Source organism: Paramormyrops kingsleyae, chromosome 11 (genome assembly GCF_048594095.1).
Source record: "Paramormyrops kingsleyae isolate MSU_618 chromosome 11, PKINGS_0.4, whole genome shotgun sequence".
NCBI classification, from domain to species: Eukaryota; Metazoa; Chordata; class Actinopteri; order Osteoglossiformes; family Mormyridae; genus Paramormyrops; species Paramormyrops kingsleyae.
Window position 1 is genome coordinate 777,880 of NC_132807.1, and position 72,089 is coordinate 849,968.

The 72,089-nt window shown below is 44.6% G+C and overlaps 2 protein-coding genes across 2 annotated transcripts; both read right to left on the reverse strand.

The window, feature by feature from the left end:
- Positions 1–21,752: 21,752 nt before the first annotated feature.
- On the reverse strand, positions 21,753–23,221 carry LOC140593368 (uncharacterized). The gene is made up of 2 exons (XM_072717768.1): positions 23,142–23,221; positions 21,753–22,544 (listed from the first exon to the last, which is right to left on the reverse strand). Exons 1-2 carry the CDS (start codon positions 23,191–23,193, stop codon positions 21,769–21,771), a joined length of 828 nt encoding a protein of 275 aa, XP_072573869.1. The 5' UTR covers positions 23,194–23,221; the 3' UTR covers positions 21,753–21,768.
- Positions 23,222–53,440: 30,219 nt separating this feature from the next.
- Positions 53,441–56,668, reverse strand: LOC140593369 (uncharacterized). The gene is made up of 2 exons (XM_072717769.1): positions 55,875–56,668; positions 53,441–54,232 (listed from the first exon to the last, which is right to left on the reverse strand). Exons 1-2 carry the CDS (start codon positions 55,885–55,887, stop codon positions 53,457–53,459), a joined length of 789 nt encoding a protein of 262 aa, XP_072573870.1. The 5' UTR covers positions 55,888–56,668; the 3' UTR covers positions 53,441–53,456.
- Positions 56,669–72,089: the final 15,421 nt, after the last annotated feature.

Consider the following 72,089-nt stretch of genomic DNA (forward strand, 5'->3'; position numbering starts at 1 on the left):
AACTGATAGGAATACAAATTTATGCCATACTTCAACAGGTTTTGTTGAAGTTTTCTATCACATTAAGTAAGTTTAATAACATTTTTCAAGGTTGAATGATTATCTGTAAAAATAAGTTGTTAAATATCCTGTAAAACATTTAATTTAACCTGTAATTTGAAGGTTTTTAAGCTATAACTAAACAAGCCTTGTCTGGTTTTGGAAGGACCAGTTATCTATATGTACCACATAAAAAGACAAAAAGATCAGGTGGCAAGATAGTTTATTTTGCTTTTTCATTATTTCAGCACATTACCTATTGAAATGGAAAAAATACAGTAAGCAAATTAGTCTCCAACTTGGGACAAATAACCTTAATAACCTTAGGTAACAACTGCACAGCTTCCAAAAAATGTACAGAATTCAACTGGACCTTTTGGAACAAAGACTTAACTAGCCCTAACCCACACAAACACGGGGAGAGCATGCAAGATCCACAAAGAAAGCCTCAACGGGCATTCAACCCGGGGATCAAACCCAGGACCTTCTCACTGTGAGGCGGCAGCAGAAACCGCTGTGCCACCACACTGCCCACATATGAACATAAGAACATAAGAAATTTACAAACGAGAGGAGGCCATTCGGCCCATCAAGCTCATTTGGGGAGAACTTAACTAATAGCTCAGAGTTGTTAAAATCTTATCTAGCTCTGATTTAAAGGAACCCATGGTTTTAGCTTCCACTACACTAGCAGGAAGACTATTCCATACTCTAACTACACGCTGTGTAAAGAAGTGCTTCCTCAAATTTGTTTTAAAATGTTCTCCCGCTAATTTCCACTTATGGCCACGAGTTCTGGTATTTAGACTAATATTGAAATAGTAATTTGGCTGAACAGCATCCAGACCCGTTAGAATCTTATAGACCTGAATCATATCCCCCCTTAGTCTCCTTTGCTCAAGGCTAAACAGATTCAGTTCCGCTAACCTCTCCTCGTAAGACATTCCTCTAAGACCAGGAATCATTCTCGTAGCTCTTCGTTGCACCTTTTCTAAAGCAGCAATGTCCTTCTTGAGGTATGGTGACCAAACCTGCACACAGTATTCTAGGTGGGGTCTTACCAAGGAATTATATAAGTGTAACATCACCTCCCTTGACTTATACTCCACACACCTAGAGATATAACCCAACATTCTATTGGCCTTTTTTATTGCTTCCCCACACTGGCGAGAGTGGGACATGGAAGCATCAACATACATACCTAGATCTTTCTCGTAATCAGCTACCTTTATTTCAGTGGAACCCATAAAATATCTGTACTTTATATTTCTGCTCCCTGCATGGATTACCTTACATTTATCTGTGTTAAATTTCATCTGCCAAGTATCAGCCCATTCGCTAATTAAATCCAGATCCCTTTGAAGCCTCTCTGCTGCTAGATCAGTATCTGCTACACCGCCCACCTTGGTGTCGTCTGCAAATTTAACCAATTTACTGTATGTATTTGTGTCAATATCATTAATGTAAATTAGGAACAATAGTGGTCCTAAAATTGAACCCTGCGGTACCCCACTATGAACGGAGGCCCACTGTGACATTGTGCCTCTAATAACTACTCGCTGCTTCCTGTCAGTTAGCCAGTTTTTGATCCAAACTGCCACAGTTCCTAAAATCCCTGCAGCTTTAAGCTTTAGCAAGAGCCGTTTGTGGGGGACAACATCAAAGGCCTTCTGGAAATCTAAGTAAATCACATCATAGGCCTTTTTGTGATCAATTTCACTTGTAGCTTCCTCAAAGAACTCAAGTAGATTCGTTAAGCAGGATCTACCTCTCCTAAATCCATGTTGGCTATCCTTTATAATGTTATTTGCATCTAGGTAATCTACCATTTTCACTTGAATTATAGCTTCCATTATTTTTCCAGTAATGCTAGTTAAACTGATTGGCCTATAGTTTGCTGGATTACTTCTATACTTCTATAGATTCTAACGGGTCTGGATGCTGTTCAGCCAAATGACTATTTCAATATTAGTCTAAATACTAGAACTCGTGGCCATAAATGGAAATTAGCGGGAGAACATTTTAAAACAAATTTGAGGAAGCACTTCTTTACACAGCATGTAGTTAGAGTATGGAATAGTCTTCCTGCTAGTGTAGTGGAAGCTAAAACCCTGGGTTCCTTTAAATCAGAGCTAGATAAGATTTTAACAACTCTGAGTTATTAGTTAAGTTCTCCCCAAACGAGCTTGATGGGCCGAATGGCCTCCTCTCGTTTGTAAATTTCTTATGTTCTTATGTTCTTATCCGTTAACCAGTTATCAATCCAGGTCGCTACAGTTCCTAAAATACCTGTTGCTTTGAGTTTAAATAAGAGCCTCTTGTGGGGGACAACATCAAAAGCCTTTTGGAAATCTAAGTAGATGACATCATAGGCCTTCTTATCATCAACTTCCTGAGTAGCTTCCTCAAAAAACTCCAACAGATTTGTTAAACAGGATCTACCTCTCCTAAATCCATGCTGGCTATCCCTCAAAATGTTATTTGAGTCCAGGTAATCTACCATTTTCTCTTTGATTATAGCCTCCATAATTTTACCAGTTATACAAGTTAGACTGATTGGCCTATAGTTTGACAAATTACTTCTATCCCCTTTTTTGAAAATGGGCGTTATGTTGGCATGCTTCCAATCAGAAGGTACCACACCTTCAGATAAGGATTTTTGAAACAGTAATGTTAAGGGTCGGCAAATAATATCCCTCATCTCTTTTAACACTATAGGTAAGATGCCATCAGGGCCCTGTGATTTATTTATTTTGAGCTTAGCTAGGCTTTGCAAAACATCAGCTTCAATTATATATATATTAGTTATAAACGATGTTGGATTAGTAATAAGAACTGGTAAGTTACTAGTGTCCTCAACAGTGAATACCCGTGCAAAACTATCATTGAACTCATTTACTATGTCAATGTCGTTTTCAATTATAAGACCCTTACTATCCTGCAGATTAGTAATTCCAGCTTTTAGAGCTCTTTTAGAATTAAAATACTGGAAGAAACTTTTAACGTCATCCTTAGCCTCCAATGCGATCTTCCTTTCGACATTCCTTTTAGCTCGTCTAATGTCATTTTTTAATTCAGCCTGTAGATTTAGATACTCTTGCTTTATTATGTCATCATCAGTTATTTTCCATCTCTGGAACAAAGCCCTTTTCCTCCTTACTTTATACTTTATTTCCCTATTAAACCACCTAGGTTGCAATTTCCTAGATTTATTCTTGCTGGAAACAGGTATGAAGTCCTCTTGCACTTGCAATAATGTGCTTTTAAAAAATTCCCATGCCTCTTCAACAGTTTTGTTATTTAACTCCATCCAGTTCACAGTTTCTAGTTTTAATCTCATACAATTGAAGTTAGCCTTCCTAACATTATATATTTTTGATTTGGACTTTGCTCTTCGGGCACTAAACTTAACCTCAAATTTAACCATGTTATGATCGCTACTGTCAAGTGGTTCTAAAACGTCTAATTTACCAATCCTGTCCTGGTTATTAGACAAAACAAGATCAAGAATGGCATCTCCCCTGGTAGGGGTGTTAACAAACTGAGTAAAAAAACAATCCTGTACTAATTCCACCATCTCAAGTTCATTTTCAGAAGAGCCAGCAACAATGTCCCACTGCATCCCCGGTAGATTAAAATCACCCATAACTACCACATCATTTTTATTGCTCATAATCCTAATATCACTGTATAACAATCTGCTTTCCTCAGCAGCTACATTGGGTGCTCTGTAACAAACACCGACAATTAGGCTATTTGAGTTTGTAGCATCTAATTTTACCCATATAGCTTCCGTACTTTTACTTATATCAGTAAGCTCCCTTGCCTGCAAGTTTTCCTTTACATATACTGCAACACCACCTCCCTTCTTACCTATACGGTCTTTACGGAACAATGTGTAACCATCCATATTATATTCTTGTCCATCCTTATCACTCAACCACGTTTCAGTTATTGCTATAATATCATAAGAGTCTGATGAGATAAGAGCCTCTAAATCATGAATTTTATTCCTAATACTCCTGGCGTTTAAATACAGACAACAAAGGGTAGGACTATTACAGTGCCTACTTATAATATAATTTTTTGGGGCTTTCCATTTCCCCCCAGTTACATACTTAACTAACCTCCCTGCCCCCCCAGTCCCTAGTTTAAACATTCCTCAACTACTCTACAAATACGCCTTCCCAGTACACTGGTTCCCCTCCGGTTCAGATGCAACCCATCCGGCTTGAACAGGTCCCACCTGTTCCAGAAGGTCCTCCAGTGCCCCATAAACCTAAACCCCTCTTTCCTACACCATCCTTTTAGCCACGCATTTAATCTCCTTATCTCAGCTAACTTAGCCTGACTTGCGCGTGGCACGGGGAGTATTTCAGAAAATACCACCATGGACGTTCTGCTTCTAAGCTTATTGGCGACTTCTATAAATTTATCCTGCAGAACAGCCCTTCTACCCTTGCCTATGTCGTTGGTGCCAACATGCACCACGACAACTGGATCCACCCCAGCTGGTCGCAAACCTTGACCATGAGTGAGTCCACTAGCTTACATCGCTCGCAGATGAAGTCCGACTGGACACTAACGTCCAGAAGGGCAAACATCTTGCAAACGCAACACTGAGCCGGCCCCATAATTAACTAACTCACTATGGCCCCGTACTCCCAGCCCAGTAAATTTATATAGTGTATTTAACTATAAAGATTAATTTGCGTAACAATAAATGCAGTAACGTGCGGAGTACACTAAAATAAGTTATTACTTGTGTTAAAATGGAACTTAATTATTATTTTATTTAAAATTTTAAACCTGATAAATTTACTACTACTTACCAGAAGAACCTCTGCCTGAACCAAGTATGAACTAAAACCAAGGCGAAATCGAAGTTGCTCTTGGGAGGTCGAAAAACCACAAAAACCCCCTCACAGCAGGCTACTGCCGGAGCGGGAAAAAAGTGGAAAATGTCCTCCCGGCCCCGACTGGCGACCGAGCAAAGCTCAGGAGCAACTGTCCTTTTCCGGCGCCGGGTAGTGATACCGACGTTAGATACTATTAGCTATAATCGCCCTGCGGGTGTTTGTTACGGAGTTTAAACGCGGACAGAAAAAAACGCCGCTCACGCGACACCCGCAGCTCTCTGTCAGTAATAATCGCGCTGTTAATTAACAGACAGGACAGACAAGCACTCACGCCGACCGAAATAAGAACAATAAATAGAAATAAACAGCCACCCACGTAAACAGGTAAAGCACACAAACACTCAAAACACTCCAAAAAACAATCCCAAACAATCCCAAACAATCGCTGCAGCTCAACACCACTCTCTCGCAGCAATCCCAGCAATCCTCGCAGCAATCCCAGCAATCCTTCTTTGTGCCAGTAGCTCTGGTTCTGGGTATCTTACTATAGGTAAGATGCCATCAGGGCCCTGTGATTTATTTATTTTGAGCTTAGCTAGGCTTTGCAAAGCACTGACGTGGAGAATTCCTCCCGCTGTGCAGTGTCCTTTGCAAGTGGAGGAAGTTCATGCCGAACTTTATTCACCGTGCCCAGTAGCGTTGTTTTGCGCTGAAGCAGTCTGTGTGACAGTGCCAGTGAGGTGAAGAAATTGTCCGTTGTGACATTTCTCTCATCATCCAAAAATGGCTCCATCAGATTCATGACCACGTTCTCTGCCAGCCTCTCCCACTTCTGACGACTGGGGTCCTTTCCGAAGTAAGGGGATGCATTGCAGACATATTCGGTCTCCAAATCTGCGGCCATCCAGAACTTGATCCCAAATTTGTCCGGCTTGGATACGATATACTGCTTGAATGGACAAGGAACCTTGGTAGGGAACAGCCGTTCATCTATGGTCATGTGTTCTCCTGGAGTGAAACTCTCAGCACAGTTCTTAGTGAAGCATGTCCAAATGTCAGAGATCGCAGCAAATTTGTCTTTATTAGTCCCACAAGTGGAAAATTGCATCGTCACGGCAGAAAAGTGGACAGTGCAAGACAAGAGTAGCAAAATTAAAAATAATAGAATAAAAACTGTACCAACAGTACAGTATAAAAAGTGCACTATACAAACAATCTGGAAACATAAATTTGGATGAGTATATTGAAAAATATTTATATATATATGTGTGTATATGTAAACAGATAAATATATGTATGTATAAATAGAGTGTATGTATATTATGTACAGAGTGGATATATAAATATATGTACAACACTGGATATATCTATATGGACAGGCACGCAATGGAGTGACAGGGATTGACAAGAACTAATATTGCACATAGAAACTACCATGGTGTATTGGATGTGTGTGTTTGTTAGTCTATGTGTGTGGGGTCAGCTGCAAGGACTTTGTTGCAGAGTCTGACAGCGAACAGCATTTGAGCATAAGTATCTGAGTGAAGGTATTTGTTAACCTGGAGAGGCGCTTCTATGGGGTCACCTGTCTGTGTGGGACCATGTTGTTCATACTGCAGACAGTGAGTACATTACGCCTGCCTGTCCATGTTACATCGCAGGATTGACCTGATCAAACTTAGGCATCTTGAGTGTGAACTGGATCATTAGCACCTAATAGCTGTGCTTTTATTATAGGTGCTCCACTTTTTATTTACATTTTAAAAATATTTCTCCTCTTTCCATATTTAGCTGTGAGGTCTTCGGCAATGCCACCCGTTTTGTGTCACACTGTTGGGTGTCAGCAGGAGCCAGCTGACTTTCTATTTACTTGTCTCACCTCGTCTCAGTGACCTCCCATCATCAGCAAGGAACGGGAGAGATATATGTTGTCAGCTGAGCTCTAGTCTCCTTCTTATGTTCCCCTTCTGTTCAGGTAATGACCAGCTCCTTTTTTGAAGCTTACTCCAGCCTGAGATTTGGTTAGTCTGTTGTTTGACTAAAGTGTTTTTAACTTCCACAGAACTCTGGGGGCTGGCCGGGGATGGTCAACTTCCTGTGCAGGGTCACAGGGGGTCTGGAGACTATCCTGAAAGCTATGGGCACAAAGCAGGGAATAACCCAGGACGTGGTGCCAACTAGGGCTGCACGATTTGGGGAAAATATCGAATCGCCATTTTTCTGACAGAAATTGCGATTACGATTTGATTTGCGATTTAATTTTTTTATGTCAAGCTTCAGTTCAATATTCAGTGTGTAGTCATTTTAAAACATATGACACAGGATGAGATACCATCAGTATTAACTGGTCTATATTCTAATGCAAGGATGAGAATTTAAAGATGTGATGTGTCAAGTTAAACAAAGTAATAATGAAAACAATTGCAGCATAAAGAAAAATAGCGATCTTGCAGGTAACGCCTCAGTGGATCTGTTTGGGCGGTAGGCGAACTGTAATGGGTCTATGGAATTTGGGATGGATGAACAGATTAAGTTCTTTACCAGCCTTTCAAACACCTTCATGGCCAGAGATGTTAGGGCTACCGGGCGGTAGTCATTCAGGCTGGAGGGCTTGTTGTGCTTCGGGACGGGAACTGTGGTGGACCGTTTAAAACACGTTGGCACAATAGACAGAGCTAGGGACTCATTGAAGATCTTAGTGAAAACACCAGTCAGCTGATCAGCGCAGCATCGCAGGACTGAAATCCCGTCTGGTCCCGCTGCTTTTCTGATGCTCACCTGCTTCAGAGCCCGGCGCACATCGCGCTCTGCCAGGCTAACCAGAGCCGCGCTGCTGTCCTCGCTCACCGAGATCAGACTGTTGTTGTCTCCGTGGTGAGAGCTGTTTATCTCAAACCGTGCGAAGAACGCGTTCAGCTCGTCGGCGAACACAGCGTCAGTGCTCAACGCAACGGCGTGTTTATTCTTATAGTCCGTGATTGTATATATTCCTTGCCACAGTCGGCGGGAGTCATGAAGGTGAAAATATGACTCCACCCGTTTCCGGTTTTAACAGCAGGCGCTGTTAGAACTACTTAAGACTTCCGAGTTGGCGTGTAATCAGCGTGGACGCTGGTAGCTATGACCATGCTGGGACTGATGTATCTCCAAGCTTAACTTCTGGCGTATCCTGCTAATACTGGGACAGGTATGTGTTGTTAATCCTGTACATGTCTTTGTCATGTCAGGATATTATGATTGGCCTGTTTGCATTTTTACCGTGTCCATGTTGTATTGTTTGTTTCAGAACATTACACTGCAGTCTGGGGTAACCTGTTGCATGTATTGTTTGCCCAGGCTGTTTTAAACTGTTTTGTATACTACCCAATTGGGAGTTAAGTGTTGCTTTATTCAGTGTGTGTCAGGGTCAGCCCCTGCTGTGGTCCTACCGAGTCCCTTCCCCGTTTGACCAGCAGGCATTGCTGGTCATCCCGTCCTTCATGTTTGTCTTGGAGTTTCCCCTGTTCTGTTGGCCTCATGGTTCAACACCTTGAGCGTCTGGTTGTCTTTGTACCTTCTGTCCTGTGTTTGAATCCCACCTCCTGTTTTTGTATTTTGCTCCCTAGTTTGTCTAGTTATTGTATTTGGTGATTTTTGGTTTTTGGTTTTGTTCCTTGTGCCCCTGCTTGTCTTAATTACCTGTCTGTAATTCCCCAGTGTTCTGATTACTTGGTTAGTTCTTAGTTTCCCTGTTTAGTTCCTTTTGAGTATTAGTTTCACCTGTACCCCGTTTCCCTGGTCTTTCTTAATTAGCCTCACCTGTCCTGTGTTAGTCTCGTTAACCCTTAGTATTTTAGTTCCTGCTTCTGTTCAGTTCCCTAGTGGTTCATTGTGTTCTGTGTGTGATGTTTCATGGATGTTAGATGGTTTAGATATTTTCAGTGTTCAACGTGTATTTTGGTTTTGTTATTTAGTTTTTGTTAATCCCTTTTTAGTTTTGATCCCTCGTGGTCCTTTTGGTTTTGTTGTGTTTTCTGTTTTATTTAATAAACCCCTTTTCTGTTCCTTGAGCCGCAAGTGGGTCGTCCACCCTTTTTCTGTGCCTGCACTATGCCTCGCTCCCGTGCCCGAGCCGCCCGGATCCATGACAGTGTGCTAGTTTACAGTATATGCTCTCTGATAATTAGCATTCACTTAGCTAATGTATACATGTTTGTTGTTGCTGGTAAGTTTCTGTCAAACTCTAGTATTTTAAAACATTAGCATTCGCTAGCTGTTCCCTAGCCATTTAGCTTGTGGTTCTTAATGGATGAGTCATCATTTAACTGAACACAAGCACTTAATTGTGTGTCTGATTTATAGGTCCATATGGCTATGTTGCATGGCTAGCTGCTGTTCTCTGTACTGTGTGAATGTGGTGCTGCTCATAGCTTTATGTATTTATTTTTTTTCTTCTGTTTCTTTGTTGTGCATTTTGTTTTCCTCTAGCCTGTGCGCTGTAGCTTAAGTGTAATTGCTCTGTACGCCACAGGCTAGAGTGGGTTTATTTTTTTATTTGTATTTTTTTCTTTTTATCATTCTTATTGTCTAGTCCCTTAGCCCCCTCCTTTATCCTTAATCAACCTGGGTGCTGCTTGCACAGGGTTGCCTAATGTGTTTGAGGGAGATTACACTGGAAAGCTGGGTTCCCTAGCCTTTTTTTGTGTTAACCATTGAAAGTCTTGCAGTTCCACATAGTGTGAAGCTCTTTTGTTTGCCCCGGCTGTTTTAAACTGTTTTGTATACTACCCAATTGGGAGTTAAGTGTTGCTTTATTCAGTGTGTGTCAGGGTCAGCCCCTGCTGTGGTCCTACCGAGTCCTGAACTGCAAGACTTTCAATGGTCACTTAAGGTACCTGAGTACTGTGAGGGTTGCAGGGTATTGGATTGAAGTGTATATTAGGATAAGTGGGTTTGCACAGTCACGTGTGGTATAGAAACCCTAGCTTCCCACCAGTGTGTCTACCCGCCCTTGGTTCAATAGGCCTCTGTCCCAATGTCTTGGTGATTTGTTTTCTTTTTTCATCTTCCCCTTTTTGTCTGTTTACTGTCCCTTCCCCAACATCAAGGTAGTGACCTATTTAATTGGTGACCAATCAAGAATATTTGTTGTTAAAGGTTGTACTTTTATATTTCTGTAAAACCTGCATCTGTACTTCTTATTAGAGCATTGTTCCCTTGCTCTGGCACACTCAGTAGGTAGTGAATCGCAAGGGGTGGCGTAGTCAGTATACAGTAAGGGGCGCCACAACTAATAACACTCAAAATACCGTAATGTTCATCATAACAGAGTGGCTGTTCTGTCCTGAAACCGTAAAGCTGGGATTTTTTTAAACATAATATGCATTTTATAAAAAGAAGTTCTCAGATGACACTGCCATTAAGACTCAAAAAATTGGCCAAAAATGATGTAGAGAAGTGCAAACGTGATGAAAGTCATACCCCTCGTTGCACAACCTCATAAAGGTTTTGTTTTTTTTAAATGATCATTCTGGGTTTTTTTTTTCCAACCAATTTTTTATTGGGTTTTACTACAATGCACAAAAAAGTGACACATCAAAAACTGTTCAACATACAAAACAAAAAAAACACCAGAACCAAACCCCCCCCACCGGAGCAAGACATTAAAGGAAACAAAAGAATATACATCTATATACATACACAGTAATATACATACAGCAATAATAAATAAAACACATACACCTATAAATGCAAATGCATGCACACCCCCAGACATCCACATAGATACACAACACACACACCAAATATATTGCCATATAGCATATCTACATAACCGTACCAGAACATAAGAACATAAGAAATTAACCAGACACAATAGGTGATGTGCTCTCCTCAATGTACTGTAGTACAAGTGAAGCATTACGCTCCCAATTGTTTTTTTTTTTTTTTTTTTTTTTTTAAATGTGTCCTGTCCGGCAGCTTTAGCAAGCAGAATAATGGTCTGAATGCACTGCTGTGTCAGACATATTTGCTTTGCCATGAGGGGCTCTATAGACTCTGTATAGGCCCTTCATGTTGGTTGATTTCTTTTTATTTGTATATTTATTGTATTTTATTTTTAACACATGTGAAATATTCCAGTTGCCGAGCTGTCCGGAAGGGAGTGATAGTGAAGAAAAGGGGTAGGGAGAGAGATTAAAGAGGAGGCGAGAGAGGAGAAAAGAAGGAAAAAAAAAAAAAAACACGAACAAAGGGGGAGACAACAATGGGAGAGAGGCTAAGAAAGACAACAGTAACGTAAAAAGCACATATCAAGGAGAAAAAAAAATTAAAAAAAATAAAACAGCATTTGAAATACAACCAAAAATGGACAAATACAAAGACACAACCAGAATTAAAGAAAATAAAACAGATATACAGACATCCAAAATTGTTGCATGTGCTTGGAAGGGAGTGTGGAAGTGGGTTTGCATGTGTGTTCTTCTGTGTGGGGGTATACATGTGTTGGGTGCGTGTGAATTTCTCCATGGAATGTACTTGATAGCAAGGGCGGGGGGCCGCAACCCCACCCCACAAGAGCCAGAGGCCAGCGGAGACAGGCCCAGGAGACCCAAGGCGTCCACGGCCCCCCAAGAGCACAGAGGAGCCAAGGCCCCACGCTCCCACGACAGCCGCGTCCCCACCCCAGCAGGAGGAGGAGGGGGGAGACCCCAGGCGCAGCCCCCCGCAGCCAAAAGGGCACGAGCCCCAGAGAACCAGAGGTAACAGGCAGCCGACCCCGCGAGGGTGACGGCCGCTCCCGCACGGGCCAGAGCCAGGGCCCCAGGACCCCAGGCGGCCGGGAGCCGACCGGCCCCCGGTAGAGAGCCCCACCGCGCCGGAGAGGCCCGAGCCCCCCCCAGGCCACCACCCGGGGAGGAGGGACAGCAACCATGCCAAGGAGGCAGCCGCGCCCAGGAAGGAGCAGCTAGCCCCGGACCCAGGCCCACACTGCCCACGCAGACACCTCGCAGACACACCTCTCAGCCATACACATAGACCATACACCCACTCACACAACATACACAGACACATACACAGAGACAAAAAGACATAAGCCCATCCACTCCGGACCGCCCTCCGCCATGCGGGGGAACGGACGCCACCCCCCAGCGCCAGCCGCAACCCCAGGGCACCGCCAGCCGGACGCCCGCCCGAGTGCCCCCCCACCATCGCGGGCAGGGAGCGGGGGTGTAGGAAGACCCGCCCACTCTCCTCCCCCACGCACCTGTGTGAGAAGTGGAGTGTTGGATGCATGTGTTGGTGAATGTATGTGGTGTAAGGAGTGAGTGAGTATGACTGTTGAGAAACTTAAGATGGATTTAAAATTGACGGGGGAAGCGCGGGGGAGCACTGCTTGCAAACAGCTCTCCTCCTCATCACCCCCCCGCCAAGACCCTCAATGTATATGGTGTAAGTAAAATTGAGGGGCGGGCAGCAGTGAAGAGGTGAGTGAGACCACCTCAGCGGCCCCACCCACCAACCTCTAGGTAGTGCCCCCACCCCCCAAGGCCCTGTGTGTATACTGATATGTGATGACTAAAGTGTAATTAAAACAAGGGGAGGCAGAGGGCCGCGCAGCACAGCGAGTAAGGCCATGTGAATGGCCCCCCTCACTGCAGCGTGCGCGGCACATACCCACCCCAAGATCCTACATGTGTGCGTGGCATGTTATGTGAGTGAGGGGGGAGAGGGGCTGGGATTCATGATACCAGGGGGAAGATCACTACCCCCTGGCAGAAGAGAGCCAGCTAACCAAGCTGGCTCATTAGGCACCCCAGCTCCCCACCGCGGCACGGGATGGAGCGGACCCGGGGGGCCCCCGGCGACAACCCCCCGGAGCAGCGCCGACGCCAAGAGCTAACCCCCATCCCCCCCCACCCCGAAGGACAGCCCGCACTCAGTCACCCACTCATTCGACGACAAAAAGTGGCAGACCAGCCCGGGCTCGAGACATGCCACCCCCCAAACAGCGCAGGCCGGCCCCCCAGACATGGACCATCCCACCCCCCCCGGCGGCGCCCCAGAGGGAGCACAGGCCACCCCCGCGCAGGAAGGCACCCACCGAGGAAACGGCCAGGCCCCGGGCACCAGAGCCCCAGACCCCCACCCAGGCCCGCACCGAAGAGGCCAACCACCCATCCCAGGGCCAGCCCCCGCCACCACCGGCACCCCAGACCCCACGCCCCCTGACCGCCAGGCAGCACCCGCCCAAGGCCCACCCCACCACCACCAGCCAGGGCAGACACCCAGACATCACAGGACGGCAGCCACAGCCCCCCCAGCTCCAAGAGGCCACCAGTCGCCCATAGCCCGGGGGCCCAACCCCGCCACCCGCCAGAACCCCGAGGGGACGAGACCACAGCCGACCACCCCCTCTACATAATGGAATTGGCCAGAATGGACCAGAGAGGATCCAATCTGCCCAATTGATTTTTTTGGAGGGAATTAGACATTCTCTCTAGACTTATGTGGTCTAGAATTAAATTTCTATACTGAGTAATACATAAATTATTTTTTGATTTCCAGTTCATGAAGATAGTTTTCTTTGCAATGCCTAAGGCAGTAAGGATCATGTGCGCTTTATTTTCTTCCATATCTAATATGCTCCCAATTGTTGATGGTAACGTCTGAGGCACCATTTATTCAAGCAGCAGACAGCTCCAACATGATCAGATTGTAAAGGGAAGCCCTCCAGACTATGAAAGTGCAACGACTCGGGTCTTTCCACCTTGAGACCAACAGAAGCTTTGCAGCGACAGAGGATAAAGAAATCGTCTGTTGCTGAGAAGGGGAAAAAGAAAGGAGAGAGAACTCTAAGAGTAACAGAGATTGAGGAGAACAAGGGACAGTCACATCCAGCAGATCAGAAAGAAAGGAGGAGACCGCATACCAAAGAGCGGCCACAGGTGGACATTCCCAGAACATACCAAGGGCTCTAAGTGGGCACAATTTACAAAGGGTATCAGGATCGATAGCGAAGCGCAATCGTGGAGTACAGTACATCCTGTGCACAAAACTAAACTGAACGTGCTGGTGATTGGGATTTCTAGAAGCCCGCTTAATATTTTTAAAAATGGTGCGCCAGCACAATGGAGAAGGAGAAGAGATATCACCCCATTTACGGGCAACAGGTGGAATAACCTGACCAGCATTACGCAAAAACATGTCCAGCGTGGAGACTGGTCTATTAGATTTGGACAGGGAAGCCACAAATTTGCAAAAGGGGTGAATAGGCAAAGGAGCAGAGAAGGAAATCCCACATGTTCTGAAGACAGATCGCAGTTGTAGAAAGAAAAAGAAGGAAGAAGGAGGGATAGGAAATTTAGAGCTGAGAGCCTGGAACGTGAGGAGGCCAGAGTCATCAAATAGATCACCCAAAACACGGATTCCGGACGAGATCCACCGGGAGTTTGTGATGGGCTGACCACCAATGTTAAGCGCTCTATTAAGAAATACTGGTGTATTTGAGTGCCAGACAGGGACAGAGCCAGTGCGCTTCTCGACCCGATGGAAAATCTGCACAGCATAAGACACAATTGAGCCTAGCACAGGTTTAGCTGCCTTAGCTTTCAGGGAGAGAAAAGGGAGATGTTGCAGCTGATGCGGACGCGCCAGATTCTCCTCTATTGGAAACCAGGAAGGCGGTGATGGGGGAGGCTGAAGCCAGTGCCAGACCGAACGGAGAACAAAGGACCAGTGGTACCATTCATATTCCGGTAGAGCGAGACCCCCATCATCTCTAGAAAGAGTAAGAAAGGAGTACCTTATGCGAGGCTTGCGGGCATTCCAGAGAAAGGACGTTACTGTCGACCGGACATCTTTCAAAAAGTGGGAAGGGGGCGGCAAAGGAAGCATAGCACTTAAGAAATTTAAGCGGGGCAAAAAAAAAATTTCCCAGAGGAAACTCCAATTAAGCCTGTCAAAGGCCTTCTCGGCATCCAATGAGAAAAGAGCAGTGGGAGGAGAGGAAGAATAATCATTTTTAACAATATGCAGAAGACGACGCATATTGTCGGCTGCGTAGCGAGCTGAAATAAAACCAGTCTGATCGGGATGTACAATCTTAGCTATCATCAACTGAAGGTGGTGAGCCAACACCTTAGCCAATAGCTTAACATCAGAGTTCATTAAAGATAGGGGACGGTAGCTGGAACAATCAGCAGAGTCTTTGCCCTGTTTTAAAAGCAAAGAGATTATCACAGAATTTAAAGCGGGGTGGAGCTGAGAGGAGCGTATGGCGGAGGACAGCATACGAAACAGAGGGGAGGCTAACTGTGCCCAGAAGGTGAGCAGCACCTCAGCTTGAATACCATCCATCCCAGGAGCTTTATTCTTAGAAAATGACTTAAGGGCCTCAGTGAGCTCACAAAATGCAATGGGGGCTTCCAGTAGTAAGGCATCCTGCTGAGCAAGTATAGGGAGAGAAGCCAGGGAAAAAGGCGAGTCCAGGGCTGTCTGAGATGGAGGGCTGTCGGATAAGTAGAGATCCTTATAGAAATCAAGAAAACGGTCATTAATTTCAGAAGGGTTGGTGGTTACAGCTCCATCCTTGAATTTTACACTTGAAAAGTGTCACACTGGCGGAGCCTAAGCGCCAACAACTTACCAGGCTTAGCTCCACTAGTGTAATACCGTGTCCTAGTGCGATGTACAAGAAATTCAGCCTTACGCAAAAGTAAACCATTGCGTTCGGCCCGCACCCTGGCGATACGAGCCTCATGCGCTTGGTCCAAATGCACCAATGCACTCCAAATGTGTCTCCTGCAAAAAAGCAATGTCCACCCTATTTCTAAACAAAATGTCTGTGACACTAGAGCGCTTCTGAGGGGTCGAAAGCGTCCTCACGTTCCAGGTAGCCATAACTAAGTTAGCCATCAGCAGCTATAAAAGACATAGATCCACAGCACAATACTGGAGAGAGAGAGACAAAGAGGGAGACGTCAATAGAGTAGCACATCGTTAGAGAAGGAATTAGTGAAAACAGACAACCCATAAACAAATAAGCTCCAGTAATACAAACCCCTAACACCCCATAAGACAGAACACCATCATCCAATGAGCCGAAGGGCGCGAACCCCAAGGCAAAACAACCACAAAACACCCCCCTCCCCCCCATCCCCCCAGAACAGCACGGGGCCAAAAGCCAGCGCGTGACACGCAGGGGATAAGGCATGCGTGAATACTCAAGCCCGCCGGCCACCCCCGGCGTAAACTACAAAGCAAAATCAACTATAGAACAGACACAAAATCGTTAACAGAAAAGCACCCGATTTATATACTCCACACGCACAGTGTGACCGCAATATAATAACAGGCAAACAACAAAGCAGACCGAATAAGCATATTAAATTGGCCAGGACCCGGTGGAGGTGAAAGCGCCGATTGCCTGAAGAGCTTCTTCTGGGTCGGTAAAAAACCACTGGTTACCCGCAAAAGAAAGGCGAACTTTAGTCGGGTACAACAGAAAAGCAGGAACACCAGCTTCCTGAGCCTTCTTCAGAACGGGGGACATAGCCTTGCGAGCTCGAGCCGTCTGGGCGCTGTAATCGGCGAAAAAAAGGATTTTTCGTCCCTCGAAACGAACCCAGTGAACCCAGAACATGCTGAGCCCTCCAGCTCCACCTTCTGGATCCCTGTGGGCCCTAACAGCACGTGGCAGCAGCTTGAGATCGAAGGCCGCAATTACCTGCGGAAGCTGGATGAGCTCAGCATCCCCGAGGGACTCTGGAGCATTACGGACTACGGCGATGACCACACCGTGGTCATGTCCGTGCATGTCCCCGTGCATGTGAGCAGTTCTCTGCGAACATGGGGCATGAGGCAGGAGGAGAGGCCTCCTCAGAAGCCCGCTGGCACCAGTCAGAGGAAGCGCAAGGCCGAGCCCGACAACACCAGCGGCTCAAGTTCTCCTCCACCGCACAAGAGGCCCATGCGCTTCTGACTGGATTCCATGTTTTTACGCTGTAAGTTACATTTTTATTTCAACATAATTAGAAGATCCCGCAGGAAAATATTAGTCAGTTACTTAATAAATAACCAAAAAGTAGTTGAATAGGACAGCTGGCCAACGTATCTGTGTGCTTCCACTGACTGGCACCCTGACATATATAGTGATGGATTCGAAATCTCATCGAGTAACAGTCCTTTATCTCAACTATCTGCACCATTTTGCCAAGAGCGAGAGTTTGCGCATCCAGAAAGTTTAACCGTTTTTGTTTTATTTCAAACTGCCTTCATTGACCGGAAACCGTAAATATTTTAAACTCTGCGCTAAGACACATTCGCATGGCGTTAGTTTTACCGATTCTGACGGGATAAGAAACGTGCGCAATTTCTCAAAATTACCACACAGTGGAGAATTAATGCCGGCAGGATCTTACTGTCTACAAAGCAAGTTCAATGCAAGTATAACCTTCACAAGTAAGACGAAGCATGGCGGCGGAAAAGAACAACATTTTTATTTTACAATTACTTCAAAATTAGGAACAAAAATACGACCAAAAATTCTTTAGTTTGACATGTGATCAAAATATAGAGTAAACTAATACATGATAGCATGCATGCAAAAGATCAACGGCAGAACAGGGACTTTTAACGTTGTCTGCATTAAAAAGGAATTAACCATCCCTCTCAATATAAAATTGGGATAATTTATTTCTCTTCAGAGGCCTCCATAGAATAGTGCATCCATCCCCTCACTCATGTGTATAGAGACGTATCCTAAGGCTCTGTCAGCAACATTCAGATCAACAACAGCATCAACAATTTCACAGCCAGTTTTAAAACTTGCTTAAACGCACAGTGATTGCAGAAAATGATAAACAAATTAGGTAATATTAATTAAATTATTAAATTGTGCAGATTAATAGTGAGAAAAGGTTATTGAATTTTACATTAAGATAAATGAGAACTATACGTGATTACTAATTATTGTTAACTAATTTACTGTATGAATTTCTCCCCCTCGTTGTTAAAAATCATTATATGTCAGGGTGCCAGTCAGTGGAAGCACACAGACACGTTGGCCAGCTGTCCTATTCAACTACTTTTTGGTCATTTATTAAGTAACTGACTTAGGACTGGACGATATGGCAAAAAATTATATCACGATATATTTCTTAATTAGTACCCCCCGATCAAGATCCCCCCAAATAGAAAAAAATAATTCGAACCATGATCTCACGAGTCGTTATGATTTTGACGAGAGAGATTGCTGCTTCCCCTCCCGCAATCGCGCAGCTCATTTCGCTCTGCCCTGCCTACTGAGAAACGGACTCATTTGCATACTAACAGTGATTGGATGTTTAGCTGGGGGGAGGGTGAGTGGGGGATCTCTGCCGAGTGCAGTGTGAGCCCGCGCACAAACAGAAAGAGCGAACAAGAAGTGAAACTTATCATCTCGTTTGTGCCTTTTTCAGTGGATTTTTCAGCTACTGTAGTAAATCTTGTCCATATTCAGTTTGTGGGTAATTATTATTTTCTTCCTCAACTTCTAAAAGTTTGATTTAAGGGGGCAGGACGTTTGCTTAAGGGGGCGTTGCCCCAGCGTAGAGCCGGCCCCGACATACATATTGGCTAACAAAAGGCATCTGCACCAACTAACAGCAGAAATTTACTAGTATACAATAAAAACCACCGTCGTTTCTCGATACAAACCTTTAATTATATTCTCCAAAATTGAAAACACAAAGATCGCTCACAAAAAACCTGCGGGGTGTACTGTAGTTCGTTTTTACAAAAAGCTAACCAGTCTCAAAATTAAATTCACGAGTCATTTCGCTCTGACACAGCTCTGATAAGTATCATACATGCGGTTACTATGGTTTCTAAAATGCTTTGTTGCTTTTGCCTTTAACAGTCTGCTTGAAAACAAATGCTTCAATATTATTTATGCTGTCTAAAAAAGTTTTACCTGGATCGCGTTTCACAGCTGCGTTGTTTAGCAAATTACCCTGCGAATGCGATTTGAATACGCGCTGTTTAGCACTTGTGATACATTTTTAAAAGCCGGCGAATCGTCACGGGGATCGAGATAACCAATGTTAAGTGCCGAATTGGCGGTTCCACTTCAAAAACGGCAACTTAATAGGGTTGGCGAGTTAACCGAGGACGAGATAAGTGGGTTCGACTGTGTGTGTGTGTATATATATATATATATATATATATATACGAATATATATGAATATATATATACACGAATATATATGAATATATATATATATTCAAATGTATATCGAAATATAGGAAATGTGTTTAAAAATCGTATCACCGTTATTGAAAAAAATTCTATGGCGATATATATTGATATCGAATTATTGTCCAGCCCTAAACTGACTAATATTTTCCTGCGGGATCTTCTAATTATGTTGAAATAAAAATGTAACTTACAGCGTAAAAACATGGAATCCAGTCAGAAGCGCATGGCCCTCTTGTGCGGTGGAGAACTTGAGCCGCTGGTGTCGTCGGGCTCGGCCTTGCGCTTCCTCTGACTGGTGCCAGCGGGCCTCTGAGGAGGCCTCTCCTCCTGCCTCATGCCCCATGTTCGCAGAGAACTGCTCACATGAACGGAGACATGCACGGACATGACCACGGTGTGGTCATCACCATAGTCCGTAATGCCCCAGAGTCCCTCGGGGATGCTGAGCTCATCCAGCTTCCATAGGTAGTTGCGGCCTTCGATCTCAAGCTGCTGCCACGTGCTGTTAGGGCCCACAGGGATCTAGAAGGTGGAGCTGGAGGGCTCAGCATTTTCTGGCTCAATCTGACTTCCAGGTTGAGTGTCAGAAGCCACAGATAAGGATGGAGATGAGGGCTCATCTTCACCCCAGGCCAAGGGGAGAGCCTCAGGAAGCCCATTAGCATCCTCAGTCGTGGATGCTGGAGCTGCAGGGGAAGCCTCCCTTCTAGAGCTGGGTGATGGCAGCTCCTGTCCGTAATGGTCATCCTCCTCAGCTGGTGATTCTCCATCCCCATGCTGGACACCAGTCTCTGTACCATGATGTACCACTTGCAGCCGTGCAGTTGCTACGTGCAATAGGCTGGGATCCAACTCCTCCCCAGTGAGCCGCCAATAAAATGAAGGGACACTGAGGGCCAGAGACTGCAAGTTCTCCATGGTCAGTGGGCTCCTCTCGAAGTTCACGACCAGAATGGAGATGAACTTGTCCTCCACAAACTCATGAACTGGGACAAAATGGAACACAGAGAGATATATAAGAACATGACAATAACTGGATAAATACTCTACTACAAAATCAGTTTAAAATGAGTCCATGGGCTTCAGATTGTCAGATAAATGAAATAATGTGAATTACCGATAAAGCTAAGAAAGCTAAACCGGAACACAACATCCATGCATACGCTTACTCTCACACATATCCAAATGAATAAATATTAAATGAAACACATTTAGTCCTGCACTTTTGTCACTAACAGTGATCTTGCTTTTCATTTTCTTATTATTTAAACAAGATGAGCAAGAATGGGAGACAGAAGGGGAGTATAACGAACGGCATTTCCTTTCACATCGTTACAATTTCTCATTTTAAAACTCTGCTTCCAATGTATCCGTTTGCAGTTCAAAATACATTTGTTTCTGTAGATAAAAGTTGAATTATTCAACAGGTCGGTTATTTTACCTCGAAAACCAAAGGTGTTACTTATCAGCTTTACCTCAAAACTAACAAGCATTAGGCCAATGCAGACTTGGCCGTTCATTTTGTCTGTCACATACCGGGAGCTACAACTTTATTATCATTTAATCACTATAATCATTATTACCTTCTGGATCCATGTTCTCCACGTTTAAGGAGTGATGGATTCGAAATCTCATCGAGTAACAGTCCTTTATCTCAACTATCTGCACCATTTTGCCAAGAGCGAGAGTTTGCGCATCCAGAAAGTTTAACCGTTTTTGTTTTATTTCAAACTGCCTTCATTGACCGGAAACCGTAAATATTTTAAACACTGCGCTAAGACACATTCGCATGGCGTTAGTTTTACCGATTCTGACGGGATAAGAAACGTGCGCAATTTCTCAAAATTACCACACAGTGGAGAATTAATGCCGGCAGGATCTTACTGTCTACAAAGCAAGTTCAATGCAAGCATAACCTTCACAAGTAAGACGAAGCATGGCGGCGGAAAAGAACAACATTTTTATTTTACAATTACTTCAAAATTAGGAACAAAAATACAATCAAAAATTCTTTAGTTTGACATGTGATCAAAATACAAAGTAAACTAATACATGATAGCATGCATGCAAAAGATCAACGGCAGAACAGGGACTTTTAACGTTGTCTGCATTAAAAAGGAATTAACCGTCCCTCTCAATATAAAATTGGGATAATTTTTTTCTCTTCAGAGGCCTCCATAGAATAGTGCATCCATCCCCTCACTCATGTGTATAGAGACGTATCCTAAGGCTCTGTCAGCAACATTCAGATCAACAACAGCATCAACAATTTCACAGCTAGTTTTAAAACTTGCTTAAACGCACAGTGATTGCAGAAAATGATAAACAAATTAGGTACTATTAATTAAATTATTAAATTGTGCAGATTAATAGTCAGAAAAGGTTTTTCAATTTTACATTATGATAAATGAGAACTATAGGTGATTACTAATTATTGTTAACTAATTTACTGTATGAATTTTTCCCCCTCGTTGTTAAAAATCATTATATGTCAGGGTGCCAGTCAGTGGAAGCACACAGACACGTTGGCCAGCTGTCCTATTCAACTACTTTTTGGTCATTTATTAAGTAACTGACTAATATTTTCCTGCGGGATCTTCTAATTATGTTGAAATAAAAATGTAACTTACAGCGTAAAAACATGGAATCAAGTCAGAAGCGCATGGGCCTCTTGTGCTGTGGAGGAGAACTTGAGCCGCTGGTGTCGTCGGGCTCGGCCTTGCGCTTCCTCTGTCTGGTGCCAGCGGGTCTCTGAGGAGGCCTCTCCTCCTGCCTCACGCCCCATGTTCGCAGAGAACTGCTCACATGCACGGAGACATGCACGGACATGACCACGGTGTGATCATCACCGTAGTCCGTAATGCTCCAGAGTCCATCGGAGATGCTGAGCTCATCCAGCTTCCGCAGGTAGTTGCGGCCTTCGATCTCAAGCTGCTGCCACATGCTGTTAGGGCCCACAGGGATCCAGAAGGTGGAGCTGGAGGGCTCAGCATGTTCTGGCTCAATCTGACTTCCAGGTTGAGTGTCAGAAGGCACAGATAAGGATGGAGATGAGGGCTCATCTTCACCCCAGGCCAAGGGGAGAGCCTCAGGAAGCCCATTAGCATCCTCAGTCGTGGATGCTGGAGCTGCAGGGGAAGCCTCCCTTATAGAGCTGGATGATGGCAGCTCCTGTCCGTAATGGTCATCCTCCTCAGCTGGTGATTCTCCATCCCCATGATGGACACCAGTCTCTGTACCATGATGTACCACTTGCAGTCGTGCAGGTGCTACGTGCAATAGGCTGGGATCCAGCTCCTCCCCAGTGAGCCGCCAATAAAATGAAGGGACACTGAGGGCCAGAGACTGCAAGTTCTCCATGGTCAGTGGGCTCCTCAAGAAGTTCACGACCAGAATGGAGATGAACTTGTCCTCCAAAAACTCATGAACTGGGACAAAATGGAACACAGAGAGATATATAAGAACATGACAATAACTGGATAAATACTCTACTACAAAATCCGTTTAAAATGAGTCCATGGGCTTCAGATTGTCAGATAAATGAAATAATGTGAATTACTGATAAAGCTAAGAAAGCTAAACCAGAAGACAACATCCATGCATACGCTTACTCTCACACATATCCAAATGAATAAATATTAAATGAAACACATTTAGTCCTGCACTTTTGTCACTAACAGTGATCTTGCTTTTCATTTTCTTATTATTTAAACAAGATGAGCAAGAATGGGAGACAGAAGGGGAGTATAACGAACGGCATTTCCTATCACATCGTTACATTTTCTCATTTTAAAACTCCGTTTCCAATGTATCCGTTTGCAGTTCTAAATACATTCATTTCTGTAGATAAAAGTTGAATTATTCAACCGGTCGGTTATTTTACCTCGAAAACCAAATGTGTTACTTATCAGCTTTACCTCAAAACTAACAAGCATTAGGCCAATGCAGACTTGGCCGTTCATTTCGTTTGTCACATACCAGGAGCTACAACTTTATTATCATTTAATCATTATAATCATTAATACCTTCTGGATCCATGTTCTCCATGTTTAAGGAGTGATGGATTCGAATTCTCATCGAATAACAGTCCTTTATCTCAACTATCTGCACCATCTTGCCAAGAGCGAGAGTTTGCGCATCCAGAAAGTTTAAACGTTTTTGTTTTATTTCAAACTGCCTTCATTGACCGGAAACCGTAAATATTCTAAACTCTGCGCTAAGACACATTCGCATGGCGTTAGTTTTACCGATTCTGACGGGATAAGAAACGTGCGCAATTTCTCAAAATTACCACACAGTGGAGAATTAATGCCGGCAGGATCTTACTGTCTACAAAGCAAGTTCAATGCAAGCATAACCTTCACAAGTAAGACGAAGCATGGCGGCGGAAAAGAACAACATTTTTATTTTACAATTACTTCAAAATTAGGAACAAAAATACGACCAAAAATTCTTTAGTTTGACGTGATCAAAATACAGAGTAAACTAATACATGATAGCATGCATGCAAAAGATCAACGGCAGAACAGGGACTTTTAACGCAGTCTGCATTAAAATGGAATTAACCATCCCTCTCAATATAAAATTGGGATCATTTTTTCTCTTCAGAGGCCTCCATAGAATAGTGCATCCATCCCCTCACTCATCTGTATGAAGACGTATCCTAAGGCTCCGTCAGCAACATTCAGATCAACAACAGCATCAACAATTTCACAGCTAGTTTTAAAACTTGCTTTAACGCACAGTGATTGCAGAAAATGATAAACAAATTAGGTAATATTAATTAAATTATTAAAATGTGCAGATTAATAGTCAGAAATGGTTTTTGAATTTTACATCATGATAAATGAGAACTATACGTGATTACTAATTATTGTTAACTAATTTACTGTATGAATTTTTCCCCCTCGTTGTCACGGTGCCAGTCAGTGGAAGCACACAGACACGTTGGCCAGCTGTCCTATTCATTCAGCACCAGCCCATCTAGTAGAGAATTCAGCACCACGGACAGTGACCTGTGTTACTATGACATCAGGTTCCTTCATTGGCTCTATATGTTTTTCTAGAAATAACTAAATGGCTCTGTTGCAGAAATTTCCAGCCATAGACTTGGTTCCTGTATGAAGAGGATATTTTATTTTTACTCAGACCTACAGAAAACCAGCTCTGCACGCGATCTCCCCTTTACTGCTGGAGCAGGGCACACGCAGATCAACAAGTGACAATGCAGCAAATACAGATGAACAATTTCTCACAGCTTCAGAAGGAGTCAGATTACTTTGTAATTCAGAGTTTGTCTAAGACTTCTGCTAGAACATTTTGTGCACTTGAGCCTACTTTCAAAATGTATGGCACCTGGGTCTACTAAAACAAGGTGATGCTGCCTGAACCACCAACCAAGGCTGGGGAGGAAAGGGAGGAATACTAGCCAAAGCAAGGAAGAAAAGCAGCCCACCCTATCTCATGGTCATGAATACAAGAGTTAGGGAGTGTTATGAAGAAGACACCTCACTTAAGACCACACAGTGAATTACACCAGAGAGAGATATTGCATTCTAGCTGTGTTACGTAACATTCCTCAGCCTTCGGTTTTTTCCACACTATGAAGGACATAATTCAGGGTGACAAACAAAACAGCGGAACTGTAGGGCAGCCATTTATTTGTTTCAGTAGTTTTAAGAAAACTTGAACATAAAATGTTTGTTTTGCTTAGATATAAGTCCAGTTGTAGCAGACTTATATTGGCTTTAAGTGATGGATGTTGCTTGTGTTAATACTGCTTTGATTTTGAGGATGAAGTCTGAAGTGTAGGTGACATAGAAGCATGTAGTTTGATGTTTGGAGGTTGTAGTTTTTCATGGGACAATTTGAATATGGAGTACTGGTGTTGTACTTTTTAAGAGGACAGCTCACGAAAACTAATACAGAGTATTATAAGTACCTCTCTTTAAAGGAACTGAGCTCTCTTAGTGTATTTTACATCACATACACTCTTGGTTCGCTGGGCGGTCCATCCCACTGTAGTTGGAGAAAGCTGCCATCAGTCGTTCGGTGTAGCACTCGCAGGATTTACTAGGCTCCTGCTTAAACTGATGCATCATCATCCAGTCCATGTGCGGGGCGACCTGTATCAGAAGGGCTGCCACATAGCGAGGTCTGTTCTGCCTGGGATCCAGCAGGTCACTGACAATGTCCTTCAACTCCTTCATCTACAGTGTCAGATGACCAAAGTTATCTCCCTCTTGAGGATTTGTAAATAACAACATAGGGGCAAGAATTTTTTCTGCCTCGTCCTACTGCCTGAGTTTTTGACCGCGGCACGTCGTCACTGATAAGGAGGTGGAGTCGGGCGCTGAATGGTTATGATCCTCATCTGCAGGGGGGAGAGGGGAAGGGGCAGGGGAACCAGTTGCTACTCCTCCCTCGGCGGCATAAGGAGGAGACTGCTGTTTGGGCAGCAATGCTTGGGCAGGGGCCACACAGTTTATTCCTGGGTATCTAATTAGCAGACACCTTTTGGTTCCTTCAGGGGCTCCACAGACAAACTCATTGACAAAATAGAGTCGTCACAGACAAATGCTTTGTCACATGCTCAGCCGACATGGACTGTGTGCTGTTTACATATTTTTGGCAGAAACGGAAAGCTCATATGCATATCAGCATATTTTTGGCACAAGTGGAACTCCATCATTTTAAAGAGGGTAAACTCTTCAGGAAATTTACAATGTCAGAATAAACGGATTTTTTAACAGGAGTAACTAATGTGCCCTAATAAGGAAATACATACAATCAGAATAAAATACCTGTGGTTTTTAACAGTGGTAACAATCTGATACGGAAAGGTATCAGATCAACATATCTATAGCATGTAACGGAGCTTGCTCCCCTCCAGAACTCATTGTTCCAGTAGTTATCTGAAATTGTCGTTATTTGGAATATTAAAGACTATGAACAAAAATGGACAATGCAAGAAAATAAAACAATGAGTATGACAGAAAACTAGAGTATTGTTGCAACGGTTGGTACTAGCTGGGTTATGTACTAGCTCACATTAGAGAAACATCATAAATGCTACTAATACACAACTGGGGGGGGGGGGGGGTGTGGCTCAGTACATGGGCTAAGTCCTTGTGCCTGTAATCAGAAGGTCACCGGTCCAAACCCAACCTCAGCACGTCCTTTAGCAAGGCCCTTAACACCCAGCTTCCTGGGGGCCCACACAGGTGACTGTCTTTCACATAGAGCTTGATTTATAAAGAGCAAATTGAGGGAGGTGTAAAGAAGACAATTTCCCCACAGGGATCAATAAAAGTACCAATTATTATTATAACTGTAACTGCACGTAATAACCGGAAAGCATAATTGCTTACTTTCTGTTGAAAATTCTTGCAGCAATATGCTACATTTATGAGCTAGCGGACATGTAATTCTGTTCTACGCATGCGCTTTAACTGAGAGTGTGCTATTCTGATAGGTATGCTACAATGTCAAAACACCTGTACTAATGAAATGTAATACACAACAGCTTTCAAAAATGCGGTAGCATGGTACCTTTTCAATGGCGGTATAACATGCAGCTAGTCTGCAAAAACTCTTTGGTAAATGTCAATAAATAAAAATCGCTGCATTGCATAGTCAATTAATCTATGTGTGACATCGTGCTGAAAACGACTCCAGATAAGCCGTAAAATAAAGGCATTAATCATGAATTTCAGTCAGTTATGCCACAGCACTTCCCTTCGCTCGTTTTCTTCAACACAAAAAATCGCTCAGGCCAGGATCATTAAGTGCAATGTGGAGAGTGCAGACCAGCCGGGGATAATCGTGCTCGGTTACAGTATAAGGCACACGGGTAAATTGTGAATACGGCCTTAATCTAGCTACAGCTTCTTGAATTGTTGGGCGGTGTGTGTAACATAACGTTTTGACATACCGATATCACTTTATATTTCACGTGTATTTATCACTTCATTTCACGTGTCTCTTTAAGTCATTGTTTGATATTATCCAGAGCTGATCGTGTGATTAATCAAACTTTCAGTGTCATCATTTTTATGCTGTTGTATACTAATCTTTAAAATTCATCTTATAGAATTCTGTTCTTATTATTACATAACAACGCGAATTATTGGTATGTTATTATTTAATCACATTATGGCCGCTTTGCTTGGTTACGTATTAGGCATCATATGGCATGTGGGACGTACGCTGCCAGTTTGAAACACGCAGCCTCACTTCCATTTCTGGACCAAGATGGCGAGGTACGTTAAGTTTCTGCTCCCATATTATCGTATAAATGATCTTATTATTTAGTATCTGTCAAACTTGCATGTATATTAAAATATGTTTACTGTTTCGGGCTACTGCGTTAATTCTATCAAAATTTTATGTGCAAGTTAGCTATAGTTTCGTATTGATATTTAAGTTTTCTGCATGTGCTTTCCTGCGCTTTCATGTTACATTCAGATGCGGATGGTTCCGGTGTTCTGTCGAGTTGAGCTACAGTACTTTGTCGAGTTAGGCTACCTTAACCTCCTGAGACCCTACGTCCTCATATAAGGACATCATTTTTGTTTAAAACTATTAATTGTTCAAAAAAATGTTTGGTTTTTATGATTATGAGGTCCTACTAATCCTAAATGGCTAAAGGAAATAACACATGCACACCAAACAAAAGCCCGAGAGTCAGGAGGATAGTGCTAATAGATAGCCCTAACGCTAGCCCCCAAAAAAACCCTAAAATCCTTACCCTAACCCCTAAAACAGGGGTGACCAATCTTATCCGCAAAGGGCCGGTGTGTATGCAGGTTTTTGGGATAACCTGTAGGTCAGCTGTTCAAACCCAGGTGTGAGGACTCTTCAGCCAATCAGTCCTGACCTGTATTCCATGTGTCAGGAGTGACTGACAGCTCCATTGCATTACCTGTATGTTGTTTTTCCTCATTCAGAATCAGACGAATGGCGAAAGCTGTCAGCTGGAGTGATGACCAGTACTGGGCAACATGGGACAAGTGGGGAGAGGTGATTGACCGGGGAGATGAGGAAGAGCTGTGCTCCCCAGCAGAATCACCCTCTGACCAGGCTGACAGTTTGAACGTGTGACACAACCGAAAGGCAATTGCCAAGGCAGTTAGCTGGACGGATGATGTGTATTGGGCAGCCTGGGACAAATGGGATGAAATCATCTGCTGGGGTGAAGCAAAAGAGTGCTCCCCAGCAACTCCACCCACCAACCAGCCTTGGGAGGATAAGGGGTTAGACGTGCATGGGTTAGAGGTCTTTGTGTTAAATGAAAGGACAGTCTCCATAAAGCCTGCAGACGACCACCAAGACAGGCTGAAAATAGAAGCCGTATTGGTCGACCTCTGCCAGTTTGAGCTTGATGATGTAAATCAAAGTAATGGTAAATTTGAAATTGTAGGAATAGAAATTGGAGAAGTCAAATTGGAGGAGACTGCAGAGAGGGGTTTTAATTCAGTATTTGAATTGGAAATGATGGATTTGGAGATAGAAGTTGTAGACAGTGAATTCCAGCTGAATGCTGTTAATTGGGACATTGCTGAAACTAAAGTGGACAAATTATTAGTGGAACACCTCAACATAAATGATCTCGAAGCAGGCAGTGTGAAGGTGTCCACATCAAATGGCAATGTGGTGAAGGTGCCCCTGCAGACAACGCATGGGAAACAGAAGAAAGGCAAAAAATGGCAAAATTAGACCCCATGAGAGCCGATTGCTGAAGCTGAACATCCTTCTCAGCCTCTTATTTGAATTTGTCAAATTGTTTTAAATCATTGTGGGATTAGCCCCATTGTACCCTTCACATACATACTTACAACATCTCTAAAACACTTTAAATTGTAAACATGTTTCTTCCCTACATCCATTTATGTCTTTCCTATTAGCAATGTAAGGGGAATCTTATTAATGCTAATAATAATGAATAATAATAATAATAATAATGTAACTCTGTTTTGCTTATGTTTGGAAGTCCTGGGTTAAGGACACCTAGCTTAGAACCAGAGTTTTTGTAGAGTTTTTGTGTGCGTGCGTGCCTGTGTGTGTGTGTGTGCCTCAGTGCGTGCATGCGTTCATGCCTGTGTGTGTGCCTGTGTGAGTGCCTGTGGCCGTACCTGCATGCCTGCCTGTGTGCGTGCATACCTGGCTGTCTGCGTGTGTGCCTGCGTTCGCGCCTGTGTCGCTTGTGTGCCTGACTGTGTGCCTGCATGCCTGCTTGCGTGTGTACGTGCCTGAGTGCATGTGTACGTTCGTGCCCGTGTGTGTGCCTGCATGCGTTATTGTGTGCATTCATACCCGTGTGTGCCTGTAAATGCCTGTGTGCTTGCCTGTCTGCTTGAAGCATGTCTGTGTGCATGCATGCATGCCTTTGTGCTTGGGTGTCGCTGTGCGCACATGTGTGCATGCCTGCCTGTGTGCGTGCGTGTGTGCCTGTGTGTAAGCGCCTTTCTGTGTGCATGCATGCCTGTGTGAATGCCTTTGTGCTTGAGTGCATTCGTGCCTGTGTGTGTGTGGCTCTGTGGGCGTGCGTGCCTGTGCACATGCTATTGTACGTGCCTGTGTGCTTGCCTTCATGCGTGAGTGCGTGTCTGTGCATGCGTGCCTGTGTGCATACCTGCCTGTGAGCTTGCGTGCCTGTGGCGTGCTTGCATGCGTGCGTACCTGTGTGCATGCCTGCCTGCCAGCATGTGTGCATGCGTGTATGCCTGTGTAAGTGCCTACCTGTGTGCGTGCGTGCCTGTGTGTCTGCGTGCCTTTGTGCTTGAGTGCCTTTGTGCCTGTGTATGAGCCTGCGTGCGTGCCTGTGTGTTTACATGCATGTGTCCCTATGTGCATGCCTGTGAGCCTGCGTGCATGCCTGTGTGTGTGCCTGCATGCGTGCCTGTGTATGTGCCAATGTGCAGGCGTGTCTGTGTATGTGCCAATGTGCGTGCGTGCCTGTGTGCATTCCTGCCTGTGAGCTTGTGTGCATGCATGCATGCCTGTGTACGTGCATGCGTGCCTGCATGTGTGTGTGCGTGACTGCCTGCATGCGTGCCTGTGTGTTCTTGCCTACGTGCAAGCGTGTGTGCCTTTGTGCATGTGTGCCTTTGTTCGTGCTTGCCTGTGTGCCTGCCTTCGTGCTTGTGTGTGTGCGTGTCTCTGTGCGTGTGTGCGTGCCTGTGTGTGCGCGTGTCTGTGTGCTTGCATGCCTATGTGCATAACTGCCTGTGTGTGCGCGTTTGTGGTTTCACGTGTATGTGTGGGCGTCCCTGTATGTGTGCGTGCTTGTGTGCATTCGTGTCTGTGCGTGCCTGTGTGAATTCATGCCAGTGTGCATGCCTGCATGCGTGTGTGCCTTTGTGCTTGAGTGCTTTCGTGCCTGTGTATGTGCCTTCACGTGTGCGTGCCTGTGTGTGTGTGACTGCCTGCGTGCCTGCCTGCCTGTGTGCTTATGTGTGTGCGTGTCTCTGTGCCTGTGTGCTGGCATGCGTGCCTGCCTGTGTGCTTGCGTACCTGTGTGCTTGCGTGCATGTGTGCGGGAGTGCCTGTGTGCGTGCGTGCATACCTGTGTGCTTGCGTGGCTACGTGCGTGGCGCGTGCTTGCCTGTGTGCGTGCCTGAGTACGTGTGTGCGTTCGTGCCTGCTTATCTGCACGTGTGTGTGCACGTGTGCTTGCGTGCACGTGTGCTTGCGTGCACGTGTGTGTGCCTCTGTGCTTCCATGCCTGTGTGCATGCATGCCAGTGTGCGTGCGTGCGTCCCTGTGTGCTTGCTTGCCTGTGTCCGTCCATGTCTGTGTGCGTTAATGTGTGCGTGCATGCGTTTCTGCCTGCCTGCGCGCATTCATGCCTGTGTACGTGTTTGCATGTGTCTGTGCCTTTGTCTCAGCGTACCTGCCTGTGTGTGTGCCTGCCTATGTTCGTGCGTGCCTGTGTGCATGTCTGCGTGCGTTCGTGCCTTTGTCTCTGCATACCTACCTGTGTGTGTGCCTGCCTGTGTGCTTGCCTGTGTTCGCACGTGCCTGTGTGTGTGCCTGTCTGTTTGCCTGCCTGCCTGCCTTTGTGCACCATTCACACCTATGGTCAACTTGGTAATTCCAGTTAACCTCAGTTTGTTCCCAGGGGTGGGTGGCACGGTGATGGTGGTTGGCACTGTCACCTCACACCTCTGGGATCTGGGTTTGAGTTTCTGCCAGGGTTCCATGTGTGGAGTTTGCATGTTCTCGCCGTGTCATCGTGGGGTTTCTCCCCCTAGTCCAAAAACATGCTGAGGCTATCTCAAGTTACCAAATTGCCTGTAGGTGTGAGTGAATGGTGAGTGTGCTTTGTGATGGGTTGGCGCCCCATCCAGGGTTGTTTCCTGCTTTGTGTCCTGCTCCGGAGCCCCTGCAGCCCTGAACAGGAGAAGCGGTTTCAGAAAATGGATGTATGGATGGATGGATGGTCCCAGAGGCTAACCACTGCACCACTGTGCCATCCCCATGTATGGGATATGTAGAAGAAAACTGTAACAGGTTATCCAGTGTGTGACAGATGTCAAATCACATGACCCAGTCTGTTCCCAAAGGTGAATCGAGAGATTCTGAGCTTAAGAGCCAGTAAGGCACAGTTTAAGTCTCTGTAGTGTTGTAAAGTATTAATGTATAATTCTTGTCAAATATATGGCCATCAAGGGGTGGAAATGAGCCAGTTTGAAGGCACAGAGAAGTGGATCATCACCATTAGAAGGGAAGTGCTGCAGCTCACATTTTTGCTCCTTTTACAACCGGGGTTATGAATCCCTGCACTAGAACTACTATCCTGCGCAGATTTCCGTAAAATTCCCTAGAACTCCCTACAGCTCCTCCTAAGCCCGTGCAGGCCTTCAGCCCCATTGTCCTCCTGCTTTTGTTGTGCAAACACGGCAATTACCTGTGAACCCTGGCACATTTGCATTTGTGTACTCAGACTGCTAGCTGAAATTCAAGGCAGCCTGAACCTGTGTGTGACATGGGAACCTTCACTGAAGCTTGTCATATCTATTGTTGGGTGAGTGTGTGTGGGCCTGTGTGTGTGCGCTTGCCTGTGTTCTTGTGCATGCCTATGTACATGCGTGTGTCTGTACCTGTCTGTGTGCCTGCGTGTGTGCGTGCCTGCCTGCGTGCAATTGTGCGTGCGTGCGTGCCTGTGTGTGTCTGCGTGTGTGCCTGTGTGTGTGTGCCTGTATGTATGCGTACCTATGGGCGTGCGTGCCAGTGCGTGTGTGTGGGCCTGTGTGTGTGCGCATGCCTGTGTTCTTCTGTGCATGCCTGTGTACATGCGTGTGTCTGTACTTGTGTGTGTCTGCGTGCGTGCCTGTGTGTGCGTCCATGCCTTCGTGCATGTGTGTGTGTGCCTGTATGCATGCCTGTGTGTGTGTGTGTGTGTGTGCAAGTGTAACTGTGCATGTCTGTGTGCTTGCGTGCGTGCATCCCTGTCTGCTTGCGTGCATCCCTGTCTGCGTACCTGTGGGCGTGCGTGCGTGTTTGTGGGCCTGTGTGTGTGCGCTTGCCTGTGTTCTTGTGCATGCCCATGTACATGCGTGTGTCTGTACCTGTCTGTGTGCCTGCGTGTGTGCGTGCCTGCCTGCGTGCAATTGTGCGTGCGTGCGTGCCTGTATGTGTCTGCATGCGTGCCAGTATGTGTTTGCATGCGTGCCTGTGTATGCGTGCGTGCCTGTGTGTGTCTGCGTGCGTGCCTGTGTGTGTGTCCGTGCCTTTGTGCATGTGTGTGCATGCCTGTATGTATGCCTGTGTGTGTGTGTGCAAGTGTAACTGTGCATGCCTGTGTGCTTGCGTGTGTGCGTCCCTGTCTGCGTGCAATTGTGCGTGCGTGCCTGTGTGTGTCTGTGTGTGTCTGCGTGCGTCCCTGACTGTGTATGTACCTGTATGCATGCCTGTGTGCGTGCATGCGTGCCTGTCGGTGTACCTGTCTGTGTGCCTGTGTGTGTCTTCTCCGGAGAGTCGCCACCTTGTCGTGGTGGGGAGGCTTGCGTGTGCCAAAGATCCCGAGAGCGATACCGTCTGGAGCCACGCTCCTGGTAGGGTCACCCTTGGCGGTAAGGTTGAGGGGGAGGTGCCAGACAAAGCGCGACTCAAGAAAGACCTCAACAGCGGAGCAGGCGGAGGATTGTGTCCAGGCATGCAGGTGGATCACAACAACGGCTGTGAAGGTGGAAGAAGGCTGCAGCAGAGATGGACCTTCAGCTGTCTTGGAGTCCATGCCGTTGATAATAGGTTTGTCTCTGTCAAGGACCGTGTGGTGGCTGTTTATGCCCCAGTCTCCCCACATTAAAAGAAGCCACGCACAGGCGTCCACCTGTTGGGATAAGGTTTGTGGTTCGAGAAGTGGCCTCTTCAGCCATCTGAAGATCCACAATAAGGACCCTCCAGGTGGACCATCATACTCGATTGCGAGTGATCGCCGGTGATGCCTGTGTGTCTCTGTGTGCATGCATGCCTGTATGCCTGCGTACGTGCGTGCCTGTGTGCATGAGTGCCTGCCTGTGTACGTGTGTACCTGTGTGCACCATTCACACCTATGGTCAACTTGGTAACTCCAATTAACCTCAGTATGTTCCCAGAGGCGGGTAGCACGGTGCTGCAGTGCTTAGCACTGTCGTCTCACATCTCTGGGACCTGGGTTTGAGTTTCTGCCAGGGTTCCATGTGTGGAGTTTGCATGTTCTCGCCGTGTCATCATGGGGTTTCCCCCCACAGTCCCAAAACATGCTGTGGCGAACTCAGGTTAGAGGGATGGTGGAGAGGGCAAATCAAATGCTGAAACGGAAATTGGCCAAAATTTCAGAGACGACAGGCCTGCCCTGGGTCGATGCAGGAAGGCCGATGCGTGTTTTGTCTCCCTCACGATATGTTACACTGGAGACCGTGGATGGGGATTTTCGGACTTATCTGACAGGTCTGCGGTGAGCGATAGGTGCAGCCTGGGACCAGGTTTGTGCCAATTGGAGGAATGCGGACGGTAAGCCGTTACAAGCTGTGACACCGCTCGAACCAGGGAACTGGGTGTTAGTTCGTGACTTGAGAGGGAAGAGATGGACCACGCCGAGATGGAGGGGACCCCACCAGGTCCTGATGGTGACCCCTCACGCAGTGAAAGTGGAAGGATTCGACGCCTGGGTCCATTGGGTCCACTGCAGACGCGTGTCCGACCCTGGTGGTTCCTTCAAGACTGGCCCCCGAGAGGGTCACAATTGTGTGGAATCTACGGGATTCCGTACACCAATCATGATATGGCAGTCCTAAATCAAACATGCTCCGGCTCTTTGTCCGTCATGGCTACTCTGCTGACTGCGTGCCTATTCACGGAGCAGACGGTCTCTTAGTCGAACTGAGCAATGGTTTGGGGTTTATTCCATCCCTTGGTGTAGCAGACCTTCAGACAGAGGTGGCTGCCCTGCAGACTGCAGTTGAAAAAGTGACCAGTCAGACACTTGACACTGTAAAGGCCGTTAAAGGTGAATTATCCACAGTGAAGCAGGTAGCTCTGCAAAACCCTGAGGCATTGGATCTCCTATTAGCTGAGAAAGGTGCTATAGTGGGGAAAGAATGTTGCACGTACATCCCTGATTCCTCTCAGGCTGTGCAGGATCTAGAGGACGCAGTGCACAAACAGCTGTCTGAGATACATGAAGAGCATGGCCTGTTTGAGTACAGCTGGGACAATTGGTTCTCCTCACTGGTTTATCCGGGGTGATTAAACCATTAGTTTTTAGTATATTGCTTTTGCTTGTAGTGTTGCTACTAATCATATTGCTAGTTCTGTCTTCCCAGGCAAAATCTCTTATGTTCCTGCAGGCTCCCTCTTTTCCATACGTGGATGATCCTCCCATTCCTGCCTGGCTCTATGGACCTCAGCCCCCGGTCGTCATCAATGTCACCAGCAACACCAACACCGCTGGTGACTCGTGTTCCATCCAACCGCCACCGGCCCACTTCTGCCCGTTGCGCTTTCGTCCAGAGGACTACTACACCGTGGACTCTGATTATTTGTGAACAGCGCGGATCTCGCGTGTTCAAAAGGGGGGAGTGTAGAAGAAAAATTGGACATTGGTAGGCCCGGGAGGGGAGGCATATTGGGTCTGTTATGTCTTAGGCTTTAGGCAAGAAGAGATTGTTTTGAACACTGCTCTACGTTTGAGCTCCATTTGTTGGTGTTTTGTGACCAATCAGGACTTAGAAGTCCTTATAGGGAATTGGGAGTTATGCTTTATCAACTGGTGGCTCTGTGTGCTCGGGGTACTTGGTACCGAGCGCCAGAGTGTGACGGGAGCGTTTGTTGGAATTGCTGGAATAAAAGAGATTTTCTTTACTCACCAAACTGAGAGGTCCAGACTTTTATTCTAGGTAACTCTCTGTGTTATCACACTGTAAAAAACATCTGTAAAATAAGTCAAAAGTCTGCCAGACAAAACCTGTTAACGGTGAAAAATATTTTAAGATGGTTAAAATCTGTTAAAATACAGTAACTTTAACTGATAGGAATACAAATTTATGCCATACTTCAACAGGTTTTGTAAGTTTTCTATCACATTAAGTAAGTTTAATAACATTTTTCAAGGTTGAATGATTATCTGTAAAAATAAGTTGTTAAATCACTAAATATTTTTGTGAAAAAAAAGGAAAACTGAATTTATCCTGTAAAACATTTAATTTAACCTGTAATTTGAAGGTTTTTAAGCTATAACTAAACAAGCCTTGTCTGGTTTTAGAAGGACCAGTTATCTATATGTATCACATAAAAAGACAAAAAGATCAGGTGGCAAGATAGTTTATTTTGCTTTTTCATTATTTCAGCACATTACCTATTGAAATGGAAAAAATACAGTAAGCAAATTAGTCTCCAACTTGTGACAAATAACCTTAATAACCTTAGGTAACAACTGCACAGCTTCCAAAAAATGTACAGAATTCAACTGGACCTTTTGGAACAAAGACTTAACTAGCCCTAACCCACACGAACACGGGGAGAGCATGCAAGATCCACAAAGAAAGCCTCAACGGGCATTCAACCCGGGGATCAAACCCAGGACCTTCTCACTGTGAGGCGGCAGCAGAAACCGCTGTGCCACCACACTGCCCACATATGAACATAAGAACATAAGAAATTTACAAACGAGAGGAGGCCATTCGGCCCATCAAGCTCATTTGGGGAGAACTTAACTAATAGCTCAGAGTTGTTAAAATCTTATCTAGCTCTGATTTAAAGGAACCCATGGTTTTAGCTTCCACTACACTAGCAGGAAGACTATTCCATACTCTAACTACACGCTGTGTAAAGAAGTGCTTCCTCAAATTTGTTTTAAAATGTTCTCCCGCTAATTTCCACTTATGGCCACGAGTTCTGGTATTTAGACTAATATTGAAATAGTAATTTGGCTGAACAGCATCCAGACCCGTTAGAATCTTATAGACCTGAATCATATCCCCCCTTAGTCTCCTTTGCTCAAGGCTAAACAGATTCAGTTCCGCTAACCTCTCCTCATAAGACATTCCTCTAAGACCAGGAATCATTCTCGTAGCTCTTCGTTGCACCTTTTCTAAAGCAGCAATGTCCTTCTTGAGGTATGGTGACCAAACCTGCACACAGTATTCTAGGTGGGGTCTTACCAAGGAATTATATAAGTGTAACATCACCTCCCTTGACTTAAACTCCACACACCTAGAGATATAACCCAACATTCTATTGGCCTTTTTTATTGCTTCCCCACACTGGCGAGAGTGGGACATGGAAGCATCAACATACATACCTAGATCTTTCTCGTAATCAGCTACCTTTATTTCAGTGGAACCCATAAAATATCTGTACTTTATATTTCTGCTCCCTGCATGGATTACCTTACATTTATCTGTGTTAAATTTCATCTGCCAAGTATCAGCCCATTCGCTAATTAAATCCAGATCCCTTTGAAGCCTCTCTGCTGCTAGATCAGTATCTGCTACACCGCCCACCTTGGTGTCGTCTGCAAATTTAACCAATTTACTGTATGTATTTGTGTCAATATCATTAATGTAAATTAGGAACAATAGTGGTCCTAAAATTGAACCCTGCGGTACCCCACTATGAACGGAGGCCCACTGTGACATTGTGCCTCTAATAACTACTCGCTGCTTCCTGTCAGTTAGCCAGTTTTTGATCCAAACTGCCACAGTTCCTAAAATCCCTGCAGCTTTAAGCTTTAGCAAGAGCCGTTTGTGGGGGACAACATCAAAGGCCTTCTGGAAATCTAAGTAAATCACATCATAGGCCTTTTTGTGATCAATTTCACTTGTAGCTTCCTCAAAGAACTCAAGTAGATTCGTTAAGCAGGATCTACCTCTCCTAAATCCATGTTGGCTATCCTTTATAATGTTATTTGCATCTAGGTAATCTACCATTTTCACTTGAATTATAGCTTCCATTATTTTTCCAGTAATGCTAGTTAAACTGATTGGCCTATAGTTTGCTGGATTACTTCTATACTTCTATAGATTCTAACGGGTCTGGATGCTGTTCAGCCAAATGACTATTTCAATATTAGTCTAAATACTAGAACTCGTGGCCATAAATGGAAATTAGCGGGAGAACATTTTAAAACAAATTTGAGGAAGCACTTCTTTACACAGCATGTAGTTAGAGTATGGAATAGTCTTCCTGCTAGTGTAGTGGAAGCTAAAACCCTGGGTTCCTTTAAATCAGAGCTAGATAAGATTTTAACAACTCTGAGTTATTAGTTAAGTTCTCCCCAAACGAGCTTGATGGGCCGAATGGCCTCCTCTCGTTTGTAAATTTCTTATGTTCTTATGTTCTTATCCGTTAACCAGTTATCAATCCAGGTCGCTACAGTTCCTAAAATACCTGTTGCTTTGAGTTTAAATAAGAGCCTCTTGTGGGGGACAACATCAAAAGCCTTTTGGAAATCTAAGTAGATGACATCATAGGCCTTCTTATCATCAACTTCCTGAGTAGCTTCCTCAAAAAACTCCAACAGATTTGTTAAACAGGATCTACCTCTCCTAAATCCATGCTGGCTATCCCTCAAAATGTTATTTGAGTCCAGGTAATCTACCATTTTCTCTTTGATTATAGCCTCCATAATTTTACCAGTTATACAAGTTAGACTGATTGGCCTATAGTTTGACAAATTACTTCTATCCCCTTTTTTGAAAATGGGCGTTATGTTGGCATGCTTCCAATCAGAAGGTACCACACCTTCAGATAAGGATTTTTGAAACAGTAATGTTAAGGGTCGGCAAATAATATCCCTCATCTCTTTTAACACTATAGGTAAGATGCCATCAGGGCCCTGTGATTTATTTATTTTGAGCTTAGCTAGGCTTTGCAAAACATCAGCTTCAATTATATATATATTAGTTATAGACGATGTTGGATTAGTAATAAGAACTGGTAAGTTACTAGTGTCCTCAACAGTGAATACCCGTGCAAAACTATCATTGAACTCATTTACTATGTCAATGTCGTTTTCAATTATAAGACCCTTACTATCCTGCAGATTAGTAATTCCAGCTTTTAGAGCTCTTTTAGAATTAAAATACTGGAAGAAACTTTTAACGTCATCCTTAGCCTCCAATGCGATCTTCCTTTCGACATTCCTTTTAGCTCGTCTAATGTCATTTTTTAATTCAGCCTGTAGATTTAGATACTCTTGCTTTATTATGTCATCATCAGTTATTTTCCATCTCTGGAACAAAGCCCTTTTCCTCCTTACTTTATACTTTATTTCCCTATTAAACCACCTAGGTTGCAATTTCCTAGATTTATTCTTGCTGGAAACAGGTATGAAGTCCTCTTGCACTTGCAATAATGTGCTTTTAAAAAATTCCCATGCCTCTTCAACAGTTTTGTTATTTAACTCCATCCAGTTCACAGTTTCTAGTTTTAATCTCATACAATTGAAGTTAGCCTTCCTAACATTATATATTTTTGATTTGGACTTTGCTCTTCGGGCACTAAACTTAACCTCAAATTTAACCATGTTATGATCGCTACTGTCAAGTGGTTCTAAAACGTCTAATTTACCAATCCTGTCCTGGTTATTAGACAAAACAAGATCAAGAATGGCATCTCCCCTGGTAGGGGTGTTAACAAACTGAGTAAAAAAACAATCCTGTACTAATTCCACCATCTCAAGTTCATTTTCAGAAGAGCCAGCAACAATGTCCCACTGCATCCCCGGTAGATTAAAATCACCCATAACTACCACATCATTTTTATTGCTCATAATCCTAATATCACTGTATAACAATCTGCTTTCCTCAGCAGCTACATTGGGTGCTCTGTAACAAACACCGACAATTAGGCTATTTGAGTTTGTAGCATCTAATTTTACCCATATAGCTTCCGTACTTTTACTTATATCAGTAAGCTCCCTTGCCTGCAAGTTTTCCTTTACATATACTGCAACACCACCTCCCTTCTTACCTATACGGTCTTTACGGAACAATGTGTAACCATCCATATTATATTCTTGTCCATCCTTATCACTCAACCACGTTTCAGTTATTGCTATAATATCATAAGAGTCTGATGAGATAAGAGCCTCTAAATCATGAATTTTATTCCTAATACTCCTGGCGTTTAAATACAGACAACAAAGGGTAGGACTATTACAGTGCCTACTTATAATATAATTTTTTGGGGCTTTCCATTTCCCCCCAGTTACATACTTAACTAACCTCCCTGCCCCCCCAGTCCCTAGTTTAAACATTCCTCAACTACTCTACAAATACGCCTTCCCAGTACACTGGTTCCCCTCCGGTTCAGATGCAACCCATCCGGCTTGAACAGGTCCCACCTGTTCCAGAAGGTCCTCCAGTGCCCCATAAACCTAAACCCCTCTTTCCTACACCATCCTTTTAGCCACGCATTTAATCTCCTTATCTCAGCTAACTTAGCCTGACTTGCGCGTGGCACGGGGAGTATTTCAGAAAATACCACCATGGACGTTCTGCTTCTAAGCTTATTGGCGACTTCTATAAATTTATCCTGCAGAACAGCCCTTCTACCCTTGCCTATGTCGTTGGTGCCAACATGCACCACGACAACTGGATCCACCCCAGCTGGTCGCAAACCTTGACCATGAGTGAGTCCACTAGCTTACATCGCTCGCAGATGAAGTCCGACTGGACACTAACGTCCAGAAGGGCAAACATCTTGCAAACGCAACACTGAGCCGGCCCCATAATTAACTAACTCACTATGGCCCCGTACTCCCAGCCCAGTAAATTTATATAGTGTATTTAACTATAAAGATTAATTTGCGTAACAATAAATGCAGTAACGTGCGGAGTACACTAAAATAAGTTATTACTTGTGTTAAAATGGAACTTAATTATTATTTTATTTAAAATTTTAAACCTGATAAATTTACTACTACTTACCAGAAGAACCTCTGCCTGAACCAAGTATGAACTAAAACCAAGGCGAAATCGAAGTTGCTCTTGGGAGGTCGAAAAACCACAAAAACCCCCTCACAGCAGGCTACTGCCGGAGCGGGAAAAAAGTGGAAAATGTCCTCCCGGCCCCGACTGGCGACCGAGCAAAGCTCAGGAGCAACTGTCCTTTTCCGGCGCCGGGTAGTGATACCGACGTTAGATACTATTAGCTATAATCGCCCTGCGGGTGTTTGTTACGGAGTTTAAACGCGGACAGAAAAAAACGCCGCTCACGCGACACCCGCAGCTCTCTGTCAGTAATAATCGCGCTGTTAATTAACAGACAGGACAGACAAGCACTCACGCCGACCGAAATAAGAACAATAAATAGAAATAAACAGCCACCCACGTAAACAGGTAAAGCACACAAACACTCAAAACACTCCAAAAAACAATCCCAAACAATCCCAAACAATCGCTGCAGCTCAACACCACTCTCTCGCAGCAATCCCAGCAATCCTCGCAGCAATCCCAGCAATCCTTCTTTGTGCCAGTAGCTCTGGTTCTGGGTATCTTACTATAGGTAAGATGCCATCAGGGCCCTGTGATTTATTTATTTTGAGCTTAGCTAGGCTTTGCAAAGCACTGACGTGGAGAATTCCTCCCGCTGTGCAGTGTCCTTTGCAAGTGGAGGAAGTTCATGCCGAACTTTATTCACCGTGCCCAGTAGCGTTGTTTTGCGCTGAAGCAGTCTGTGTGACAGTGCCAGTGAGGTGAAGAAATTGTCCGTTGTGACATTTCTCTCATCATCCAAAAATGGCTCCATCAGATTCATGACCGCGTTCTCTGCCAGCCTCTCCCACTTCTGACGACTGGGGTCCTTTCCGAAGTAAGGGGATGCATTGCAGACATATTCGGTCTCCAAATCTGCGGCCATCCAGAACTTGATCCCAAATTTGTCCGGCTTGGATACGATATACTGCTTGAATGGACAAGGAACCTTGGTAGGGAACAGCCGTTCATCTATGGTCATGTGTTCTCCTGGAGTGAAACTCTCAGCACAGTTCTTAGTGAAGCATGTCCAAATGTCAGAGATCGCAGCAAATTTGTCTTTATTAGTCCCACAAGTGGAAAATTGCATCGTCACGGCAGAAAAGTGGACAGTGCAAGACAAGAGTAGCAAAATTAAAAATAATAGAATAAAAACTGTACCAACAGTACAGTATAAAAAGTGCACTATACAAACAATCTGGAAACATAAATTTGGATGAGTATATTGAAAAATATTTATATATATATGTGTGTATATGTAAACAGATAAATATATGTATGTATAAATAGAGTGTATGTATATTATGTACAGAGTGGATATATAAATATATGTACAGAGTGGATATATAAATATATGTACAACACTGGATATATCTATATGGACAGGCACGCAATGGAGTGACAGGGATTGACAAGAACTAATATTGCACATAGAAACTACCATGGTGTATTGGATGTGTGTGTTTGTTAGTCTATGTGTGTGGGGTCAGCTGCAAGGACTTTGTTGCAGAGTCTGACAGCGAACAGCATTTGAGCATAAGTATCTGAGTGAAGGTATTTGTTAACCTGGAGAGGCGCTTCTATGGGGTCACCTGTCTGTGTGGGACCATGTTGTTCATACTGCAGACAGTGAGTACATTACGCCTGCCTGTCCATGTTACATCGCAGGATTGACCTGATCAAACTTAGGCATCTTGAGTGTGAACTGGATCATTAGCACCTAATAGCTGTGCTTTTATTATAGGTGCTCCACATTTTATTTACATTTTAAAAATATTTCTCCTCTTTCCATATTTAGCTGTGAGGTCTTCGGCAATGCCACCCGTTTTGTGTCACACTGTTGGGTGTCAGCAGGAGCCAGCTGACTTTCTATTTACTTGTCTCACCTCGTCTCAGTGACCTCCCATCATCAGCAAGGAACGGGAGAGATATATGTTGTCAGCTGAGCTCTAGTCTCCTTCTTATGTTCCCCTTCTGTTCAGGTAATGACCAGCTCCTTTTTTGAAGCTTACTCCAGCCTGAGATTTGGTTAGTCTGTTGTTTGACTAAAGTGTTTTTAACTTCCACAGAACTCTGGGGGCTGGCCGGGGATGGTCAACTTCCTGTGCAGGGTCACAGGGGGTCTGGAGACTATCCTGAAAGCTATGGGCACAAAGCAGGGAATAACCCAGGACGTGGTGCCAACTAGGGCTGCACGATTTGGGGAAAATATCGAATCGCCATTTTTCTGACAGAAATTGCGATTACGATTTGATTTGCGATTAAATTTTTTTATGTCAAGCTTCAGTTCAATATTCAGTGTGTAGTAATTTTAAAACATATGACACAGGATGAGATACCATCAGTATTAACTGGTCTATATTCTAATGCAAGGATGAGAATTTAAACATGTGATGTGTCAAGTTAAACAGTAATAATGAAAACAATTGCAGCATAAAGAAAAATAGCGATCTTGCAGGTAACGCCTCAGTGGATCTGTTTGGGCGGTAGGCGAACTGTAATGGGTCTATGGAATTTGGGATGGATGAACAGATTAAGTTCTTTACCAGCCTTTCAAACACCTTCATGGCCAGAGATGTTAGGGCTACCGGGCGGTAGTCATTCAGGCTGGAGGGCTTGTTGTGCTTCGGAACGGGAACTGTGGTGGACCGTTTAAAACACGTTGGCACAATAGACAGAGCTAGGGACTCATTGAAGATCTTAGTGAAAACACCAGTCAGCTGATCAGCGCAGCATCGCAGGACCTGTCCTGAAATCCCGTCTGGTCCCGCTGCTTTTCTGATGCTCACCTGCTTCAGAGCCCGGCGCACATCACGCTCTGCTAGGCTAACCAGAGCCGCGCTGCTGTCCTCGCTCACCGAGATCAGACTGTTGTTGTCTCCGTGGTGAGAGCTGTTTATCTCAAACCGTGCGAAGAACGCGTTCAGCTCGTCGGCAAACACAGCGTCAGTGCTCAACGCAACGGCGTGTTTATTCTTATAGTCCGTGATTGTATATATTCCTTGCCACAGTCGGCGGGAGTCATGAAGGTGAAAATATGACTCCACCCGTTTCCGGTTTTAACAGCAGGCGCTGTTAGAACTACTTAAGACTTCCGAGTTGGCGTGTAATCAGCGTGGACGCTGGTAGCTATGACCATGCTGGGACTGATGTATCTCCAAGCTTAACTTCTGGCGTATCCTGCTAATACTGGGACAGGTATGTGTTGTTAATCCTGTACATGTCTTTGTCATGTCAGGATATTATGATTGGCCTGTTTGCATTTTTACCGTGTCCATGTTGTATTGTTTGTTTCAGAACATTACACTGCAGTCTGGGGTAACCTGTTGCATGTATTGTTTGCCCAGGCTGTTTTAAACTGTTTTGTATACTACCCAATTGGGAGTTAAGTGTTGCTTTATTCAGTGTGTGTCAGGGTCAGCCCCTGCTGTGGTCCTACCGAGTCCCTTCCCCGTTTGACCAGCAGGCATTGCTGGTCATCCCGTCCTTCATGTTTGTCTTCGAGTTTCCCCTGTTCTGTTGGCCTCATGGTTCAACACCTTGAGCGTCTGGTTGTCTTTGTACCTTCTGTCCTGTGTTTGAATCCCACCTCCTGTTTTTGTATTTTGCTCCCTAGTTTGTCTAGTTATTGTATTTGGTGATTTTTGGTTTTTGGTTTTGTTCCTTGTGCCCCTGCTTGTCTTAATTACCTGTCTGTAATTCCCCAGTGTTCTGATTACTTGGTTAGTTCTTAGTTTCCCTGTTTAGTTCCTTTTGAGTATTAGTTTCACCTGTACCCCGTTTCCCTGGTCTTTCTTAATTAGCCTCACCTGTCCTGTGTTAGTCTCGTTAACCCTTAGTATTTTAGTTCCTGCTTCTGTTCAGTTCCCTAGTGGTTCATTGTGTTCTGTGTGTGATGTTTCATGGATGTTAGATGGTTTAGATATTTTCAGTGTTCAACGTGTATTTTGGTTTTGTTATTTAGTTTTTGTTAATCCCTTTTTAGTTTTGATCCCTCGTGGTCCTTTTGGTTTTGTTGTGTTTTCTGTTTTATTTAATAAACCCCTTTTCTGTTCCTTGAGCCGCAAGTGGGTCGTCCACCCTTTTTCTGTGCCTGCACTATGCCTCGCTCCCGTGCCCGAGCCGCCCGGATCCATGACAGTGTGCTAGTTTACAGTATATGCTCTCTGATAATTAGCATTCACTTAGCTAATGTATACATGTTTGTTGTTGCTGGTAAGTTTCTGTCAAACTCTAGTATTTTAAAACATTAGCATTCGCTAGCTGTTCCCTAGCCATTTAGCTAGTGGTTCTTAATGGATGAGTCATCATTTAACTGAACACAAGCACTTAATTGTGTGTCTGATTTATAGGTCCATATGGCTATGTTGCATGGCTAGCTGCTGTTCTCTGTACTGTGTGAATGTGGTGCTGCTCATAGCTTTATGTATTTATTTTTTTTCTTCTGTTTCTTTGTTGTGCATTTTGTTTTCCTCTAGCCTGTGCGCTGTAGCTTAAGTGTAATTGCTCTGTACGCCACAGGCTAGAGTGGGTTTATTTTTTTATTTGTATTTTTTTCTTTTTATCATTCTTATTGTCTAGTCCCTTAGCCCCCTCCTTTATCCTTAATCAACCTGGGTGCTGCTTGCACAGGGTTGCCTAATGTGTTTGAGGGAGATTACACTGGAAAGCTGGGTTCCCTAGCCTTTTTTTGTGTTAACCATTGAAAGTCTTGCAGTTCCACATAGTGTGAAGCTCTTTTGTTTGCCCCGGCTGTTTTAAACTGTTTTGTATACTACCCAATTGGGAGTTAAGTGTTGCTTTATTCAGTGTGTGTCAGGGTCAGCCCCTGCTGTGGTCCTACCGAGTCCTGAACTGCAAGACTTTCAATGGTCACTTAAGGTACCTGAGTACTGTGAGGGTTGCAGGGTATTGGATTGAAGTGTATATTAGGATAAGTGGGTTTGCACAGTCACGTGTGGTATAGAAACCCTAGCTTCCCACCAGTGTGTCTACCCGCCCTTGGTTCAATAGGCCTCTGTCCCAATGTCTTGGTGATTTGTTTTCTTTTTTCATCTTCCCCTTTTTGTCTGTTTACTGTCCCTTCCCCAACATCAAGGTAGTGACCTATTTAATTGGTGACCAATCAAGAATATTTGTTGTTGAAGGTTGTACTTTTATATTTCTGTAAAACCTGCATCTGTACTTCTTATTAGAGCATTGTTCCCTTGCTCTGGCACACTCAGTAGGTAGTGAATCGCAAGGGGTGGCGTAGTCAGTGTACAGTAAGGGGCGCCACAACTAATAACACTCAAAATACCGTAATGTTCATCATAACAGAGTGGCTGTTCGGTCCTGAAACCGTAAAGCTGGAATTTTTTTAAACATAATATGCATTTTATAAAAAGAAGTTCTCAGATGACACCGCCATTAAGACTCAAAAAATTGGCCAAACATGATGTAGAGAAGTGCAAACGTGATGAAAGTCGTACCCCTCGTTGCACAACCTCATAAAGGTTTTGTTTTTTTTAAATGATCATTCTGGTTTTTTTTTTTTGCAACCAATTTTTTATTGGGTTTTACTACAATGCACAAAAAAGTGACACATCAAAAACTGTTCAACATACAAAACAAAAAAAACACCAGAACCAAGAGCAAGACATTAAAGGAAACAAAAGAATATACATCTATATACATATACAGTAATATACATACAGCAATAATAAATAAAACACATACACCTATAAATGCAAATGCATGCACACCCCCAGACATCCACATAGATACACAACACACACACCAAATATATTGCCATATAGCATATCTACATAACCGTACCAGAACATAAGAAATTAACCAGACACAATAGGTGATGTGCTCTCCTCAATGTACTGTAGTACAAGTGAAGCATTATGCTCCCAATTTTTGATAGTAACGTCTGAGGCACCATTTATTCAAGCAGCAGACAGCTCCAACATGATCAGATTGTAAAGGGAAGCCCTCCAGACTATGAAAGTGCAACGACTCGGGTCTTTCCACCTTGAGACCAACAGAAGCTTTGCAGCGACAGAGGATAAAGAAATTGTCTGTTGCTGAGAAGGGGAAAAAGAAAGGAGAGAGAACTCTAAGAGTAACAGAGATTGAGGAGAACAAGGGACAGTCACATCCAGCAGATCAGAAAGAAAGGAGGAGACCGCATACCAAAGAGCGGCCACAGGTGGACATTCCCAGAACATACCAAGGGCTCTAAGTGGGCACAATTTACAAAGGGTATCAGGATCGAGAGCCATAGCGAAGCGCAATCGTGGAGTACAGTACATCCTGTGCACAAAACTAAACTGAACGTGCTGGTGATTGGGATTTCTAGAAGCCCGCTTAATATTTTTAAAAATGGTGCGCCAGCACAATGGAGAAGGAGAAGAGATATCACCCCATTTACGGGCAACAGGTGGAATAACCTGACCAGCATTACGCAAAAACATGTACAGCGTGGAGACTGGTCTATTAGATTTGGACAGGGAAGCCACAAATTTGCAAAGGGGGTGAATAGGCAAAGGAGCAGAGAAGGAAATCCCACATGTTCTGAAGACAGATCGCAGTTGTAGAAAGAAAAAGAAGGAAGAAGAAGGGATAGGAAATTTAGAGCTGAGAGCCTGGAACGTGAGGAGGCCAGAGTCATCAAATAGATCACCCAAAACACGGATTCCGGACGAGATCCACCGGGAGTTTGTGATGGGCTGACCACCAATGTTAAGCGCTCTATTAAGAAATACTGGTGTATTTGAGTGCCAGACAGGGACAGAGCCAGTGCGCTTCTCGACCCGATGGAAAATCTGCACAGCATAAGACACAATTGAGCCTAGCACAGGTTTAGCTGCCTTAGCTTTCAGGGAGAGAAAAGGGAGATGTTGCAGCTGATGCGGACGCGCCAGATTCTCCTCTATTGGAAACCAGGAAGGCGGTGATGGGGGAGGCTGAAGCCAGTGCCAGACCGAACGGAGAACAAAGGACCAGTGGTACCATTCATATTCCGGTAGAGCGAGACCCCCATCATCTCTAGAAAGAGTAAGAAAGGAGTACCTTATGCGAGGCTTGCGGGCATTCCAGAGAAAGGACGTTACTGTCGACCGGACATCTTTCAAAAAGTGGGAAGGGGGCGGCAAAGGAAGCATAGCACTTAAGAAATTTAAGCGGGGCAAAAAAAAAAATTCCCAGAGGAAACTCCAATTAAGCCTGTCAAAGGCCTTCTCGGCATCCAATGAGAAAAGAGCAGTGGGAGGAGAGGAAGAATAATCATTTTTAACAATATGCAGAAGACGACGCATATTGTCGGCTGCGTAGCGAGCTGAAATAAAACCAGTCTGATCGGGATGTACAATCTTAGCTATCATTAACTGAAGGTGGCGAGCCAACACCTTAGCCAATAGCTTAACATCAGAGTTCATTAAAGATAGGGGACGGTAGCTGGAACAATCAGCAGAGTCTTTGCCCTGTTTTAAAAGCAAAGAGATTATCACAGAATTTAAAGCGGGGTGGAGCTGAGAGGAGCGTATGGCGGAGGACAGCATACGAAACAGAGGGGAGGCTAACTGTGCCCAGAAGGTGAGCAGCACCTCAGCTTGAATACCATCCATCCCAGGAGCTTTATTCTTAGAAAATGACTTAAGGGCCTCAGTGAGCTCACAAAATGCAATGGGGGCTTCCAGTAGTAAGGCATCCTGCTGAGCAAGTATAGGGAGAGAAGCCAGGGAAAAAGGCGAGTCCAGGGCTGTCTGAGATGGAGGGCTGTCGGATAAGTAGAGATCCTTATAGAAATCAAGAAAACGGTCATTAATTTCAGAAGGGTTGGTGGTTACAGCTCCATCCTTGAATTTTACACTTGAAAAGTGTCACACTGGCGGAGCCTAAGCGCCAACAACTTACCAGGCCACTAGCGTAATACCGTGTCCTAGTGCGATGTACAAGAAATTCAGCCTTACGCAAAAGTAAACCATTGCGTTCGGCCCGCACCCTGGCGATACGAGCCTCATGCGCTTGGTCCAAATGCACCAATGCACTCCAAATGTGTCTCCTGCAAAAAAGCAATGTCCACCCTATTTCTAAACAAAATGTCTGTGACACTAGAGCGCTTCTGAGGGGTCGAAAGCGTCCTCACGTTCCAGGTAGCCATAACTAAGTTAGCCATCAGCAGCTATAAAAGACATAGATCCACAGCACAATACTGGAGAGAGAGAGACAAAGAGGGAGACGTCAATAGAGTAGCACATCGTTAGAGAAGGAATTAGTGAAAACAGACAACCCATAAACAAATAAGCTCCAGTAATACAAACCCCTAACACCCCATAAGACAGAACACCATCATCCAATGAGCCGAAGGGCGCGAACCCCAAGGCAAAACAACCACAAAACACCCCCCTCCCCCCCATCCCCCCAGAACAGCACGGGGCCAAAAGCCAGCGCGTGACACGCAGGGGATAAGGCATGCGTGAATACTCAAGCCCGCCGGCCACCCCCGGCGTAAACTACAAAGCAAAATCAACTATAGAACAGACACAAAATCGTTTACAGAAAAGCACCCGATTTATATACTCCACACGCACAGTGTGACCGCAATATAATAACAGGCAAACAACAAAGCAGACCGAATAAGCATATTAAATTGGCCAGGACTCGGTGGAGGTGAAAGCGCCGATTGCCTGAAGAGCTTCTTCTGGGTCGGTAAAAAACCACTGGTTACCCGCAAAAGAAAGGCGAACTTTAGTCGGGTACAACAGAAAAGCAGGAACACCAGCTTCCCGAGCCTTCTTCAGAACGGGGGACATAGCCTTGCGAGCTCGAGCCGTCTGGGCGCTGTAATCGGCGAAAAAAAGGATTTTTCGTCCCTCGAAACGAACCCAGTGAACCCAGAACATGCTGAGCCCTCCAGCTCCACCTTCTGGATCCCTGTGGGCCCTAACAGCACGTGGCAGCAGCTTGAGATCGAAGGCCGCAATTACCTGCGGAAGCTGGATGAGCTCAGCATCCCCGAGGGACTCTGGAGCATTACGGACTACGGCGATGACCACACCGTGGTCATGTCCGTGCATGTCCCCGTGCATGTGAGCAGTTCTCTGCGAACATGGGGCATGAGGCAGGAGGAGAGGCCTCCTCAGAAGCCCGCTGGCACCAGTCAGAGGAAGCGCAAGGCCGAGCCCGACGACACCAGCGGCTCAAGTTCTCCTCCACCGCACAAGAGGCCCATGCGCTTCTGACTGGATTCCATGTTTTTACGCTGTAAGTTACATTTTTATTTCAACATAATTAGAAGATCCCGCAGGAAAATATTAGTCAGTTACTTAATAAATAACCAAAAAGTAGTTGAATAGGACAGCTGGCCAACGTATCTGTGTGCTTCCACTGACTGGCACCCTGACATATATAGTGATGGATTCGAAATCTCATCGAGTAACAGTCCTTTATCTCAACTATCTGCACCATTTTGCCAAGAGCGAGAGTTTGCGCATCCAGAAAGTTTAACCGTTTTTGTTTTATTTCAAACTGCCTTCATTGACCGGAAACCGTAAATATTTTAAACTCTGCGCTAAGACACATTCGCATGGCGTTAGTTTTACCGATTCTGACGGGATAAGAAACGTGCGCAATTTCTCAAAATTACCACACAGTGGAGAATTAATGCCGGCAGGATCTTACTGTCTACAAAGCAAGTTCAATGCAAGTATAACCTTCACAAGTAAGACGAAGCATGGCGGCGGAAAAGAACAACATTTTTATTTTACAATTACTTCAAAATTAGGAACAAAAATACGACCAAAAATTCTTTAGTTTGACATGTGATCAAAATACAGAGTAAACTAATACATGATAGCATGCATGCAAAAGATCAACGGCAGAACAGGGACTTTTAACGTTGTCTGCATTAAAAAGGAATTAACCATCCCTCTCAATATAAAATTGGGATAATTTTTTTCTCTTCAGAGGCCTCCATAGAATAGTGCATCCATCCCCTCACTCATGTGTATAGAGACGTATCCTAAGGCTCTGTCAGCAACATTCAGATCAACAACAGCATCAACAATTTCACAGCCAGTTTTAAAACTTGCTTAAACGCACAGTGATTGCAGAAAATGATAAACAAATTAGGTAATATTAATTAAATTATTAAATTGTGCAGATTAATAGTGAGAAAAGGTTATTGAATTTTACATTAAGATAAATGAGAACTATACGTGATTACTAATTATTGTTAACTAATTTACTGTATGAATTTCTCCCCCTCGTTGTTAAAAATCATTATATGTCAGGGTGCCAGTCAGTGGAAGCACACAGACACGTTGGCCAGCTGTCCTATTCAACTACTTTTTGGTCATTTATTAAGTAACTGACTAATATTTTCCTGCGGGATCTTCTAATTATGTTGAAATAAAAATGTAACTTACAGCGTAAAAACATGGAATCCAGTCAGAAGCGCATGGGCCTCTTGTGCGGTGGAGGAGAACTTGAGCCGCTGGTGTCGTCGGGCTCGGCCTTGCGCTTCCTCTGACTGGTGCCAGCGGGCCTCTGAGGAGGCCTCTGCTCCTGCCTCACGCCCCATGTTCGCAGAGAACTGCTCACATGCACGGAGACATGCACGGACATGAGCACGGTGTGATCATCACCGTAGTCCGTAATGCCCCAGAGTCCCTCGGGGATGCTGAGCTCATCCAGCATCCGCAGGTAGTTGCGGCCTTCGATCTCAAGCTGCTGCCACGTGCTGTTAGGGCCCACAGGGATCCAGAAGGTGGAGCTGGAGGGCTCAGCATGTTCTGGCTCAATCTGACTTCCAGGTTGAGTGTCAGAAGCCACAGATAAGGATGGAGATGAGGGCTCATCTTCACCCCAGGCCAAGGGGAGAGCCTCAGGAAGCCCATTAGCATCCTCAGTCGTGGATGCTGGAGCTGCAGGGGAAGCCTCCCTTCTAGAGCTGGGTGATGGCAGCTCCTGTCCGTAATGGTCATCCTCCTCAGCTGGTGATTCTCCATCCCCATGCTGGACACCAGTCTCTGTACCATGATGTACCACTTGCAGCCGTGCAGTTGCTACGTGCAATAGGCTGGGATCCAACTCCTCCCCAGTGAGCCGCCAATAAAATGAAGGGACACTGAGGGCCAGAGACAGCAAGTTCTCCATGGTCAGTGGGCTCCTCTCGAAGTTCACGACCAGAATGGAGATGAACTTGTCCTCCACAAACTCATGAACTGGGACAAAATGGAACACAGAGAGATATATAAGAACATGACAATAACTGGATAAATACTCTACTACAAAATCAGTTTAAAATGAGTCCATGGGCTTCAGATTGTCAGATAAATGAAATAATGTGAATTACCGATAAAGCTAAGAAAGCTAAACCAGAAGACAACATCCATGCATACGCTTACTCTCACACATATCCAAATGAATAAATATTAAATGAAACACATTTAGTCCTGCACTTTTGTCACTAACAGTGATCTTGCTTTTCATTTTCTTATTATTTAAACAAGATGAGCAAGAATGGGAGACAGAAGGGGAGTATAACGAATGGCATTTCCTATCACATCGTTACATTTTCTCATTTTAAAACTCTGCTTCCAATGTATCCGTTTGCAGTTCAAAATACATTCGTTTCTGTAGATAAAAGTTGAATTTTTCAACAGGTCGGTTATTTTACCTCGAAAACCAAAGGTGTTACTTATCAGCTTTACCTCAAGACTAACAAGCATTAGGCCAATGCAGACTTGGCCGTTCATTTCGTCTGTCACATACCGGGAGCTACAACTTTATTATCATTTAATCACTATAATCATTAATACCTTCTGGATCCATGTTCTCCACGTTTAAGGAGTGATGGATTCGAAATCTCATCGAGTAACAGTCCTTTATCTCAACTATCTGCACCATTTTGCCAAGAGCGAGAGTTTGCGCATCCAGAAAGTTTAACCGTTTTTGTTTTATTTCAAACTGCCTTCATTGACCGGAAACCGTAAATATTTTAAACTCTGCGCTAAGACACATTCGCATGGCGTTAGTTTTACCGATTCTGACGGGATAAGAAACGTGCGCAATTTCTCAAAATTACCACACAGTGGAGAATTAATGCCGGCAGGATCTTACTGTCTACAAAACAAGTTCAATGCAAGTATAACCTTCACAAGTAAGACGAAGCATGGCGGCGGAAAAGAACAACATTTTTATTTTACAATTACTTCAAAATTAGGAACAAAAATACGACCAAAAATTCTTTAGTTTGACATGTGATCAAAATACAGAGTAAACTAATACATGATAGCATGCATGCAAAAGATCAACGGCAGAACAGGGACTTTTAACGTTGTCTGCATTAAAAAGGAATTAACCATCCCTCTCAATATAAAATTGGGATAATTTTTTTCTCTTCAGAGGCCTCCATAGAATAGTGCATCCATCCCCTCACTCATGTGTATAGAGACGTATCCTAAGGCTCTGTCAGCAACATTCAGATCAACAACAGCATCAACAATTTCACAGCTAGTTTTAAAACTTGCTTAAACGCACAGTGATTGCAGAAAATGATAAACAAATTAGGTAATATTAATTAAATTATTAAATTGTGCAGATTAATAGACAGAAAAGGTTATTGAATTTTACATTATGATAAATGAGAACTATACGTGATTACTAATTATTGTTAACTAATTTACTGTATGAATTTTTCCCCCTCGTTGTTAAAAATCATTATATGTCAGGGTGCCAGTCAGTGGAAGCACACAGACACGTTGGCCAGCTGTCCTATTCAACTACTTTTTGGTCATTTATTAAGTAACTGACTAATATTTTCCTGCGGGATCTTCTAATTATGTTGAAATAAAAATGTAACTTACAGCGTAAAAACATGGAATCCAGTCAGAAGCGCATGGGCCTCTTGTGCGGTGGAGGAGAACTTGAGCCGCTGGTGTCGTCGGGCTCGGCCTTGCGCTTCCTCTGACTGGTGCCAGCGGGCCTCTGAGGAGGCCTCTGCTCCTGCCTCACGCCCCATGTTCGCAGAGAACTGCTCACATGCACGGAGACATGCACGGACATGAGCACGGTGTGATCATCACCGTAGTCCGTAATGCCCCAGAGTCCCTCGGGGATGCTGAGCTCATCCAGCATCCGCAGGTAGTTGCGGCCTTCGATCTCAAGCTGCTGCCACGTGCTGTTAGGGCCCACAGGGATCCAGAAGGTGGAGCTGGAGGGCTCAGCATGTTCTGGCTCAATCTGACTTCCAGGTTGAGTGTCAGAAGCCACAGATAAGGATGGAGATGAGGGCTCATCTTCACCCCAGGCCAAGGGGAGAGCCTCAGGAAGCCCATTAGCATCCTCAGTCGTGGATGCTGGAGCTGCAGGGGAAGCCTCCCTTCTAGAGCTGGGTGATGGCAGCTCCTGTCCGTAATGGTCATCCTCCTCAGCTGGTGATTCTCCATCCCCATGCTGGACACCAGTCTCTGTACCATGATGTACCACTTGCAGCCGTGCAGTTGCTACGTGCAATAGGCTGGGATCCAACTCCTCCCCAGTGAGCCGCCAATAAAATGAAGGGACACTGAGGGCCAGAGACAGCAAGTTCTCCATGGTCAGTGGGCTCCTCTCGAAGTTCACGACCAGAATGGAGATGAACTTGTCCTCCACAAACTCATGAACTGGGACAAAATGGAACACAGAGAGATATATAAGAACATGACAATAACTGGATAAATACTCTACTACAAAATCAGTTTAAAATGAGTCCATGGGCTTCAGATTGTCAGATAAATGAAATAATGTGAATTACCGATAAAGCTAAGAAAGCTAAACCAGAAGACAACATCCATGCATACGCTTACTCTCACACATATCCAAATGAATAAATATTAAATGAAACACATTTAGTCCTGCACTTTTGTCACTAACAGTGATCTTGCTTTTCATTTTCTTATTATTTAAACAAGATGAGCAAGAATGGGAGACAGAAGGGGAGTATAACGAATGGCATTTCCTATCACATCGTTACATTTTCTCATTTTAAAACTCTGCTTCCAATGTATCCGTTTGCAGTTCAAAATACATTCGTTTCTGTAGATAAAAGTTGAATTTTTCAACAGGTCGGTTATTTTACCTCGAAAACCAAAGGTGTTACTTATCAGCTTTACCTCAAGACTAACAAGCATTAGGCCAATGCAGACTTGGCCGTTCATTTCGTCTGTCACATACCGGGAGCTACAACTTTATTATCATTTAATCACTATAATCATTAATACCTTCTGGATCCATGTTCTCCACGTTTAAGGAGTGATGGATTCGAAATCTCATCGAGTAACAGTCCTTTATCTCAACTATCTGCACCATTTTGCCAAGAGCGAGAGTTTGCGCATCCAGAAAGTTTAACCGTTTTTGTTTTATTTCAAACTGCCTTCATTGACCGGAAACCGTAAATATTTTAAACTCTGCGCTAAGACACATTCGCATGGCGTTAGTTTTACCGATTCTGACGGGATAAGAAACGTGCGCAATTTCTCAAAACTACCACACAGTGGAGAATTAATGCCGGCAGGATCTTACTGTCTACAAAGCAAGTTCAATGCAAGTATAACCTTCACAAGTAAGACGAAGCATGGCGGCGGAAAAGAACAACATTTTTATTTTACAATTACTTCAAAATTAGGAACAAAAATACGACCAAAAATTCTTTAGTTTGACGTGATCAAAATACAGAGTAAACTAATACATGATAGCATGCATGCAAAAGATCAACGGCAGAACAGGGACTTTTAACGTTGTCTGCATTAAAAAGGAATTAACCATCCCTCTCAATATAAAATTGGGATAATTTTTTTCTCTTCAGAGGCCTCCATAGAATAGTGCATCCATCCCCTCACTCATGTGTATAGAGACGTATCCTAAGGCTCTGTCAGCAACATTCAGATCAACAACAGCATCAACAATTTCACAGCTAGTTTTAAAACTTGCTTAAAAGCACAGTGATTGCAGAAAATGATAAACAAATTAGGTACTATTAATTAAATTATTAAATTGTGCAGATTAATAGTCAGAAAAGGTTTTTCAATTTTACATTATGATAAATGAGAACTATAGGTGATTACTAATTATTGTTAACTAATTTACTGTATGAATTTTTCCCCCTCGTTGTTAAAAATCATTATATGTCAGGGTGCCAGTCAGTGGAAGCACACAGACACGTTGGCCAGCTGTCCTATTCAACTACTTTTTGGTCATTTATTAAGTAACTGACTAATATTTTCCTGCGGGATCTTCTAATTATGTTGAAATAAAAATGTAACTTACAGCGTAAAAACATGGAATCAAGTCAGAAGCGCATGGGCCTCTTGTGCTGTGGAGGAGAACTTGAGCCGCTGGTGTCGTCGGGCTCGGCCTTGCGCTTCCTCTGACTGGTGCCAGCGGGCCTCTGAGGAGGCCTCTCCTCCTGCCTCACGCCCCATGTTCGCAGAGAACTGCTCACATGCACGGAGTCATGCACGGACATGACCACGGTGTGATCATCACCGTAGTCCGTAATGCTCCAGAGTCCATCGGAGATGCTGAGCTCATCCAGCTTCCGCAGGTAGTTGCGGCCTTCGATCTCAAGCTGCTGCCACGTGCTGTTAGGGCCCACAGGGATCCAGAAGGTGGAGCTGGAGGGCTCAGCATGTTCTGGCTCAATCTGACTTCCAGGTTGAGTGTCAGAAGGCACAGATAAGGATGGAGATGAGGGCTCATCTTCACCCCAGGCCAAGGGGAGAGCCTCAGGAAGCGCATTAGCATCCTCAGTCGTGGATGCTGGAGCTGCAGGGGAAGCCTCCCTTATAGAGCTGGATGATGGCAGCTCCTGTCCGTAATGGTCATCCTCCTCAGCTGGTGATTCTCCATCCCCATGCTGGACACCAGTCTCTGTACCATGATGTACCACTTGCAGTCGTGCAGGTGCTACGTGCAATAGGCTGGGATCCAGCTCCTCCCCAGTGAGCCGCCAATAAAATGAAGGGACACTGAGGGCCAGAGACTGCAAGTTCTCCATGGTCAGTGGGCTCCTCTCGAAGTTCACGACCAGAATGGAGATGAACTTGTCCTCCAAAAACTCATGAACTGGGACAAAATGGAACACAGAGAGATATATAAGAACATGACAATAACTGGATAAATACTCTACTACAAAATCCGTTTAAAATGAGTCCATGGGCTTCAAATTGTCAGATAAATGAAATAATGTGAATTACTGATAAAGCTAAGAAAGCTAAACCAGAAGACAACATCCATGCATACGCTTACTCTCACACATATCCAAATGAATAAATATTAAATGAAACACATTTAGTCCTGCACTTTTGTCACTAACAGTGATCTTGCTTTTCATTTTCTTATTATTTAAACAAGATGAGCAAGAATGGGAGACAGAAGGGGAGTATAACGAACGGCATTTCCTATCACATCGTTACATTTTCTCATTTTAAAACTCCGCTTCCAATGTATCCGTTTGCAGTTCTAAATACATTCATTTCTGTAGATAAAAGTTGAATTATTCAACCGGTCGGTTATTTTACCTCGAAAACCAAATGTGTTACTTATCAGCTTTACCTCAAAACTAACAAGCATTAGGCCAATGCAGACTTGGCCGTTCATTTCGTTTGTCACATACCAGGAGCTACAACTTTATTATCATTTAATCATTATAATCATTAATACCTTCTGGATCCATGTTCTCCATGTTTAAGGAGTGATGGATTCGAATTCTCATCGAATAACAGTCCTTTATCTCAACTATCTGCACCATCTTGCCAAGAGCGAGAGTTTGCGCATCCAGAAAGTTTAACCGTTTTTGTTTTATTTCAAACTGCCTTCATTGACCGGAAACCGTAAATATTCTAAACTCTGCGCTAAGACACATTCGCATGGCGTTAGTTTTACCGATTCTGACGGGATAAGAAACGTGCGCAATTTCTCAAAATTACCACACAGTGGAGAATTAATGCCGGCAGGATCTTACTGTCTACAAAGCAAGTTCAATGCAAGCATAACCTTCACAAGTAAGACGAAGCATGGCGGCGGAAAAGAACAACATTTTTATTTTACAATTACTTCAAAATTAGGAACAAAAATACGACCAAAAATTCTTTAGTTTGACGTGATCAAAATACAGAGTAAACTAATACATGATAGCATGCATGCAAAAGATCAACGGCAGAACAGGGACTTTTAACGCAGTCTGCATTAAAATGGAATTAACCATCCCTCTCAATATAAAATTGGGATCATTTTTTCTCTTCAGAGGCCTCCATAGAATAGTGCATCCATCCCCTCACTCATCTGTATGAAGACGTATCCTAAGGCTCCGTCAGCAACATTCAGATCAACAACAGCATCAACAATTTCACAGCTAGTTTTAAAACTTGCTTTAACGCACAGTGATTGCAGAAAATGATAAACAAATTAGGTAATATTAATTAAATTATTAAAATGTGCAGATTAATAGTCAGAAATGGTTTTTGAATTTTACATCATGATAAATGAGAACTATACGTGATTACTAATTATTGTTAACTAATTTACTGTATGAATTTTTCCCCCTCGTTGTCACGGTGCCAGTCAGTGGAAGCACACAGACACGTTGGCCAGCTGTCCTATTCATTCAGCACCAGCCCATCTAGTAGAGAATTCAGCACCACGGACAGTGACCTGTGTTACTATGACATCAGGTTCCTTCATTGGCTCTATATGTTCTAGAAATAACTAAATGGCTCTGTTGCAGAAATTTCCAGCCATAGACTTGGTTCCTGTATGAAGAGGATATTTTATTTTTACTCAGACCTACAGAAAACCAGCTCTGCACGCGATCTCCCCTTTACTGCTGGAGCAGGGCACACGCAGATCAACAAGTGACAATGCAGCAAATACAGATGAACAATTTCTCACAGCTTCAGAAGGAGTCAGATTACTTTGTAATTCAGAGTTTGTCTAAGACTTCTGCTAGAACATTTTGTGCACTTGAGCCTACTTTCAAAATGTATGGCACCTGGGTCTACTAAAACAAGGTGATGCTGCCTGAACCACCAACCAAGGCTGGGGAGGAAAGGGAGGAATACTAACCAAAGCAAGGAAGAAAAGCAGCCCACCCTATCTCATGGTCATGAATACAAGAGTTAGGGAGTGTTATGAAGAAGACACCACACTTAAGACCACACAGTGAATTACACCAGAGAGAGATATTGCATTCTAGCTGTGTTACGTAACATTCCTCAGCCTTCGGTTTTTTCCACACTATGAAGGACATAATTCAGGGTGACAAACAAAACAGCGGAACTGTAGGGCAGCCATTTATTTGTTTCAGTAGTTTTAAGAAAACTTGAACATAAAATGTTTGTTTTGCTTAGATATAAGTCCAGTTGTAGCAGACTTATATTGGCTTTAAGTGATGGATGTTGCTTGTGTTAATACTGCTTTGATTTTGAGGATGAAGTCTGAAGTGTAGGTGACATAGAAGCATGTAGTTTGATGTTTGGAGGTTGTAGTTTTTCATGGGACAATTTGAATATGGAGTACTGGTGTTGTACTTTTTAAGAGGACAGCTCACGAAAACTAATACAGAGTATTATAAGTACCTCTCTTTAAAGGAACTGAGCTCTCTTAGTGTATTTTACATCACATACACTCTTGGTTCGCTGGGCGGTCCATCCCACTGTAGTTGGAGAAAGCTGCCATCAGTCGTTCGGTGTAGCACTCGCAGGATTTACTAGGCTCCTGCTTAAACTGATGCATCATCATCCAGTCCATGCGCGGGGCGACCTGTATCAGAAGGGCTGCCACATAGCGAGGTCTGTTCTGCCTGGGATCCAGCAGGTCACTGACAATGTCCTTCAACTCCTTCATCTACAGTGTCAGATGACCAAAGTTATCTCCCTCTTGAGGATTTGTAAATAACAACATAGGGGCAAGAATTTTTTCTGCCTCGTCCTACTGCCTGAGTTTTTGACCGCGGCACGTCGTCACTGATAAGGAGGTGGAGTCGGGCGCTGAATGGTTATGATCCTCATCTGCAGGGGGGAGAGGGGAAGGGGCAGGGGAACCAGTTGCTACTCCTCCCTCGGCGGCATAAGGAGGAGACTGCTGTTTGGGCAGCAATGCTTGGGCAGGGGCCACACAGTTTATTCCTGGGTATCTAATTAGCAGACACCTTTTGGTTCCTTCAGGGGCTCCACAGACAAACTCATTGACAAAATAGAGTCGTCACAGACAAATGCTTTGTCACATGCTCAGCCGACATGGACTGTGTGCTGTTTACATATTTTTGGCAGAAACGGAAAGCTCATATGCATATCAGCATATTTTTGGCACAAGTGGAACTCCATCATTTTAAAGAGGGTAAGCTCTTCAGGAAATTTACAATGTCAGAATAAACGGATTTTTTAACAGGAGTAACTAATGTGCCCTAATAAGGAAATACATACAATCAGAATAAAATACCTGTGGTTTTTAACAGTGGTAACAATCTGATACGGAAAGGTATCAGATCAACATATCTATAGCATGTAACGGAGCTTGCTCCCCTCCAGAACTCATTGTTCCAGTAGTTATCTGAAATTGTCGTTATTTGGAATATTAAAGACTATGAACAAAAATGGACAATGCAAGAAAATAAAACAATGAGTATGACAGAAAACTAGAGTATTGTTGCAACGGTTGGTACTAGCTGGGTTATGTACTAGCTCACATTAGAGAAACATCATAAATGCTACTAATACACAACTGGGGGGGGGGGTGTGGCTCAGTACATGGGCTAAGTCCTTGTGCCTGTAATCAGAAGGTCACCGGTCCAAACCCAACCTCAGCATGTCCTTTAGCAAGGCCCTTAACACCCAGCTTCCTGGGGGCCCACACAGGTGACTGTCTTTCACATAGAGCTTGATTTATAAAGAGCAAATTGAGGGAGGTGTAAAGAAGACAATTTCCCCACAGGGATCAATAAAAGTATCAATTATTATTATAACTGTAACTGCACGTAATAACCGGAAAGCATAATTGCTTACTTTCTGTCGAAAATTCTTGCAGCAATATGCTACATTTATGAGCTAGCGGACATGTAATTCTGTTCTACGCATGCGCTTTAACTGAGAGTGTGCTATTCTGATAGGTATGCTACAATGTCAAAACACCTGTACTAATGAAATGTAATACACAACAGCTTTCAAAAATGCGGTAGCATGGTACCTTTTCAATGGCGGTATAACATGCAGCTAGTCTGCAAAAACTCTTTGGTAAATGTCAATAAATAAAAATCGCTGCATTGCATAGTCAATTAATCTATGTGTGACATCGTGCTGAAAACGACTCCAGATAAGCCGTAAAATAAAGGCATTAATCATGAATTTCAGTCAGTTATGCCACAGCACTTCCCTTCGCTCGTTTTCTTCAACACAAAAAATCGCTCAGGCCAGGATCATTAAGTGCAATGTGGAGAGTGCAGACCAGCCGGGGATAATCGTGCTCGGTTACAGTATAAGGCACACGGGTAAATTGTGAATACGGCCTTAATCTAGCTACAGCTTCTTGAATTGTTGGGCGGTGTGTGTAACATAACGTTTTGACATACCGATATCACTTTATATTTCACGTGTATTTATCACTTCATTTCACGTGTCTCTTTAAGTCATTGTTTGATATTATCCAGAGCTGATCGTGTGATTAATCAAACTTTCAGTGTCATCATTTTTATGCTGTTGTATACTAATCTTTAAAATTCATCTTATAGAATTCTGTTCTTATTATTACATAACAACGCGAATTATTGGTATGTTATTATTTAATCACATTATGGCCGCTTTGCTTGGTTACAGTACGTATTAGGCATCATATGGCATGTGGGACGTACGCTGCCAGTTTGAAACACGCAGCCTCACTTCCATTTCTGGACCAAGATGGCGAGGTACGTTAAGTTTCTGCTCCCATATTATCGTATAAATGATCTTATTATTTAGTATCTGTCAAACTTGCATGTATATTAAAATATGTTTACTGTTTCGGGCTACTGCGTTAATTCTATCAAAATTTTATGTGTAAGTTAGCTATAGTTTCGTATTGATATTTAAGTTTTCTGCATGTGCTTTCCTGCGCTTTCATGTTACATTCAGATGCGGATGGTTCCGGTGTTCTGTCGAGTTGAGCTACAGTACTTTGTCGAGTTAGGCTACCTTAACCTCCTGAGACCCTACGTCCTCATATAAGAACATCATTTTTGTTTAAAACTATTAATTGTTCAAAAAAATGTTTGGTTTTTATGATTATGAGGTCCTACTAATCCTAAATGGCTAAAGGAAATAACACATGCACACCAAACAAAAGCCCGAGAGTCAGGAGGATAGTGCTAATAGATAGCCCTAACGCTAGCCCCAAAAAAACCCCTAAAATCCTTACCCTAACCCCTAAAACAGGGGTGACCAATCTTATCCACAAAGGGCCGGTGTGTATGCAGGTTTTTGGGATAACCTGTAGGTCAGCTGTTCAAACCCAGGTGTGAGGACTCTTCAGCCAATCAGTCCTGACCTGTATTCCATGTGTCAGGAATGACTGACAGCTCCATTGCATTACCTGTATGTTGTTTTTCCTCATTCAGAATCAGACGAATGGCGAAAGCTGTCAGCTGGAGTGATGACCAGTACTGGGCAACATGGGACAAGTGGGGAGAGGTGATTGACCGGGGAGATGAGGAAGAGCTGTGCTCCCCAGCAGAATCACCCTCTGACCAGGCTGACAGTTTGAACGTGTGACACAACCGAAAGACAATTGCCAAGGCTGTTAGCTAGACGGATGATGTGTATTGGGCAGCCTGGGACAAATGGGATGAAATCATCTGCTGGGGTGAAGCAAAAGAGTGCTCCCCAGCAACTCCACCCACCAACCAGCCTGGGGAGGATAAGGGGTTAGACGTGCATGGGTTAGAGGTCTTTGTGTTAAATGAAAGGACAGTCTCCATAAAGCCTGCAGACGACCACCAAGACAGGCTGAAAATAGAAGCCGTATTGGTCGACCTCTGCCAGTTTGAGCTTGATGATGTAAATCAAAGTAATGGTAAATTTGAAATTGTAGGAATAGAAATTGGTGAATTCCAGCTGAATGCTGTTAATTGGGACATTGCTGAAACTAAAGTGGACAAATTATTAGTGGAACACCTCAACATAAATGATCTCGAAGCAGGCAGTGTGAAGGTGTCCACATCAAATGGCAATGTGGTGAAGGTGCCCCTGCAGACAACGCATGGGAAACAGAAGAAAGGCAAAAAATGGCAAAATTAGACCCCACGAGAGCCGATAGCTGAAGCTGAACATCCTTCTCAGCCTCTTACAGTATTTGAATTTGTCAAATTGTTTTAAATCATTGTGGGATTAGCCCCATTGTACCCTTCACATACATACTTACAACATCTCTAAAACACTTTAAATTGTAAACATGTTTCTTCCCTACATCCATTTATGTCTTTCCTATTAGCAATGTAAGGGGAATCTTATTAATGCTAATAATAATGAATAATAATAATAATAATAATGTAACTCTGTTTTGCTTATGTTTGGAAGTCCTGGGTTAAGGACACCTAGCTTAGAACCAGAGTTTTTGTAGAGTTTTTGTGTGCGTGCGTGCCTGTGTGTGTGTGTGTGTGTGCCTCAGTGCGTGCATGCATTCATGCCTGTGTGTGTGCCTGTGTGAGTGCCTGTGGCCGTACCTGCATGCCTGCCTGTGTGCGTGCATACCTGGCTGTCTGCGTGTGTGCCTGCGTTCGCGCCTGTGTCGCTTGTGTGCCTGCCTGTGTGCCTGCATGCCTGCTTGCGTGTGTACGTGCCTGAGTGCATGTGTACGTTCGTGCCCGTGTGTGTGCCTGCATGCGTTCTTGTGTGCATTCATACCCGTGTGTGCCTGTAAATGCCTGTGTGCTTGCCTGTCTGCTTGAAGCATGTCTGTGTGCATGCATGCATGCCTTTGTGCTTGGGTGTCGCTGTGCGCACATGTGTGCATGCCTGCCTGTGTGCGTGCCTGTGTGCGTGCGTGTGTGCCTGTGTGTAAGCGCCTTTCTGTGTGCATGCATGCCTGTGTGAATGCCTTTGTGCTTGAGTGCATTCGTGCCTGTGTGTGTGTGGCTCTGTCGGCGTGCGTGCCTGTGCACATGCTATTGTACGTGCCTGTGTGCTTGCCTTCATGCGTGAGTGCATGTCTGTGCATGCGTGCCTGTGTGCATACCTGCCTGTGAGCTTGCGTGCCTGTGGCGTGCTTGCATGCGTGCGTACCTGTGTGCATGCCTGCCTGCCAGCATGTGTGCATGCGTGTATGCCTGTGTAAGTGCCTACCTGTGTGCGTGCGTGCCTGTGTGTCTGCGTGCCTTTGTGCTTGAGTGCCTTTGTGCCTGTGTATGAGCCTGCATGCGTGCCTGTGTGTTTACATGCATGTGTCCCTATGTGCATGCCTGTGAGCCTGCGTGCATGCCTGTGTGTGTGCCTGCATGCGTGCCTGTGTATGTGCCAATGTGCGTGCGTGCCTGTGTGCATTCCTGCCTGTGAGCTTGTGTGCATGCATGCATGCCTGTGTATGTGCCAATGTGCGTGCATGCCTGTGTGCATTCCTGCCTGTGAGCTTGTGTGCATGCATGCATGCCTGTGTACGTGCATGCGTGCCTGCATGTGTGTGTGCGTGACTGCCTGCATGCGTGCCTGTGTGTTCGTGCCTACGTGCAAGCGTGTGTGCCTTTGTGCATGTGTGCCTTTGTTCGTGCTTGCCTGTGTGCCTGCCTTCGTGCTTGTGTGTGTGCGTGTCTCTGTGCCTGTGTGCTTGCATGCGTGTGTGCGTGCCTGTGTGTGCGCGTGTCTGTGTGCTTGCATGCCTATGTGCATAACTGCCTGTGTGTGCGAGTTTGTGGTTTCACGTGTATGTGTGGGCGTCCCTGTATGTGTGCGTGCTTATGTGCATTCGTGTCTGTGCGTGCCTGTGTGAATTCATGCCAGTGTGCATGCCTGCATGAGTGTGTGCCTTTGTGCTTGAGTGCTTTCGTGCCTGTGTATGTGCCTTCACGTGTGCGTGCCTGTGTGTGTGTGACTGCCTGCGTGCCTGCCTGCCTGTGTGCTTATGTGTGTGCGTGTCTCTGTGCCTGTGTGCTGGCATGCGTGCCTGCCTGTGTGCTTGCGTACCTGTGTGCTTGCGTGCATGTGTGCGGGAGTGCCTGTGTGCGTGCGTGCATACCTGTGTGCTTGCGTGGCTACGTGCGTGGCGCGTGCTTGCCTGTGTGCGTGCCTGAGTACGTGTGTGCGTTCGTGCCTGCTTATCTGCACGTGTGCGTGCACGTGTGCTTGCGTGCACGTGTGCTTGCGTGCACGTGTGCTTGCGTGCACGTGTGTGTGCCTCTGTGCTTCCATGCCTGTGTGCATGCATGCCAGTGTGCGTGCATGCGTCCCTGTGTGCTTGCTTGCCTGTGTCCGTCCATGTCTGTGTGCGTTAATGTGTGCGTGCATGCGTTTCTGCCTGCCTGCGCGCATTCATGCCTGTGTACGTGTTTGCATGTGTCTGTGCCTTTGTCTCAGCGTACCTGCCTGTGTGTGTGCCTGCCTATGTTCGTGCGTGCCTGTGTGCATGTCTGCGTGCGTTCGTGCCTTTGTCTCTGCATACCTGCCTGTGTGTGTGCCTGCCTGTGTGCTTGCCTGTGTTCGCACGTGCCTGTGTGTGTGCCTGTCTGTTTGCCTGCCTGCCTGCCTTTGTGCACCATTCACACCTATGGTCAACTTGGTAATTCCAGTTAACCTCAGTTTGTTCCCAGGGGTGGGTGGCACGGTGATGGTGGTTGGCACTGTCACCTCACACCTCTGGGATCTGGGTTTGAGTTTCTGCCAGGGTTCCATGTGTGGAGTTTGCATGTTCTCGCCGTGTCATCGTGGGGTTTCTCCCCCTAGTCCAAAAACATGCTGAGGCTATCTCAAGTTACCAAATTGCCTGTAGGTGTGAGTGAATGGTGAATGTGCTCTGTGATGGGTTGGCGCCCCATCCAGGGTTGTTTCCTGCTTTGTGTCCTGCTCCGGAGCCCCTGCAGCCCTGAACAGGAGAAGCGGTTTCAGAAAATGGATGTATGGATGGATGGATGGTCCCAGAGGCTAACCACTGCACCACTGTGCCATCCCCATGTATGGGATATGTAGAAGAAAACTGTAACAGGTTATCCAGTGTGTGACAGATGTCAAATCACATGAGCCAGTCTGTTCCCAAAGGTGAATCGAGAGATTCTGAGCTTAAGAGCCAGTAAGGCACAGTTTAAGTCTCTGTAGTGTTGTAAAGTATTAATGTATAATTCTTGTCAAATATATGGCCATCAAGGGGTGGAAATGAGCCAGTTTGAAGGCACAGAGAAGTGGATCATCACCATTAGAAGGGAAGTGCTGCAGCTCACATTTTTGCTCCTTTTACAACCGGGGTTATGAATCCCTGCACTAGAACTACTATCCTGCGCAGATTTCCGTAAATTCCATAGAACTCCCTACAGCTCCTCCTAAGCCCGTGCAGGCCTTCAGCCCCATTGTCCTCCTGCTTTTGTTGTGCAAACACGGCAATTACCTGTGAACCCTGGCACATTTGCATTTGTGTACTCAGACTGCTAGCTGAAATTCAAGGCAGCCTGAACCTGTGTGTGACATGGGAACCTTCACTGAAGCTTGTCATATCTATTGTTGGGTGAGTGTGTGTGGGCCTGTGTGTGTGCGCTTGCCTGTGTTCTTGTGCATGCCTATGTACATGCGTGTGTCTGTACCTGTCTGTGTGCCTGCCTGTGTGCGTACCTGTGGGCGTGCGTGCGTGTTTGTGGGCCTGTGTGTGTGCGCTTGCCTGTGTTCTTGTGCATGCCCATGTACATGCGTGTGTCTGTACCTGTCTGTGTGCCTGCGTGTGTGAACATAAGAACATAAGAAATTTACAAACGAGAGGAGGCCATTCGGCCCATCAAGCTCGTTTGGGGAGAACTTAGCTAATAGCTCAGAGTTGTTAAAATCTTATCTAGCTCTGATTTAAAGGAACCCATGGTTTTAGCTTCCACTACAATAGCAGGAAGACTATTCCATACTCTGACTACACGCTGTGTAAAGAAGTGCTTCCTCAAATTTGTTTTAAAATGTTCTCCCGCTAATTTCCACTTATGGCCACGAGTTCTATTATTTAGACTAATATTGAAATAGTCATTTGGCTGAACGGCATCCAGACCCATTAGAATCTTATAGACCTGAATCATATCCCCCCTTAGTCTCCTTTGCTCAAGGCTGAACAGATTCAGTTCCGCTAACCTCTCCTCGTAAGACATTCCTCTAAGACCAGGAATCATTCTCGTAGCTCTTCGTTGCACCTTTTCTAAGGCAGCAATGTCCTTCTTGAGGTATGGTGACCAAACCTGCACACAGTATTCTAGGTGGGGTCTTACCAAGGAATTATATAAGTGTAACATCACCTCCCTTGACTTAAACTCCACACATCTAGAGATATAACCCAACATTCTGTTCGCCTTTTTTATTGCTTCCCCACATTGGCGAGAGTGGGACATGGAAGCATCAACATACATACCGAGATCTTCCTCGTAATCAGCTACCTTTATTTCAGTGGAACCCATAAAATATCTGTACTGTATATTTCTGCTCCCTGCATGGATTACCTTACATTTATCTGTGTTAAATTTCATCTGCCAAGTATCAGCCCATTCGCTAATTAAATCCAGATCCCGTTGGAGCCTCTCTGCTGCTAGATTAGTATCTGCTACCCCGCCCACCTTAGTGTCGTCTGCAAATTTAACCAGTTTACTGTATGTATTCGTGTCAATATCATTAATGTAAATTAGGAACAATAGTGGTCCTAAAATTGAACCCTGCGGTACCCCACTATAAACGGAGGCCCACTGTGACATAGTGCCTCTAATAACTACTCGCTGCTTCCTATCAGTTAGCCAGTTTTTGATCCAAGCTGCCACAGTTCCTAAAATTCCTGCAGCTTTAAGCTTTAACAAGAGCCGTTTGTGGGGGACAACATCAAAGGCTTTCTGGAAATCTAAGTAAATCACATCATAGGCCTTTTTGTGATCAATTTCACTTGTAGCTTCCTCAAAGAACTCAAGCAGATTCGTTAAGCAGGATCTACCTCTCCTAAATCCATGTTGGCTATCCTTTATAATGTTATTTGCATCTAGGTAATCTACCATTTTCACTTGAATTATAGCTTCCATTATTTTTCCAGTAATGCTAGTTAAACTGATTGGCCTATAGTTTGCCGGATTACTTCTATCCCCTTTTTTGAATATGGGTGTTATATTAGCATGCTTCCAATCTGATGGTACCACACCCGCAGATAACGATTTCTGGAATATTAAAGTCAAAGGTTGGCTAATAATATCCCTCATCTCTTTCAAGACTAAAGGTAAGATGCCATCAGGCCCCTGTGATTTATTTATTTTTAGTTTAGCTAGGCTTAGTATCACATCAACCTCAGTTATACATATATTGGTCATAGACGATGCTGTATTCGTATTAATTGGTGGTAAGTTACTTGTGTTCTCTATTGTGAACACCCTTGAAAAATAATCATTAAACTCATTTACCATATCAATTTCGTTATCAATTATAAGGCCCTTACTATCCTGTAAATTAGTGATTTCAGCTTTTAGTGCTCTCTTGGAGTTAAAATATTGGAAGAAACCTTTACTGTCATGCTTAGCCTCCAATGCAATTTTTCTTTCTACATCCCTCTTTGATAGCCTAATGTCATTTTTTAACTCTGCCTGTAGACTTAGATACTCCTGCTTGATTTTGAAATCATTAGTTATTTTCCAGTTGTGGAACAGAGCCCTTTTCCTCCTGACTTTATTCTTAATTTCCTTAGTAAACCACCTTGGTTGTCGTTTCCTAGATTTAGTTTTGCTGGAAACAGGTATGAAGTCCTCTTGCACTTGCAACAATGTGCTTTTGAAAAAATTCCCATGCCTCTTCTACTGTTTTGCTATTTAACTCTGTCCAGTTTACAGTTTCTAATTTCCGTCTCATACCATTAAAGTTAGCCTTCCTAACATTGTATACTTTTAATTTAGACTTTGCTCTTTGGACACTAAAATTAACCTCGAATTTAACCATGTTATGATCACTACCGTACAATGGGTCTAAAACCTCTAATTTTCCAATCCTATCCTGGTTATTACAAAAAACGAGATCAAGAAGGGCTTCTCCCCTGGTAGGAGTATTAACAAACTGAGTAAAAAAACAATCCTGTACTAATTCCACCATCTCAAGTTCATTTACAGAAGAGCCAGAGACTGTGTCCCACTGTATCCCAGGTAAATTAAAATCACCCATAACCACCACATCATTTTTATTACTCATAATCCTGATATCATCATATAATATTCTGCTTTCCTCTACAGCTACATTAGGTGCCCTATAACAAACCCCGACAATTAGGCCATTTGAATCTTTAGCATCAAGTTTGATCCATACAGCTTCTGAATTTTTATTTTTATCAGTGAGATCCCTTGCCTGCAAGTTTTCTTTTACGTATACTGCAACACCACCTCCCTTCTTGCCTATCCGGTCTCTACGGAACAACGTATAACCATCCATATTATATTCATCACCATCATTGTCACTCATCCATGTTTCAGTTATTCCTATAATGTCGTAATTGTCTGAAGAAATTAAAGCCTCTAAGTCATTAATTTTGTTTCTAATACTCCTAGCATTCAAATACAGACCACTAATGGTAGGCCTTTTACAGTGTCTACTTTTAATTTTTATTTGGGCTTTCCGTCTCTCACCACATAAATTCTTAACTGACCTCCCTGCCCCCCCAGTCCCTAGTTTAAACATTCCTCAACTATTCTGCACATACGCCTCCCCAATACACTGGTTCCCCTATGGTTCAGATGCAACCCGTCCGGCTTGAACAGGTCCCACCTGTTCCAGAAGGTCTTCCAGTGCCCCATAAACCTGAACCCCTCTTTCCTACACCACCATTTTAGCCAAGCAATTAAATCCCCTAATCTCAGCTAATTTTTTCTGACTTGCACGTGGCACGGGAAGTATTCCAGAGAATACCACCGTGGATGTTCTGCTTCTAAGCTTATCCGCGACTTCTATAAATTTATCTTGCCTGTAGGTGTGAGTGAATGGTGAATGTGCTCTGTGATTGCGTGCCTGCCTGCGTGCAATTGTGCGTGCGTGCGTGCCTGTATGTGTCTGCATGCGTGCCAGTATGTGTCTGCATGCGTGCCTGTGTATGCGTGCGTGCCTGTGTGTGTCTGCGTGCGTGCCTGTGTGTGTGTCCGTGCCTTTGTGCATGTGTGTGCATGCCTGTATGTATGCCTGTGTATGTGTGTGCAAGTGTAACTGTGCATGCCTGTGTGCTTGCGTGTGTGCGTCCCTGTCTGCGTGCAATTGTGCGTGCGTGCCTGTGTGTGTCTGTGTGTGTCTGCGTGCGTCCCTGACTGTGTATGTACCTGTATGCATGCCTGTGTGCGTGCATGCGTGCCTGTCGGTGTACCTGTCTGTGTGCCTGTGTGTGTCTTCTCCGGAGAGTCGCCACCTTGTCGTGGTGGGGAGGCTTGCGTGTGCCAAAGATCCCGAGAGCGATACCGTCTGGAGCCACGCTCCTGGTAGGGTCACCCTTGGCGGTAAGGTTGAGGGGGAGGTGCCAGACAAAGCGCGACTCAAGAAAGACCTCAACAGCGGAGCAGGCGGAGGATTGTGTCCAGGCATGCAGGTGGATCACAACAACGGCTGTGAAGGTGGAAGAAGGCTGCAGCAGAGATGGACCTTCAGCTGTCTTGGAGTCCATGCCGTTGATAATAGGTTTGTCTCTGTCAAGGACCGTGTGGTGGCTGTTTATGCCCCAGTCTCCCCACATTAAAAGAAGCCACGCACAGGCGTCCACCTGTTGGGATAAGGTTTGTGGTTTGAGAATTGGCCTCTTCAGCCATCTGAAGATCCACAATAAGGACCCCCCAGGTGGACCATCATACTCGATTGCGAGTGATCGCCGATGATGCCTGTGTGTCTCTGTGTGCATGCATGCCTGTATGCCTGCGTACGTGCGTGCCTGTGTGCATGAGTGCCTGCCTGTGTACATGCGTACCTGTGTGCACCATTCACACCTATGGTCAACTTGGTAACTCCAATTAACCTCAGTATGTTCCCAGAGGCGGGTGGCACGGTGCTGCAGTGCTTAGCACTGTCGCCTCATATCTCTGGGACCTTGATTTGAGTTTCTGCCAGGGTTCCATGTGTGGAGTTTGCATGTTCTCGCCGTGTCATCGTGGGGTTTCTCCCCCTAGTCCAAAAACATGCTGAGGCTATCTCAAGTTACCAAATTGCCTGTAGGTGTGAGTGAATGGTGAGTGTGCTCTGTGATGGGTTGGCGCCCCATCCAGGGTTGTTTCCTGCTTTGTGTCCTGCTCCGGAGCCCCTGCAGCCCTGAACAGGAGAAGCGGTTTCAGAAAATGGATGTATGGATGGATGGATGGTCCCAGAGGCTAACCACTGCACCACTGTGCCATCCCCATGTATGGGATATGTAGAAGAAAACTGTAACAGGTTATCCAGTGTGTGACAGATGTCAAATCACATGACCCAGTCTGTTCCCAAAGGTGAATCGAGAGATTCTGAGCTTAAGAGCCAGTAAGGCACAGTTTAATTCTCTATAGTGTTTTAAAGTATTAATGTATAATTCTTGTCAAATATATGGCCATCAAGGGGTGGAAATGAGCCAGTTTGAAGGCACAGAGAAGTGGATCATCACCAAGTGCTGCAGCTCACATTTTTGCTCCTTTTACAACCGGGGTTATGAATCCCTGCACTAGAACTACTATCCTGCGCAAATTTGCATAAATCCCCTAGAACTCCCTACAGCTCCTCCTAAGTCTGCGCAGACCTTCAGCCCCATTCTCCTCCTCCTTTTGTTGTGCAAACATGCCAATTACCTGTGAACCCTGGCACATTTGCATTTGTGTACTCAGACTGCTAGATGAAATTCAAGGCAGCCTGAACCTGTGTGTGTGACATGGGAACCTTCACTGAAGCTTGTCATATCTATTGTTGGGTGCGGGTGTGTGGGCCTGTGTGTGCGCGCTTGCCTGTGTTCCTGTGCATGCCTATGTACATGCGTGTGTCTGTACCTGTCTGTGTGCCTGCGTGTGTGCGTGCCTGCCTGCGTGCAATTGTGCATGCGTGCGTGTGTCTGCGCGCGTGCCTGTGTGTGTCTGCGTGCGTGCCTGTGTGGCGTGCCTGTATGTATGCGTGCCGGTGGGCGTGTGTGCCTGTGCGTGTGTGTGGGCCTGTGTGTGTGCGCGTGCCTGTGTTCTGTGCATGCCTGTGTACATGCGTGTGTCCGTACCTGTGTGTGTCTGCGTGTGTGCCTGTGTGTTCTCCGTGCCTTCGTGCATGTGTGTGTGTGCCTGTATGTATGCCTGTGTGTGTGTGTATGTGTGTGTGTGCAAGTGTAACTGTGCATGTCTGTGTGCTTGGGTGC

What these genes read in the sequence shown, in the direction of transcription:
- LOC140593368 (XM_072717768.1), bottom strand. Translation starts at nt 23,193, where the DNA reads ATGAGAATTCGAATCCATCACTCCTTAAACATGGAGAACATGGATCCA. An exon ending in GGAGAACATGGATCCAGAAG is followed by an intron (nt 22,545 to 23,141) that starts GTATTAATGATT and finishes ATTTTGTCCCAG; the next exon opens with TTCATGAGTTTTTGGAGGAC.